Here is a 72089-nt window from a genome sequence, read left to right as displayed (position 1 = left end):
ATGCCAGCAGCCTCTCTGGGGATCAGGAGCCCTCTTCACCCTGAGTCATGTTCAACCCACTGCCTGCACCTTCTAAAATTATATAGTATAGTATTATATAGTATGAATAATAATACAACAGTATTATTATAGTATAGTACTATATTATATTATATATACTATATAATATCTACTATATAATAATATTATAATACTATATAATAATAAAACTATATTATTGTTACTACTACTTTCGCTTAAGCCATCTTTTCCTCCTCCTAATCTAGGCATTCCCACCCTCAAAATATGTTTCTTGAGTTTACCTATGCCACAATCATCTAAAAAATAAAAGGACTGTCTATTCCTGTCAATGATTTGACAATCCTCAGGCATTGCTCATGAATAAGTAAGCTTAGTTGTGATATGGCATCTACCATTTCCCTTCTGCCCTGTTCAGGTACTTTTGAATTCTCTGTTCCTCTCTTCTGCAGGCTTGTCACCCAGGGTATCCACGCCAAGGGCGCTATTGGCAGAAACATCAGTGTGGCAGGTGGGCTTAACCTCTTACAGTACCAATAATGCTCCATTGCTCATCAGCCTTACGTTCTCATGCAGCCACTCCGTCACTGGCATTCATTGCCTCAGAATGAAAACAGGTACATCCTGCAACCACGGAGTCATTTGTCAAAGAGATTGTGACAAAACTCACATCTTAAATCCACTAGCAAGCAATATGCCTGAAATTCAGGTTTCCTAAATTTCTTTTTCATATCATGAGCAAAACTAGAAACCTGTTTGTAGAGGTTAGTAAAGGATATCTGGTGTAGAAGGAATGAAGAAAATGACATAAGAACAAAGTACTTTGTTCGTTCAGATGATGTGCTACAAAGTGCCTTACACTGATAGGTAAGGGAAGCTGCATTTGCATCCTAGTGACTTAAATGAACAGCTTTGTGGCTAGCTAACCAACTAAGGCCAAATTCCCACATAGTATTTAATCTGATTATACCCCAGTGTTTATAAAATGAAATAGATTCCTCTACTGGATTTTCCTACCTTTCTTGCTAAATCTCATAGTTCCCCTTCGTAATCATTTGACATGAAAAAAATAAAAATTTCTTTGTCATCAAATTGCTTTACTGTAGAACCTGTCTTTATCCAAAGTAAGTAAAAACTAAATGTCAAGTTTCTGAAGCATATCTGAGTAATTGCGGCAAGTCATAAAACATGATTATTCATAAATAATACCTATTGTTATCACTTCTGTTATAACTGAACTGAGAGAGGAAAAGCACAGAATTTCTTTCCTCTTTTCTCATCTTAGACTGAATTTTTTGTTTTTAACTCACTAAAAACTCAGTACAAGTTCTAACATTTTGAAATATTGGCTAATATTTTTCTTAGCACCTGCCACAATTCAGGGTTATTTGTGGCTTGGATTAAATAAAAGTGCCTTTGACAATTTTTAAACTTAAAACAGAACTTAGAGCTTTTTTCTTTCACTGCAGATTTTTTTCAAGTTTTGAAAAATTATTTAGCTAAACATGTGAATTAAGAAACCTGAAAAAGAAGAAAGTAATTATTTTTAAAGTAGAAGGAAGGAGATAAACACTGTAGCAAAAATCAATAAAATAGGCAACAAACCAAAATATCATTTATTTTCTAAAACCACTTTTTAAAAAAGGTGTAACATAGGCAAACCTCCAGTAACACTGCACAAGGGAAGAAAACACAACTAGAATAAAAAAATAGATCAAAACTCAGACACAAGTCAATTTTGAAATAATGAGATCATGACGAAAAGCTACAGTCTGGGGCTTTATAAATCTTAAATAAAAAGAATTTAAAAACTAAATAATGAAATTGACTCAACAAGAAATCAAAACCCCAAGAAACCAGAAACAAAGACATTGGATTAATAGTCAGAAACAAACCTCCAGAAGGCAGTAGGCCTAGGTTTTGGAGAAGACTTTTCCAACAAGGAAGAGAAAATTTCAATGTTATACAAATTAAACCAGCAAATAGGGGAAAAAAAGAGAAGAAATTCAAAATACATTTTATGTGGCTAGTATATTCCTCAATAAAGGGAGGAGAAAGAGAGAAAGAAACACAGAGACAGAGAAAGGACAGAAAGAGAATATTAATGCAGGCTCTGTTAGGGGGACTTTGTGGGAAGGAGGCTCAGTAAGCCAGTTAACTGTCAAGGGTTATGTGATGAAAGACGAGGCAAGAAAAGGGAACTTTTCCTCTTAGTTACAATCTGGATTTCATTTATGTATGTATGTATTCAGAGCTCCAAGTAAAACATTGAATTCATTTTCAATAGCTTTTGGCTACTGGAATTTATTCCTTAAAAGTGACTATATAGGCCAGGCACGCTGGCTTACGCCTGTAATTCCAGCACTTCGGGAGGCTGAGACGGGCAGATAACTTGAGGTCAGGAGTTTGAGACCAACCTGGCCAACATGGCAAAACCCAGTCTCTACTAAAAATAAAAAAATTAGGCGGGAGCAGTGGTGCATGCCTGTAATCCCAGCTACCCAGGAGGCTGAGGCACGAGAATCACTTGAACCTTGGAGGCAGAGGTTGCAGTGAACCTAGATCATGCCACTGCACTCCAATCTGGGCAACAGAGTAAGACCCTGTCTCAAATAAATAAATTAATTAATTAATTAGTTAAAAAAATAAAAGTGACTATATAGAGTGATCGACAAGTTGGAGGGCCAGGGAGATTTATGCAGGTTATATAACGTCAATATTCTGATGGAAATAGTGAGGATTCTTTATCCCTTGTGAATTACTCTTCACATTGCCAAATCACAGTTGCCAAATCCCAACAATCACTGTGAAAACAATCTCATCACCTTAAATTTTCAATAATAAAATACATCTCAAAAAATATGCATATACACACACACAGTGTACATACCACCAAATTTAGGAAAAACTCAATGTAAATATCTTGTAGCTGGCCTGTTTTTCCCGTATCTCTCCTCCTCATTTATTGAGTTTTGATCTCAGGTATCATGCCTTCCACTGTGGTTTACCATTCTCCCTAAACAATGTGTTGGTAAGTTCTTCACATTTTTGAACTCCATATAAGGTGAACCTCTACCTTGATTTTTTCAATGATTGTTTTTTGAAACATAGCTAGACTGGTATAAGTAGCCATGATTCATTCATTTTTATTGCTGTATAGTATTCTACTGTTTAAATATACTACAAGTTATTTTTAATTCTAACGATGAACATTTGTCATGTTTTCAGTTTTTAGGTATTGTGAATAATCTTGTTATGAACATTATTACATAAGTATCCGGAAGTGCTTGGGCACAAATTTTTCTTGGGTGTAGACTGGAAGGATGAAATTCTAGGTCAACAATCATGTAAACTTTACTTTTCGGGGTGGAGCCAAGATGGCCGAATAGGAACAGCTCCAGTCTCCAGCTCCCAGCCCCAGCGACACAGAAGACGGATGACTTCTGCATTTCTGCTTGAGGTACCGGTTTCATCTCACTAGGGAGTGCCTAACAGTGGGTACAGGACAGTCGGTGAAGTGCACTGTGCGCGAGCCGAAGCAGGGCGAGGCATTGCCTCACTCGGGAAGTGCAAGGGGTCAGGGAGTTCCCTTTCCTAGTCAAAGAAAGGGGAAACAGACGGCACCTGGAATATCGGGTCAGTCCCATCCTAATACTGCGCTTTTCCAACAGGCCTGGAAAACGGCACACTAGGAGATTGTGTCCCGCACCTGGCTCGGAGGGTCCTATGCCCACGGAGTCTCGCTGATTGCTAGCACAGCAGTCTGAGATCAAGCTGCAAGGTGGCAGCGAGGCTGGGGGAGGGGCGCCCGCCATTGCCCAGGCTTGCTTAGGTAAACAAAGCAGCCAGGAAGCTCGAACTGGGTGGAGCCCACCACAGCTCAAGGAGGCCTGCCTGCCTCTGTAGGCTCCACCTCTGGGGGCAGGGCACAGACAAACAAAAACTCAGCAAGAAACTCCACAGACTTAAATGTCCCTGTCTGACTGACAGCTTTGAAGAGAGTAGTGGTTCTCCCAGCACGCAGCTGGAGATCTGAGAACGGACAGACTGCCTCCTAAAGTGGGTCCCTCACCCCTGAGCAGCCTAACTGGGAGGCACCCCCCCAGTAGGGACAGACTGACACCTCATTCAGCCGGGTACTCCTCTGAGACAAAACTTTCAGAGGAACTATCAGACAGCTGAATTTGTGGTCTCACGAAAATCCGCTATTCTGCAGCCACCGCTGCTGACACCCAGACAAACAGGGTCTGGAGTGGACCTCTAGTAAACTCCAACAGACCTGCAGCTGAGGGTCCTGTCTGGTAGAAGGAAAACTAACAAACAGAAAGGACATCCACACCAAAAACCCATCTGTACATCACCATCATCAAAGACCAAAAGTAGATAAAACCACAAAGATGGGGAAAAAACAGAACACAAAAACTGGAAACTCTAAAAAACAGAGCACCTCTCCTCCTCCAAAGGAATGCAGTTCCTCACCAGCAACGGAACAAAGCTGGATGGAGGATGACTTTGACGAGTTGAGAGAAGAAGGCTTCAGACGATCAAACTACTCTAAGCTACGGGAGGAAATTCAAAACAATAGCAAAGAAGTTAAAAACTTTGAAAAAAAATTAGAAGAATGGATAACTAGAATAACCAATGGAGAGAAGGGCTTAAAGGAGCTGATGGAGCTGAAAGCCAAGTTTCGAGAACTACGCGAAGATTGCAGAAGCCTCAGTAGCAGATGCGATCAACTGGAAGAAAGGGTATCGCTGATGGAAGATGAAATGAATGAAATGAAGAGAGAAGGGAAGTTTAGAGAAAAAAGAATAAAAAGAAATGAACAAAGCCTCCAAGAAATTTGGGACTATGTGAAAAGACCAAACCTACGTCTGATTGGTGTACCTGAAAATGATGGGGAGAATGGAACCAAGTTGGAAAACACTCTGCAAGATATTATCCAGGAGAACTTCCCCAATCTAGCAAATCAGGCCAGCATTCAGATTCAGGAAATACAGAGAATGCCACAAAGATACTCCTCGAGAAGAGCAACTCCAAGACACATAATTGTCAGATTCACCAAAGTTGAAATGAAGGAAAAAATGTTAAGGGCAGCCAGAGAGAAAGGTCGGGTTACCCACAAAGGGAAGCCCATCAGACTAACAGCTGATCTCTCAGCAGAAACTCTACAAGCCAGAAGAGAGTGGCGGCCGATATTCAACATTCTTAAAGAAAAGAATTTTCAACCCAGAATTTCCTATCCAGCCAAACTAAGCTTCATAAGTGAAGGAGAAATAAAATACTTTACAGACAAGCAAATGCTGAGTGATTTTGTCACCACCAGGCCTGCCCTAAAAGAGCTCCTGAAGGAAGCACTAAACATGGAAAGGAACAACTGGTACCAGCCACTGCAAAAACATGCCAAATTGTAAAGACCATCAAGGCTAGGAAGAAACTATAGCAAGTAACGAGCAAAATAACCAACTAACATCATAATGACAGGATCAGATTCACACATAACAATATTAACGTTAAATGTAAATAGGCTAAATGCTCCAATCAAAAGACACAGACTGGCAAACTGGATAAGGAGTCAGGACCCATCAGTGTGCTGTATTCAGGAAACCCATCTCACGTGCAGAGACACACATAGACTCAAAATAAAGGGATGGAGGAAGATCTATCAAGCAACTGGAAAACAAAAAAAGGCAGGGGTTGCAATCCTAGTCTCTGATAAAATAGACTTTAAACCAACAAAGATCAAAAGAGACAAAGAAGGCCATTACATAATGGTAAAGGGATCAATTCAACAAGAAGAGCTAACTATCCTAAATATATATGCACCCAACACAGGAGCACCCAGATTCATAAAGCAAGTCCTGAGTGACCTACGAAGGGACTTAAACTCCCACACAATAATAATGGGAGATTTTAACACCCCACTGTCAACATTAGACAGATCAACGAGACAGAAAGTTAACAAGGATATCCAGGAATTGAACTCAGCTCTACATAAAGTGGACCTAATAGACATCTACAGAACTCTCCACCCCAGGTCAACAGAATATACATTTTTTTCAGCACCACACCACACCTATTCCAAAATTGACCACATAGTTGGAAGTAAAGCTCTCCTCAGCAAATGTAAAAGAACAGAAATTGTAACAAACTGTCTTTCAGACCACAGTGCAATCAAACTAGAACTCAGGATTAAGAAACTCACTCAAAACCACTCAACTACATGGAAACTGAACAACCTGCTCCTGAATGACTATTGGGTACATAATGAAATGAAGGCAGAAATAAAGATGTTCTTTGAAACCAACGAGAACAAAGACACAACATACCAGAATCTCTGGGACACGTTCAAAGCAGTGTGTAGAGGGAAATTTATAGCACTAAATGCCCACAAGAGAAAGCAGGAAAGATCCAAAATTGACACCCTAACATCACAATTAAAAGAACTAGAAAAGCAAGAGCAAACACATTCAAAAGCTAGCAGAAGGCTAGAAATAACTAAAATCAGAGCAGAACTGAAGGAAATAGAGACACAAAAAACTCTTCAAAAAATTAATGAATCCCGGAGCTGGTTTTTTGAAAAGATCAACAAAATTGATGGACCGCTAGCAAGACTAATGAAGAAGAAAAGAGAGAAGAATCAAATAGATGCAATAAAAAATGAAAAAGGGGATATCACCACCGATCCCACAGAAATACAATCTACCATCAGAGAATACTACAAACACCTCTATGCAAATAAACTAGAAAATCTAGAAGAAATGGATAAATTCCTCGACAAATACACCCTCACAAGACTAAACCAGAAAGAAGTTGAATCTCTGAATAGACCAATAACAGGTTCTGAAATTGTGGCAACAATCAATAGCTTACCAACCAAAAAGAGTCCAGGACTTGATGGATTCACAGCTGAATTCTACCAGAGGTACAAGGAGGAACTGGTACCATTCCTTCTGAAACTATTCCAATCGATAGAAAAAGAGGGAATCCTCCCTAACACATTTTACAAAGCCAGCATCGTCCTGATACCAAAGCCTGGCAGAGACATAACCAAAGAAGAGAATTTCAGACCAATATCCTTGATGAACATTGATGCAAAAATCCTCAATAAAATACTGGCAAACCGAATCCAGCAGCACATCAAAAAGCTTATCCACCATAATCAAGTGGGCTTCATCCCTGGGATGCAAGGCTGGTTCAACATATGCAAATCAATAAATGTAATCCAGCATATAAACAGAACCAAAGACAAAAACCACATGATTATCTCAATAGATGCAGAAAAGGCCTTTGATAAAATTCAACAACCCTTCATGCTAAAAACTCTCAATAAATTAGGTATTGATGGGACGTGTCTCAAAATAATAAGAGCTATCTACGACAAACCCACAGCCAATATCATACCGAATGGGCAAAAACTGGAAGCATTCCCTCTGAAAACTGGCACAAGACAGGGATGCCCTCTCTCACCGCTCCTATTCAACATAGTGCTGGAAGTTCTGGCCAGAGCAATCAGGCAGGAGAAGGAAATAAAGGGTATTCAATTAGGAAAAGAGGAAGTCAAACTGTCCCTGTTTGCAGATGACATGATTGTATATCTAGAAAACCCCATTGTCTCAGCCCAAAACCTCCTTAAGCTGATTAGCAACTTCAGCAAAGTCTCAGGATACAAAATTAATGTACAAAAATCACAAGCATTCTTGTACACCAATAACAGACAAACAGAGAGCCAAATCATGAGTGAACTCCCATTCACAATTGCTTCAAAGAGAATAAAATACCTAGGAATCCAACTTACAAGGGATGTGAAGGACCTCTTCAAGGAGAACTACAAACCACTGCTCAATGAAATAAAAGAGGATACAAACAAATGGAAGAACATTCCATGCTCATGGGTTGGAAGAATCAATATCGTGAAAATGGCCATACTGCCCAAGGTAATTTATAGATTCAATGCCATCCCCATCAAGCTACCAATGACTTTCTTCACAGAATTGGAAAAAACTACTTTAAAGTTCATATGGAACCAAAAAAGAGCCCGCATCGCCAAGTCAATCCTAAGCCAAAAGAACAAAGCTGGAGGCATCATGCTACCTGACTTGAAACTATACTACAAGGCTACGGTAACCAAAACAGCATGGTACTGGTACCGCAACAGAGACATAGATCAATGGAACAGAACAGAGCCCTCAGAAATGATGCCGCATATCTACAACTATCTGATCTTTGACAAACCTGACAAAAACAAGAAATGGGGAAAGGATTCCCTATTTAATAAATGGTGCTGGGAAAACTGGCTAGCCATATGTAGAAAGCTGAAACTGGATCCCTTCCTTACACCTTATACAAAAATTAATTCAAGATGGATTAAAGACTTATATGTTAGACCTAAAACCATTAAAATCCTACAAGAAAACCTAGGCAATACCATTCCGGACATAGGCGTGGGCAAGGACTTCATGTCTAAAACACCAAAAGCAATGGCAACAAAAGGCAAAATTGACAAATGGGATCTCATTAAACTAAAGAGCTTCTGCACAGCAAAAGAAACTACCATCAGAGTGAACAGGCAACCTACAGAATGGGAGAAAATTTTTGCAACCTACTCATCTGACAAAGGGCTAATATCCAGAATCTACAATGAACTCAAACAAATTTACAAGAAAAAAACAAACAACCCCATCAAAAAGTGGGCAAAGGACATGAACAGACACTTCTCAAAAGAAGACATTTATGCAGCCAAAAAACACATGAAGAAATGCTCATCATCACTGGCCATCAGAGAAATGCAAATCAAAACCACAGTGAGATACCATCTCACACCAGTTAGAATGGCCATCATTAAAAAATCAGGAAACAACAGGTGCTGGAGAGGATGTGGAGAAATAGGAACACTTTTACACTGTTGGTGGGACTGTAAACTAGTTCAACCATTGTGGAAGTCAGTGTGGCGATTCCTCAGGGATCTCGAACTAGAAATACCATTTGACCCAGCCATCCCATTACTGGGTATATACCCAAAGGACTATAAATCATGCTGCTATAAAGACACATGCACACGTATGTTTATTGCGGCACTATTCACAATAGCAAAGAGTTGGAACCAACCCAAATGTCCAACAACAATAGACTGGATTAAGAAAATGTGGCACATATACACCATGGAATACTATGCAGCCATAAAAAATGATGAGTTCATGTCCTTTGTAGGGACATGGATGAAACTGGAAAACATCATTCTCAGTAAACTATTGCAAGGACAAAAAACCAAACACCGCATGTTCTCACTCATAGTTGGGAATTGAACAATGAGAACTCATGGACACAGGAAGGGGAACATCACACTCCGGGGACTGTTGTGGGGTGGGGGGAGGGGGGAGGGACAGCATTAGGAGATACACCTAATGCTAAATGACGAGTTAATGGGTGCAGGAAATCAACACGGCACATGGATACATATGTAACAAACCCGCACATTGTGCACATGTACCCTAAAACCCTAAAGTATAATAAAAAAATAAAAAAATTAAAAAATTAAAAAAAGAAATTAAAAAAATAAAAATAAAAATAAAACAAGAAAAAAAAAACTTTAATTTTCACAAAAAAATGCTAAATGATTTTCAAAAGCAGTTTTACCGATTTATATTCTTACCAGCATTCTATGAGTTCCCACTGCTCTTCATTATCAGATGTTTTAATTTTTGTGAAATTGATAGTTACAGAATTGTAATGCTGTTTGCATTTCCCTGATTCATAGTAAGGTTGGTTTATTAATCAGTGTTCTCCAGAGAAACAAGCCAATAGAATATATGCATATGTGGAAAGAAATGTGCTATAAGGAATTGGCTCATGTGATTATGGAAGCTGGCAAATCCAAAGTTTGAAGGGTGGGCCAGCAGACTGGAAACCCAGAAAGGGTAACACTGCAGTTCTAGTCTGAAGGCTCGATGGCTAGAGACCCAGGAAAGCCAGTGTTCTTGTTCAAGTCCAAAGGCAGTCAGCAATAGAACCAGAAAGAGCCGACATTGTAGATAAACTTTAAAGGCAGTCCACTCGAGAATGATTTCTTGCTTGGCAAAGACTGGCCTTTTTGTTCAATTCAAGTCTTTGACTGATAGGATGAGGCCCCACGACATGATGGAGGGCAATCTGCTTTGCTCAAAGTCCACCAATTTAAATGTTAATCGAATCCACAAATAACCAAATAAAAACACTCAGAATAATGTTTGACCAAGTGTCTGGGCACTCTGAGGTCAAGCCAAGCTGACACATAAAATTAACCATCACACTTGGCATATTTTCTATGTCTTTTCTTGACATTAAAAGATAATGCCAAGGTCTAGTTGAGAAGAATTTCTTTGGAAGGAGGACATCCCTAGAAACGTGCAGCCATTTCTCAGTGCCCAGCCAAGGGAGGAATTGTTCAGCTCAGGGTTTTGCACCAGCCTCCGGCTTCTCACAAAGACTCGGGGAACTCCTCCAGGTCATGGCTTCCCCAGAAACTCCACTTCACATTCCTGCAGAACCTTCTTAACATAAAGTAGAGCCTACTGTGTCAACACCAAGAGCAGCTGAAGAAACCAATAAGCTGAGGGAAGTGCTTCTGAGAATTTCCCCGACCCTGAACAACAGACGATCAAGCAGATCTTGATGCCACATAAGCCTATGAAAGATTGACGGTACTCTCTGCCACGGTCCTAAATCAAGACTGCATAAAGAAGCCTGAGCTCGGGGCTAACCAAATGAAACTTGAGCTTTTGTGTCTGTACATCAAGGAAAGTAGTCCAACAGTAAGACCTCTATTTCACAGTGTAAAACTCCGTTGTATTTACAAAAATGACACCTTTACAGAATTAACAATTTCTGTACAAGGAAAATCTACATTTTCTGCCTTTTCAAAACTCTATTCAGTAGCAATTTATTCTCAGAAATGTTTACATTATCATACTTTTATTTTGCTATAAGAACTATTTTCATAAAATCTTGACATTAGTGAAAGCAAGACCTGAAAAAAAAAAATAGATAATACCAAACTTCTAAAAGTCATCGTATCAATTTTAATTTCCATCATTGGTGGTGAAGTTCCTATTGCTCCACATTCTCCCAAGTCTTAATAATATTGAACTTTTCTTTTTCTTTTTTTCTCCGTTTTTTTTTTAAATTTCCAGCTTTATTGAGTTATGATGGACAAATAAAAAATATATACATGTTGGGTATACAATATGATGTTTTAATATATATATGCATTGTGAAATGATTACCACCAGCCAGTTCACATCTCCATCGCCTCACATCGTTACCTTGTGTGTGTATGTGGTGAGAACATTGAGATCTACTCTCTTAGCAAATTTCAAGTATATAGCATTATTTTATTTTTGCCAATTCCAATGAGGAATATTTCATTGTGGTTTTAGTCTGCATTTTCTTGATTACTAAGTTTAAGCATCTGTTCATGTTTTTAACCATTTATATGTTTTTGTCTGAAGTGCTTTTTGAAGGCTTTTATCTATTTTTTTATTGAGTTGCTTTAGGTTTTTTATTAATTTGTAGAAGTTTTTCACTTAGAAACATTGCAAAATTTTTCTCCTACTTTTCCTCTTATAGGATTCATAAATAAATAAATAGATGGCCTTCCTTTTAATGTAATATTATTCATTAATTGTTTTCCTATGACGTTTATTCTTTTGTGTCTTATTTTTTAAAAAAAGTGTTTCCCTACTCCAAGATATTCTTTCTATTATTGTTCCCTAAAAAGTCTTAAAATTTTCAACTTTTGCCTCACTGTGTGTCTAATCTGTCTGCAAAATACTTTTTGTGTATTTTTGTGTTAGAGGGCCAATTATATTTATTTTCAACATAGGTAATCCGTGGTCTTAGCATTATTTATTAAAAACTCAGTTTTACCTGTTGATCTGCATGCTGCTTCTGCCTTATATCAACATTCTGTTAGTTAATATGTCCATCTTTCAGCCGATAATCACACTTTTAAGAATATAATCATTCTTAAGATACTTAACATTGGTAAAGAAATATCTCTACTTTTATCTTCTTACTTGAAGTGCTTAAGTTACTCTTAATCCATCTGGTCTTCCAAATACATTTTAGAATTAGCTTAAAAGGTACCAGGAAAAAAACACAACAACAACTATTGACTGAAATTTTGAAAGTGCATTTAATGTATAAATAAATTTAGAAAGAATGGATGTATCTTTGTGTAATTGCTTTGTCTCTCTCTTTCTCTATGTATGCATATGTTTGTGTGTGTATCTGCAAAGACCTTGCACATCTTCTATTAGATTTATTTATAGGTACATTTATTGATACTTTTGTAGATATCTTTTTAAAATTTAATTTTCTAATTTTTACTTGTTTTACAAATGTGATTGATTTTGAAAATTGACCTAGCCATCTTTCTAAATATTACTAATTCATAACTTTGTAAATTTATTTAAGTTTTCTACATAGACTATAATGTCAGTTTTGTTTCTTCTTTGTTTATATATTTATTCCTATCTTTATCCATTTACTGGGACATCTAGTATAATGTTGGATTTAGGCAGCAAGAGTGGATATTTTATCTGTTTTCTGATTTTGAGTTTTTTGAGAATACTTACATTGAGTCACAATTTACTATAGAGTGTAATGAGGATCTTTTGGATATGACTTTTAGAAGTTCAAAGGAGTTCTAATGTAACTTTTTTGTTGTTTAAAGGTTTTATCATGAATAGTATGTGAAAACTTTGGGAGCAAAAACCCTATTTACTCTCTGTCATTCTGGGTCCTTATGCTTTAGCTGTACCTAGGAAATAGTTTATAGCTGGATTATATAACAGTTTGATCCCATATGACAAATTTTCTTTTAAACTGGTAGTTTACTCTATTTACCTACACTGTAACGAAGGACATATTTAGTTTATTTCTACCATCAGATTTGGGGCTTTCTATTAGCCACACCTTATTAGGCTTCCTTTGTTTTCCATTCTTTTGTTTTTCTTATTCCATCTTTGCCCTATACTAGTATGGAGGTTATGGATGCCCCATTAATTTAATATTTATCCTTGCAATTATCTTTCATACATTACTAGGTTTAAATTTAATCCATATTTTAATCTTTCTCCAAAAATATTCAAGAAACTTTAAAAATACCATTCAGTATTCATTTGTTGGGGGAAAAAGTCTTTATTTGGCCCTCCTTCTTGAAAAACATAATCCTAAATTGATAGTTGTTCTTTTATAGAGTTTTAAGACATTATCCCACTGTTTCTGACTTCCATTGCTACTTACAGCAGTGAAAAATCTGCTGTAAGTATTTTTGTTCTTTTTTTTGTCTATGCCCTGCCTTGCCTCTGCCTGCCTTTAAGATCTTGTTTCCTGAAGTTTTAATACAGTATATCCAGTGTATTTTTTTGTTAACTTTGCCAAAGATCAGTTGATTGTAGGTATATGGCTTTATTTCTGGATCTTCTGTTCCATTGATCTATGTTTCTATTTTTAATACCAGCCCCATGCTGTTTTGGTTACTATAGCCTTGTAGTAAAAATTCCCATTTTAGCAGAAGAGGAAATGGGCATTCGAAGAGCTTAAGAACTGTACCCAAGACCAGTGGTAGTCAATGATTTTCTTTCCACTATCAGGTTGGCTGTACCACTAAAGATAATCCTTTTACGTTTTCTCCTACAGTAAATCTTTAATACTATATTACAGCAGGTGTTGATAAAATGAATTGAGATTCTTAAGGCAAAGATGCTAAAATCCAAATATTTCTTTTTGTCTTGGTATTTAAGTTACAAGAAATAAAAAGTTCTTTATTTAAAAAATTGAACGTAAAATTGAGTTTTGTACTGGTTCACAGCAGACAGCAATTACAGAAAGGCAAAGTAGCATGTGAAGTGATCTTTAATAAGATATTTGGCATGTTTTCTTATATTTATGGCTTTGCTCAAGGGTCAGATTCTTAGGTTTTAGAGTGGTTATCCACAGGAAGCTCATTTAATCAATTATAAATGATAGAACAATGTATTCTACAATAAACGTTTTTGAAAGTGTGCAAAATCAAGTAAATGAAATGACACAGCAATGAGTAGAATAAGGTTGAATTTAATTTGCTACAGAATAAGAGTATACAAGGTTCTAATATTACCTTGTAATTCTAATTTTATTATTACTCCAAAAAATTCAAAAGTGGAAAAGCATCTTTCTCAAGGATGCTTTCTTCAGAAGCCATCTTTGAAGAAGCTAAGGGTAAACTTTGGAACTTTGTACAATACATTTTACAATTGACTTGGAAAATTTGCCTTGCAGCTCTCTTTTTTCTTGTGTTAATTTCCCGTTGTAAATGTAAGCAATATGAGACCAGGGTTTTGATTAGATTCCATTTCCTCAGAAATTACAACTTTAGCTTTAACTGCTTGAAGAACTTTCTCGATATTTCATGGTTTTAATTTTTTGGCCTGTGTTTTAATGCCTTTGTTCTTCATTCAAGATTTTTATATATCAGTTTTTGGAAATGAGAAGCTTGAGAGAATCTGCTGCCAGTACTTCTGAGACTGACTAATCTCTTTGTTCACTCTGATACAAACTTGGCAAGATCTCCTGAAGCTTATTTTTTTCCTTCAATAAAACATCTAAACTTTGATATTTCACACATTAATCTAAAGCATTCCATTTGGGTAACTAGGATCTTAATATAGACTCTATACTGAGTAAATCAGAAACCAAAATGTTAATTAAATATGACATAATCAAATATTTATGGCTAGCTGTTGAGTATTTATCTTAAATAGTCCATAATTAGAAATGAAATAAAAATCCTGTACAGAACCATTGTAATAATTATTAAGAAAAGTTAGTAATCAACTATTCCTACATCCTGCCATAGCAAAGCCTGTATAAAGATTTATACGTGCATAGGCCTGCCAGAGAGCCCTACAATAAAAAAGACAGGCTGACATTTAGAGGCAATAAAGATAATAAAAATTATCAAAGTGAAACATCAAATCAGGGGCTTTTTGGCCTCAATGACTTTAGAAATAAGGGGCCTCTGGAGACATGCCATGCCAGATCTTGTAGTAGTTTACGTGGTTGATCTCCACGTATCCATATAGCATATATTTGCAATGTTATACTAACTTAAGCCCAAGAGAGAATCCTGGATCTGAAGCATTGCTGATCTATCTCACAATTTTAAGAGGTTCCACAGTACCTGATAAAATAGCATTAAGCAAATACTGAATGTATCAGAGGATGAGGTTTTAATTTTCTATGGAAAATTTTAAGAAGACATCTCAAGATGTTTCTATATTTCCTAGCATTATGGCTCAGTTTCAAGATAAAATAATTTTACTGGAAAAAAATTCTGCCCATGTGTCCATTAAGACTCATTATGTTGCAAGTAAAATAGGATGAGCAAAAATCATAGGAGAGGAGGGTTCATTCTCTCTTCAAAGAAAAGTCCTGGGCTTGACTGCAATTGGAGTGTCACATGCCCATTCCTATGCCAATGGCAGCAAGGTGATTGTGCCACACACTTTAGCCAATCAGGGCCCACCCGAAGCTAAGGTGGTGGCAATTTCACCCAACTGAGGGCTCAAAATAGGGAAAGGGCAGTTCTCAAATGGAAATCTTGGTGCTGATAAAAAAAGAGATGGAGATGGAAATGAATAGGCAACAAAGAAATTTTGGTACTGATAAAAAAGATACGAAGATGGAAATGAGCAGGCAACAAAGAAGTGTTCCACTGATTAAGGCAATGTTTATCTCTTATAATTTCTTATTCCAGAAGGCTATATTCTAAACAGCGCCTAGGATGCCTGAGCTTTCTTAAAGTATTTTTGTTTGCATGAAACTCCTGAGTTAAAAACTAGGAGTCATTGTTAGAAATTTGAGTTTGGAATTAGAATTGAGGGACATTCTATGTGAATACAGAGTCCTACAGTCCACATCTCAAAAATTGTTTAATACTGGGGTGGAGCCAAGATGGCCGAATAGGAACAGCTCTGGTCTCCAGCTCCCAGCCCGAGCGACACAGAAGACTGAGAAGACTGGTGATTTCTGCATTTCTGCTTGAGGTACCGGTTTCATCTCACTAGGGAGTGCCAAACAGTGGGTGCAGGACAGTCGGTGAAGCGCACCGTGCGCGAGCCAAAGCAGGGCGAGGGACTGCCTCACTCGGGAAGCACAAGGGGTCAGGGAGTTCCCTTTCCTAGTCAAAGAAAGGGGTAACAAACGGCACCTGGACAATCCGGTCAGTCCCACCCTCATACTGCGCTTTCCCAACGGGCCTGGAAAACGGCACACTAGGAGATTGTGTCCCGCATCTGGCTCGGAGGGTCCTATGCCCACGGAGTCTCGCTGATTGCTAGCACAGCAGTCTGAGATCAAGCTGCAAGGCGGCAGCAAGGCTGGGGGAGGGGCGCCCGCCATTGCCCAGGCTTGCTTAGGTAAAGAAAGCAGCCAGGAAGCTCGAACTGGGTGGAGCCCACCACAGCTCAAGGAGGCCTGTCTGCCTCTGTAGGCTCCACCTCTGGGGGCAGGGCACAGACAAACAAAAAGTCAGCAGGAAATTCTGGAGACTTAAATGTCCCTGTCGGACTGACAGCTTTGAAGAAAGTAGTGGTTCTCCCAGCACGCAGCTGGAGATCTGAGAATGGACAGACTGCCTCCTAAAGTGGGTCCCTCACCCCTGAGCAGCCTAACTGGGAGGCACCCCCCCAGTAGGGACAGACTGACACCTCACTCGGCCGGGTACTCCTCTGAGACAAAACTTCCAGAGGAACTATCAGACAGCTGAATTTGTGGTCTCACGAAAATCCGCTGTTCTGCAGCCACCGCTGCTGACACCCAGACAAACAGGGTCTGGAGTGGACCTCTAGTAAACTCCAACAGACCTGCAGCTGAGGGTCCTGTCTGGTAGAAGGAAAACTAACAAACAGAAAGGACATCCACACCAAAAACTCATCTGTACATCACCATCATCAAAGACCAAAAGTAGACAGAACCACAAAGATGGGGAAAAAACAGAGCAGAAAAACTGGAAACTCTAAAAAGCAGAGCACCTCTCCTCCTCCAAAGGAACGCAGTTCCTCACCAGCAACGGAACAAAGCTGGATGGAGGATGACTTTGACGAGTTGAGAGAAGAAGGCTTCAGACGATCAAACTACTCTGAGCTACGGGAGGAAATTCAAAACAATAGCAAAGAAGTTAAAAACTTTGAAAAAAAATTAGAAGAATGGATAACTAGAATAACCAATGGAGAGAAGGGCTTAAAGGAGATGATGGAGCTGAAAGCCAAGTTTCGAGAACTACGTGAAGATTGCAGAAGCCTCAGTAGCAGATGCGATCAACTGGAAGAAAGGGTATCGCTGATGGAAGATGAAATGAATGAAATGAAGCGAGAAGGGAAGTCTAGAGAAAAAAGAATAAAAAGAAATGAACAAAGCCTCCAAGAAATTTGGGACTACGTGAAACGACCAAACCTACGTCCGATTGGTGTACCTGAAAATGACGGGGAGAATGGAACCAAGTTGGAAAACACTCTGCAAGATATTATCCAGGAGAACTTCCCCAATCTAGCAAGGGCAGGCCAACATTCAGATTCAGGAAATACAGAGAACGCCACAAAGATACTCCTCGAGAAGAGCAACTCCAAGACACATAATTCTCAGATTCACCAAAGTTGAAATGAAGGAAAAAATGTTAAGGGCAGCCAGAGAGAAAGGTCGGGTTACCCACAAAGGGAAGCCCATCAGACTAACAGCTGATCTCTCGGCAGAAACTCTACAAGCCAGAAGAGAGTGGGGGCCGATATTCAACATTCTTAAAGAAAAGAATTTTCAACCCAGAATTTCCTATCCAGCCAAACTAAGCTTCATAAGTGAAGGAGAAATAAAATACTTTACAGACAAGCAAACGCTGAGTGATTTTGTCACCACCAGGCCTGCCCTAAAAGAGCTTCTGAAGGAAGCACTAAACATGGAAAGAAACAACCGGTACCAGCCACTGCAAAAACATGCCAAATTGTAAAGACCATCGAGGCTAGGAGGAAACTGCATCAACTAATGACCAAAATAACCAACTAACATCATAATGACAGGATCAGATTCACACATAACAATATTAACGTTAAATGTAAATGGGCTAAATGCTCCAATTAAAAGACACAGACTGGCAAACTGGATAAGGAGTCAGGACCCATCAGTGTGCTGTATTCAGGAAACCCATCTCACGTGCAGAGACACACATAGACTCAAAATAAAGGGATGGAGGAAGATCTATCAAGCAAATGGAAAACAAAAAAAGGCAGGGGTTGCAATCCTAGCCTCTGATAAAATAGACTTTAAACCAACAAAGATCAAAAGAGACAAAGAAGGCCATTACATAATGGTAAAGGGATCAATTCAACAAGAAGAGCTAACTATCCTAAATATATATGCACCCAACACAGGAGCACCCACATTCATAAAGCAAGTCCTGAGTGACCTACAAAGGGACTTAAACTCCCACACAATAATAATGGGAGATTTTAACACCCCACTGTCAACATTAGACAGATCATCGAGACAGAAAGTTAACAAGGATATCCAGGAATTGAACTCAGCTCTAAACAAAGTGGACCTAATAGACATCTACAGAACTCTCCACCCCAAATCAACAGAATATACATTTTTTTCAGCACCACACCACACCTATTCCAAAATTGACCACATAGTTGGAAGTAAAGCTCTCCTCAGCAAATGTAAAAGAACAGATATTATAACAAACTGTCTCTCAGACCACAGTGCAATCAAACTAGAACTCAGGATTAAGACACTCACTCAAAACCGCTCAACTACATGGAAACTGAACAACCTGCTCCTGAATGACTATTGGGTACATAATGAAATGAAGGCAGAAATAAAGATGTTCTTTGAAACCAACGAGAACAATGACACAACATACCAGAATCTCTGGGATACATTCAAAGCAGTGTGTAGAGGGAAATTTATAGCACTATATGCCCACAAGAGAAAGCAGGAAAGATCCAAAATTGACACCCTAACATCACAATTAAAAGAACTAGAAAAGCAAGAGCAAACACATTCAAAAGCTAGCAGAAGGCTAGAAATAACTAAAATCAGAGCAGAACTGAAGGAAATAGAGACATTAAAAACCCTTCAAAAAATTAATGAATCCAGGAGCTGGTTTTTTGAGAAGATCAACAAAATTGATAGACCGCTAGCAAGACTAATAAAGAAGAAAAGAGAGAAGAATCAAATAGATGCAATAAAAAATGAAAAAGGGGATATCACCACCGATCCCACAGAAATACAATCTACCATCAGAGAATACTACAAACACCTCTATGCAAATAAACTAGAAAATCTAGAAGAGATGGATAAATTCCTTGACAAATACACCCTCCCAAGACTAAATCAGGAAGAAGTCGAATCTCTGAATAGACCAATAACAGGTTCTGAAATTGTGGCAATAATCAATAGCTTACCAACCAAAAAGAGTCCAGGACTTGATGGATTCACAGCTGAATTCTACCAGAGGTACAAGGAGGAACTGGTACCATTCCTTCTGAAACTATTCCAATCGATAGAAAAAGAGGGAATCCTCCCTAACACATTTTATGAAGCCAGCATCGTCCTGATACCAAAGCCAGGCAGAGACACAACCAAAAAAGAGAATTTTAGACCAATATCCTTGATGAACATTGATGCAAAAATCCTCAATAAAATACTGGCAAACCGAATCCAGCAACACATCAAAAAGCTTATACACCATGATCAAGTGGCTTCATCCCTGGGATGCAAGGCTGGTTCAACATACGCAAATCAATAAATGTAATCCAGCATATAAACAGAACCAAAGACAAAAACCACATGATTATCTCAATAGATGCAGAAAAGGCCTTTGATAAAATTCAACAACCCTTCATGCTAAAAACTCTCAATAAATTAGGTATTGATGGGACGTATCTCAAAATAATAAGAGCTATATACGACAAACCCACAGCCAATATCATACTGAATGGGCAAAAACTGGAAGCATTCCCTCTGAAAACTGGCACAAGACAGGGATGCCCTCTCTCACCGCTCCTATTCAACATAGTGCTGGAAGTTCTGGCCAGAGCAATCAGGCAGGAGAAGGAAATAAAGGGTATTCAATTAGGAAAAGAGGAAGTCAAACTGTCCCTGTTTGCAGATGACATGATTGTATATCTAGAAAATCCCATTGTCTCAGCCCAAAATCTCCTTAAGCTGATTAGCAACTTCAGCAGAGTCTCAGGATACAAAATCAATGTACAAAAATCACAAGCATTCTTGTACACCAATCACAGACAAACAGAGAGCCAAATCATGAGTGAACTCCCATTCACAATTGCTTCAAAGAGAATAAAATACCTAGGAATCCAACTTACAAGGGATGTGAAGGACCTCTTCAAGGAGAACTGCAAACCACTGCTCAATGAAATAAAAGAGGATACAAACAAATGGAAGAACATTCCATGCTCATGGGTTGGAAGAATCAATTTCGTGAAAATGGCCATACTGCCCAAAGTAATTTATAGATTCAATGCCATCCCCATCAAGCTACCAATGACTTTCTTCACAGAATTGGAAAAAACTACTTTAAAGTTCATATGGAACCAAAAAAGAGCCCGCATCGCCAAGTCAATCCTAAGCCAAAAGAACAAAGCTGGAGGCATCACGCTACCTGACTTCAAACTATACTACAAGGCTACAGTAACCAAAACAGCATGGTACTGGTACCACAACAGAGATATAGATCAATGGAACAGAACAGAGCCCTCAGAAATGATGCCGCATATCTACAACTATCTGATCTTTGACAAACCTGACAAAAACAAGAAATGGGGAAAGGATTCCCTATTTAATAAATGGTGCTGGGAAAACTGGCTAGCCATATGTAGAAAGCTGAAACTGGATCCCTTCCTTACACCTTATACAAAAATTAATTCAAGATGGATTAAAGACTTATATGTTAGACCTAAAACTATTAAAATCCTACAAGAAAACCTAGGCAATACCATTCAGGACATAGGCGTGGGCAAGGACTTCATGTCTAAAACACCAAAAGCAATGGCAACAAAAGCCAAAATTGACAAATGGGATCTAATTAAACTAAAGAGCTTCTGCACAGCAAAAGAAACTACCATCAGAGGGAACAGGCAACCTACAGAATGGGAGAAAATTTTTGCAACCTACTCATCTGACAAAGGGCTAATATCCAGAATCTACAATGAACTCAAACAAATTTACAAGAAAAAAACAAACAACCCCATCAAAAGGTGGGCGAAGGACATGAACAGACACTTCTCAAAAGAAGACATTTATGCAGCCAAAAAACACATGAAGAAATGCTCATCATCACTGGCCATCAGAGAAATGCAAATCAAAACCACAGTGAGATACCATCTCACACCAGTTAGAATGGCCATCATTAAAAAAACAGGAAACAACAGGTGCTGGAGAGGATGTGGAGAAATAGGAACACTTTTACACTGTTGGTGGGACTGTAAACTAGTTCAACCATTGTGGAAGTCAGTGTGGCGATTCCTCAGGGATCTCGAACTAGAAATACCATTTGACCCAGCCATCCCATTACTGGGTATATACCCAAAGGACTATAAATCATGCTGCTATAAAGACACATGCACACATATGTTTATTGCAGCACTATTCACGATAGCAAAGAGTTGGAACCAACCCAAATGTCCAACAACGATAGACTGGATTAAGAAAATGTGGCACATATACACCATGGAATACTATGCAGCTGTAAAAAATGATGAGTTCGTGTCCTTTGTAGGGACATGGATGAAACTGGAAAACATCATTCTCAGTAAACTATTGCAAGGACAAAAAACCAAACACCGCATGTTCTCACTCATAGGTGGGAATTGAACAATGAGAACTCATGGACACAGGAAGGGGAACATCACATTCCAGGGACTGTTGTGAGGTGCAGGGAGGGGGGAGGGACAGCATTAGGAGATATACCTAATGCTAAATGACGAGTTAATGGGTGCGGGAAATCAACATGGCACATGGATACATATGTAACAAACCTGCACATTGTGCACATGTACCCTAAAACCTAAAGTATAATTTAAAAAAAAAATTGTTTAATACTGGTATCAGTAACTCACTCACCAGTAATCACTAGGACTACAATCATGCACATTTGTATAAATAAAGTTGATAAACTTTGTAAGTCTATTACTAAAATTTTACCTTTCATTAATAGGCTTTATTTCACTAACATTGTGAATAAATAGATATCTGCAAGACTCGAACACATATTTGTCACATAGTTTAGTACTGAGAGCAATTTTAGATACTGGCAAGTTTCAGGACCTCTGATTATTCTAGGAGCTTCATGGAAAGGAGGTCTTGTCCATAGGAGTGATTCAGACTTGATCTTAAAAAGACATGCCTACGGTTAAAGCTTCTATGATCTGCTTCATCTGGAGAAATTTGCCAAGGAAATTTGTAGATTCCTCTTTCCTAAGATTCTGAAATCTAGCCGGGGTGACTTAGTCAGGTTTTATCATTCTGTACTCATTGAAGAGTTGCTAGACAGAGGACCTGAAGAGTGGATTTTCTTACTATTCTTATTTTGATGAAAAGAATATCTGAGCCTCCCACTGTTCAAAAGAGCTCAACCACATTCCTGGATCAACACAATGAGAAACTCAATCTGAGTGATAAAGAGATGATGGTACCATAGACCTCACTTAGAAAAATCACTTATCTTTGTAGTCCAATCTACATAATTAATTGAAGACATAAAGATTTCTTCTACCTGTCAGAAGACATATTTTCTCCCAAAAGAGTTTGCTGATAAATTCTTTAAAAACTAGCTTAGTTTATTCTTGTGCATCTTCTGCAGTCAGTAAGATCATATGATAGATTCTTGGAAGATTAGATGAATGTGACATAACAATACTGTCATCAATTTCAAGCTAGCTGTTCCATGAAATAAACACATTCTAATAGAAATAACTAACCTGACTCTGGTTGAATTGTGGGCCAAAATCTCATTTATATGGTCAGGATGCTTGTCTAGGTCAGGATCTAAATCCTCAGAAATAAGACCTAACCGTGTTTGGTCAAGTTTGAATATCAAAGGATCCAAATACCATTATGCAGCCATATAAGTATGCAATGACATCTCAGAACATCAAAGCTGAGCTTTCTGAGATGATGTAAAAGAAGAATTAAGGAAGAATTTCAGGCCCTAATCTGCTCATTTTCTGTGCATGACATTCTCTGTAATTCGAATTTTCAGTATTTTCTTATCAGACAAATAACTCACTGATATATGCGTGTATGTATAAACAAATCACCTTTTCTGTGGCTTTTGTAGAGAAAAAGTTCCATTATTAGCTTTCCCCAGGCTAAATTAATTCTCAATTTCCCTTCTACTTCTCAAGACCATTGCTTGCACAGTGGATATTAGAAAGAACTCTGGAGAAGTAGCAGTGAGGATTTCAGGATTCATAGTTCTATATTCTAGCTCTACACTGGCATGCTGTGGGCCAGCTCATAGGGCAGTCAACCTCTCTGCCCGTGTTTTCTCACCAATAAACAAAAGAGAGTCCATCAGTGCCCCTAGTTCTTCTCAATCCTTGCCATTTTCTTGGATTACAAAACTTAGCTCCCCAGCACTGAGGCGACCACGTAATCCCACTGGTGTGTAGATGTGTAGATGTTCTTCTCTATGATAGCATAGTGTGAGCCATCTCAGACCCTATCTCTGGCTGGAGGGACAACCATTAATCCACCTCCTTTCTGTCACCAAAAGACCTTGAAAATAATACCATGCTTGGCTGTAGATTTTATGGAGGAGACACATGAAAGCTTCATAAAAATTCTTTCTAAACATTTCTCATTTCCCCCCAAATTTTTCACCACATAGCAACGGCTTCATTCTCTTTCCTTTCTCCATGTACTCACTCACCAGTGGGAGGTGCTCTCACTCATTTCTTTCACTTCCCTGCTGTGCAGCTCCTGCCACCTTCCAAGAGTTCAAACTCCTGGCCAGGCCCCTCCTCACAGCATGAAGTCCTCCAGCAAATTTGCTTCAATTCCTTTCTTCTTTGATGAGAAACTGCTTTTAGTGCACAAATATATCTCATCTTTTTATATATACGTATATCTCCATATCTTATTGTCAGAAGTGTTCCAACCAGAGTGACTCTACCTTGCATAGGGACTGGGTAAAATAAGGCTGAGACCTACTGGGTTGCACTCCCATGAGGTTAGGCATTCTTAGTCACAGGATAAGATAGGAAGTCGGCACAAGATACAGGTCACAAAGACCTCGCTAATAAAACAGGTTGCAGTAAAGAAGCCAACCAAGGTGGACGCAGTGGCTCACACCTATAATCCTAGCACTTTGGGAGGCTGAGGCAGGCAGGAGTTCAAGACCAGTCTGGCCAACATGGTGAAACCCCATCTCTACTAAAAATACAAAAAAATTAGGTGGGCATGGTGGTGTGCATCTGTAATCCCAGCTACTCGGGAGGCTGAGGCAGAGGAATTGCTTGAACCAAGGAGGTGGAGGTTGCAGTGAGCCGAGATTGTGCCACTGTTCTCCAGCCTGGGTGACAGAGCGAGACTCTGTCTCAAAAAAAAAAAAAGAAGCCAACTAAAACCCACCAAAACCAGAGTGGCCTCAAAAGTGACCTCTAGTCGGCCTCTCTGCTCATTATACACTGATTATCATGCATTAGCATGCTAAAAGGCATTCTCACCAGCGCCATGACAGTTTACAAATACATGGCAATGTCAGGAAGTTACCCTACATGGTCTAAAAACCGGAGGAACTCTGCCTACCCCTTTCCCAGAAAACTCATGAATAATCCACCCTTTGTTTAGCATATAATCAAAAAGTAACCATAAAATAGCCAATGAGCATCCCATGCTGCTGCTCTGCCTATGGAGTAGCCATTCTTTTATTCTTTTACTTTCTTAATAAACTTGTTTTCACATTAATCTATGGACTCACCCCGAAATCTTCCTCACGCGAGATCCAAAAACCCTCTCTTGGGGTCGGCATCGGAATCCCTTTCTGGCAACATCATGTCTGCCTGCATGGGTGCTATTTAGGACCCTTTTTACCTGTAAAGCTACCAAGAGAAGCACTTACTTGAAGTCTCTGTTCTCAGGATTAGTTCAGTGTGATGAGTTGCTAACAACTTAAAGACTGTTGAGTCCCGAACACTTTTATCTGTTGGGACACAGAAGAGTTATTGTGAATATTTTAATTCTGATTATGCTTTTATTTTGATTGGATACAGTGCCACTCTAAAAATGGCATCAGACATGAGAAAAAATACCTAAACTAATACCCGGTGACTCTGTGTATTGTGGGTGTCACTCTGCCCAATTAGTTCTCTGTGTGATCTCTATGCAGATATCAAATTCTACTGAAATTAATTTGAAATTCCAGAGGACACATGCTCATTTATAAAAATTTCCGCTGCCTTTATAGTTTTAGGAGATTGGAGTTTATGGCATTGAATTTAAGGTGTTTAGGTGTGTTCTCCTCTGTTTATCCAATTTCAACCCTGGTTCAAACTCCTCAGATGAGGAAACTGAAACCAGCAAGGTATCTTCTCAAGTAATTTCTAATTATGTGACTGTGTGATGCTACCATTTTTCTTGTGTGTGGATGAAAAACCTCAAGTGGTAGAGGCAAAATAGTCCCTCCTTTCATTCAATTCCTGATATGCTGTCTGGCACACAGTCTTTAATCAATAAATATTTGCTCAGTGGGTCAATCCAATGAGCCCGTCAATAAACGCTTTTTCTCACTGATGCAAAATTCATATTGTTAGTAAAAATCGAACATGGATATTTATTCCCAAAAAATAAGGAAAAAGAAAGCAAACCCACTTTACTTAGAAAATCATCATTTTACATCACCTTGTCATTAACATGTCAACCTAAATGCAAGAAGATCAAGGTTGAGCTTTAGGCAGAAATGGTCTTTGTTCCAAAATCTCTCAGATGCCCACCTGTGTAACTCCTGGAATTTAGAGGCAACTTGCTGCAATGGAAAGTGCTCAGGCCTGTGCTGGAACTCTGAGCGCAGCACTTGCTGCAATGCACCTTGGCCATGGCCTGTCAAGTCACATTGCTGCATCTGTGAAAGACCTTACCTGGTTAACCAGGGCATTTCTGGGAAGTGTCATGAGAGCACACACCTGAAAGTGTTTTCTAACCTCTAAAAAACCCTTAGGGGATTCTTTTTAATTCTTTCTTTGAAGTATTTATTGCACGCACATTCCTCCAGGATTGTATTATCATCCTCCAAGCAAATGCAAACACCAATATTTTTTGAAAGAAAATTCTTATCCCATCACTGGTCTCTCGGTAAGGAAAATGAGAATACCAGGGATGGATGCAGAGTGAGGAAGTGAGGGCTAAAAACTAACAAGTTCCATTCATGAACAAGTATGACTCATGCAGACCCTTTCTAGGAAGTGGTAGTAGATGATGGTCCTGACTTGATCCTGTCCGTAGTGTTTGCTGCTGTGGCTGTCCAGATCCTCCTTACAGATGGGAACACTCACCCTCTCAGCTCCTGGTCCAAATAAAACTTTGTAATTTCTTTTCGACAAAAGGACTCACTCCTTTGGCTGTCTCTCCCAAGGTCCTGCCCTCGCCCTAGGAGCAGCCCACATCTAATGATACTGGAAGAGAGGAGAGGATAAGCCCGCTCACCACTAAGTGGAATAATGAAGGGCCATCTCAGCTCCTTCACTCTGGTGGGGTTGGCTGAGGCCTCTGTTGCTGCTTCATCACAGCTCAATTTCTCCCCCAGCCCAATCCTGCTTCCCTCATTCTTACACAGATGTTGCTGCTGAGCACACACACCAATAAATTTTTTGCATGCGAATTTTAGTTTCAGGATTTGTCTCCCTGCAAACTCAACCTGAAGCACCATCTAAGACAGATTGGTGGTCATCTAAAGATGAACTGGATTCTCTGGGAGCCTCAATGGAATTCAAGTGACAGCATTATAAAAAGATGGAAGTGTGCTTTCTATGTTTATTTAAAAGCCAGAGAGAAATCAGAAAATGCAGTCTGTGTAGAATCTAGAAAGTTCCTGGCACATTGTAGGTGTTCAGTAGATATTTGTGGAGTGACTGAATTAAACATCTGTTCACCATATCAGTGGGCTAAAGGATAAACTAAGGTTAAACCAGAGAGCCCTAGCCAATGGCTTTTTACTTTCCTCCAAGTGCTCCTCAATCCCCCCCTCCCTCCCCCAGGGGAGTAGGTCAGAGCACAAGTCCAGGCATCAGAATCAAGTCCTGAGGGCAACACCCACTGCTGATAGAACAATTGCACCACTAACTCAGGAGCCACTTCGGACTCCAGAAAGAGCTGTTTTTCAGAAAATAAAATAATTTGAAGAAAGCTCTTTGTTTTTCCAAATAAAAATACTAAACCTTTCTGGATGTGTTTGTTTAAATTCAGAAATAAAAATCTGGAGATTTAGAGGAGAGGAAGGTAGGAGAGAGAGGAGAAAACGGAGAGGAAAGGGAGAAGAGGGTTTGGGTGGTGTGTGCCTTTTCTTTTTTATTATTTGGTTTCGACAGGAAATGCGTGCGTCTAATGATTGGAAGCAGCTGTGGACTGTGACATCTGGGGCAAGATTGGAGCAGAAGTTCCTGCAGATGCAGCCCTTGAAGCAACTCCCTTAGCTCTTCCCCCTTCTACTATAAAATTCCCCGCACATTCTGCATTTTCTTCCCCTCTGGATTCCGGGCTTCTCCCTCTGAGTGGCAGCAACAATGTGTGAATAATGGATGTGTGCAGGAGACTAATTTCACTTGGGAAAGTTTCAAAAGGAAAAGAACCTGTTTGAAGTGATAGTGCAGCTCAGGTGGGTCCTGAACAGGGTGGGAGTTTGCCAGGAAATGATCTTTCCTAGCAGTTCTGTAGCTACAGTACTCCCCTGCAGCAAGAATGAACTGTATCAGTCAGCAGAGGCGAGATTCTGCAACAGTAACAAAAGACTCAAAAATCTCAAGAGTGTTTCTTCTTTTCAATGCTCCTTGGCCATCAGGTGTCAGCCCTGGTCTGCCCTACCATTCCTGGACCTAAATGGAAGGAGCGGCCCATACTAGGGACATTGTTGGGCTCACCAAAGTGGGAAGAGAGAGAAAGAGGTGTGGCCCAAGAGTGGCTCTTAAAGCTTCCATGTGGAAGTGCTTCCAAGTGCCCATATTTCAGTGGTCAAAACAAATTACATGATGGCTTCCAAGTTCAACACAATGGTAATAGATAGTAAGCAGGGGGACTGAAAGTCACATGGCCAGCTAGAGGGGATTAGAAAACCAAGGCTAAGAATGGTCAAGTGACTGTCCCAGGGCCACCCAAATAAGAAGCAGCAGAGTGAGGACTCCCCAGATTCTCTGTCAGATCTCTGTGCCTAACGAAGTGCCTGGCCAATTACCTCTCAGTGCACTGAGAGAGGTATGCATTCAATAAATACTCGTCTGAATGAATTAAGTAAACAAACGAGTGAATGACTTACTGAATGACTATTGAAACTCAACTCTGCGAAGGTTTTGTCTTAGCAATGCTAATTTACAGAAAAGACCTATCGGCATAATTAAGTTGGAAAGTGCTGTTTGCAAAGTAACCCTGGAAGTGTCACCTTTCACAGCTCTCATGAGAACAAATCATCACTGGCAGCCATGTCAACACAAATAAGCCAAAGGAACCTTGTCAACACTGACGGTCTCCATTTTTATATTTAAAAAAAGGCACCAGAGAGGCTGGCCAGGCTACACTCTGAGCTGGAGCCAAAAAGCTATTGCAGTCTCCTGCATTGAGACTTTGTGTTCTTTTCCACTGTGAGCGATTGAGCTACTGTGTAATATTTCCAGCCTGTCCTTCCTGTGACAGTTCAACCAAAGTTTAGTAATTTGTAAGAAAAATCGTAAATGATACGTCTTAGGTATACAATACTCTTTAGCCACAGGCTAAACTGCCTCAGCTTAACCCCAATAGAAGACAATAGAAAAATCTTACTACAGTACTGAGTAAGATGAAAATAGGAATCTGCTAAGGTAATACAAAGATAGTTCATCTTTCAGCTTATTCTGAAATGATTTATTTACTTGAGCAATTTCAACTTTTTTTTTTTTTTTGAGACACAGTCTCGTTCTGTCACCGAGGCAGGAGTGCAATGGCACAATCTCGGCTCATTGCAACCTCCGCCTTCCAGGTTCAAGCAATTCTCCTGCCTCAGCCTCCAGAGTAGCTTGGATTACAGATGCCCGCCACCACACTTGGCTAATTTTTGTATTTTTAGTAGAGATGGGATTTCATCATGTCAGCCAGACTGGTCTCAAACTCCTGACCTAAAGTTATCCACTCGCCTTGGCCTCCCAAAGTGCTAGCATTACAGGCGCGAACCACTGCACCCGACCCACAACTTTTGAAGACAGTTTTAAATATTTAAAGCTTAAAATAGTCAAAATCAGATGAAAAAGTATTCTTCTAGTCTCATGTGAAAGTTTCTTTTTTCTCTAAAAAAAGGAGGATGAGAAGTCCATTAAAATGTTTTATATGACATATTTGATGCAGTAATGCATGACCAACAAGAAAAGAGTGGATAAAAATCTGTTACAGGAAGTGAATCGACTTTATACAACTCTTAAACTGTCCAATGATTTTTAATTAAGCATATGAAATAAACTTGACTCTCACTAACATTTTATATATGTTATGGATCAATATTATAAACTCAATAGAGAAGCTTAGGTTTTGTAGTTTGTATGTCATCCATTGGGTCTCCCATGAAGACCTACACATAATAGGTATGTACTTATTGCAAATTAATCAGCACTAATATCCTCACCAGGGAAGTATAATTGGCAAACGTCCTTCCATTTTTGTCTACTCTTGAGGGCTCCATTATTCATCTGAAGTCTTCTTCCAAGGCCTGGAGGTGTTAACAAACACAGAAGCATTTCAATTTCATAAGTCAGACTTTCTCATTTCAGAAGCCAGTGCCAATAAGCCTCTTTTTGGAAGGCAAACATCAAAGGCCCACCTTTCCAGTGCTAATTACCCAAATAGAAAGATAAACACAATTCTTAAGTGGATAACTGTTCCCAGCAGTTAGAGTTCTAATCCTGGTCTTTGGTCAGGATATGATTAGTGTGTGAGTGTTGAGATATTCTGTTTATGTATTCCATGTTTGATCTGGTGTTCAGTCATGTGCCAATAATAACAACAAAAACAGTAGCATTTGTTGTGTATCTTCTATGTGCCAAGAAATCTTCTGAGTACTTTACATGTATTAAAACATTTAATGCAGCCTCTATGTAACGTCCCATGGTTCTCAGCCTTGCCAGCACATTAAAATTACACAGGGAGTTTTTAAAACAAGAAACCCATATGCCCAGGGCACACTGCCTTGACCAACAAAATCAGAATCTCTGGGAATGGACCCAGACTTTATAAATCTTCCCCAAGTGATTTTAATGTACAGTCAAGGTAATTAAAGAGTTTGACGTAGTCTAAAAACAAAGGACAAATACAGTCATGTAGCTTTGGTTAATCACTTAAGACATGGTCTATAAGCAGAAAATCTAATAGTTCCTTCTTGAGACATGATCTCCATCTAATTATTCAAGTGACTAGGGACTCATTTGGTCCAACTTTGGGAGTAGATGAGGACCAGTCTTACTTCCAAGTGCCAGATAGGGCAAGCCCTGGATCCTAACAGCCCTCTGATGGCCCTGCATCTCATTGCCACAGGCACCCATGCAACACTCTAGGGGTGCAGCTTGGTTTTTGTTGCATTGATTTTTTAATCTTGCAACTTTACTGAATTTATTAGTTCTAAGATTATTTTTGTAAAGTCTTTAGGGTTTTCTACATATAAGATTACGTCATCTGCAAACAGAGATAACAAGCTTTGGAGAGGATGTGGAGAAAAAGGAGCCTCTGCAGTGTTGATGGGAATGTAAATTAGCACAGCCACTGTGAAAATAGTACAGAGGCTCCTCGAAAAAAAAAATGGAACCAACATGTAATCCAGCTATTGCATTATATTATATATTATAGCCAATTCTTGTTATATAGCCAAAGGAAAGGAAATCAGTATGTTGAAGAGATATCTGCACTCCCATGTTCACCAAAGCGTTCTTCACAATAGTCAAGACATGAAATCAAACTAAGGGCCCATCAACAAATAAATGGATTAAGAAAATTATCAGATATATTCATAGTGGAATACTTTTCAGCCTTAAAAAAAAAATCCTGCATTTGCAAAAACATGGATGAACCTGGAGGACATTGTGTGAAATTAAATAAGCCAGGCACAGAAACACAACTACTGCATAATCTCACTGATATATGGAACCTAAAAAAGTCAAACTCACAGAAGCAAAGAGTAAAATGGTGGTTACCAGAGGCTGAGGGGTGGGGAGATTGGGGGAAGAAAAGAGAGATAAGCAGGATCAGAGGGCACCAGAGGGTCATACGGGGACCTGAATTTGACACCAAGTGAAGGCTAAGGGTAAGAGTCAAAGGGAAAATGAGAAGAGCACCAAGCTTCCACCCTCGTCCTAGTGTCTGAGGCCAGGAGTTGAAGGCATCTCTCTGTCTGCTAGTGCCAGGAACACAGTGCAACTTCAGAGGCCCCCATGGCTAGAACTGGATAGATTCTGCTAAACCCCTAGGAATGATCCAATTCACTTTCCAGCCAGAATCCAGCCCTGTGGCTTTTTTTCTCAGCTGATTCAACCCTTCTTCTCATTACCCAAAGCTCCAGTACCCTTCCTACTATTCCTGCAGAGATCAATTTATCTCCAATAACCCCAGTGGGAACCAAAGCTTTCCAGTTACACACAATGAAGATGTAATTCCAAGTTATGTTTGGGTATATAGGAAGAAAGTTCAGCCATATGGACAGAAATGGCAATGATTTTAACCTGTAACTCTACCTACTAATAGCCACTGGAAGGCATCTAAAAGATGTGGATAGATTTCCTCTAAGGAGGTGCAAGCCATACCAACAAACTGCTCAACATTGCCATTTTAAAGGTATAGGAAGTAAGAGCGTGCTTCCACACACCCGCGATGAGCTGAGTGAGAACAACAGGATTATGAATCGGATTCATATGTCTAAAATTGGGTCCTGCACCAAGTCCCTCGTGATGAGTAAAACTGAGAAAAAGAACCCAGAAACACATCCATGACAGCTTAATAGGATTCAAACAACTCTATCTCATTAACTTTTCAAGGGAACTCTGGCAAAGTATGAAATTTAAGCATCACGCCAGGCTAACTGAGAACAGTTATCTGTTGTTCATGTCACTGCTCCTGCCCTACACTCCAAAGACATGGGCCACAGCTGCTTCTCCCAAATGTGCCCTAGAATTTCTAAAGGGTTGGCTGGCACACAGCAGGAGGGCATTCTGGTAGTGATGGATGCCCCTTTTGAAACTGTGTGTGCATAGCAAGTGCCCAGTTTTTATTTAGATTGCATATTTATATGGAGTAGGAGGGGTAGAAATTCCAACAGGGCTGAAGCCCTTCCAAGCCGTCTTTTTGCTCCAACATAGGTATATCCAAAGTGAACATAAACCTCAATGGCAGAGTGAAAAGTGGCCCAATATGCTCTATCTATTGCAATGTGGGAAGCTTCTTTTTCTTTTATTTTCCTTTATTTCTGATCTTTTTTTTTTTTGGCAGAAGTAAAAGGATAGAGAAGCATGAATAGAAAATTTTCTATAATAAGAATACTATCAAGAAAATCCCCAAATTCTTAAGTTGGTTAAATGTTGTGAAAGAGATTTATCAAGAAATTTAATCATTTTTAAGTATTTCTCAGAACAGATACACTTTCAGAGAATCAAGAGATGCTTACTTTCTTTTCTCAAAACTATTGTGTACCACTTAAGCATTTTCCTGAAGGGAAACTGCCCCAACCAAGGGAAGGTCACCAGTGCACGCCATCTTTGACATAAATGTGACTTGTTTAATTTCCTGAGAATGAAAAGCCGTCAATCCATCTTATCAGCAACACATTTTGTGAATGAAACAAGCATCTGCTTCTTGACAAGACTGGAGTGATTAATACCATCTGAGAATGGGTTAATTCAATTACCGTCTATTTTCAAGCTATCCTGAAATAATCTTGTGGGAATTCTTTGAACCTGAGAAAAGTCACCAAATAAAGAAATTTGATGCGTAGTTCCCCTCACAAGGATAGTTTTGGCTATTTGGCAACAGGAAAGAGTTCTGGCAACAAAACCCTCTAAGGAGGACACTACCATAGTTGCCGGTTAACAGAAAGTCTTCTGGGGAGAATGCACTATTCAGAGAATACAGTTGCCAGAACCTGTATGAACATATTTGCAGGTGAATTCCTGTATGCAGTTGTTCAATGGTTTTGCCTCTGCTCTTTGGCAAGAAGGGAATTAGCAGACCCAGGATGTGATTACTGCCTTTAATATTCAACTTTGAAAGTTTCAGCCGTATATGCATCATCTCATGGATGTCCGCATTCAGTCTCTTAAAAGTCTTTCAAAATGAAAATACTACCTTAATTGATATAAGACCACTACCCACCCTTTGAAGATACATCACCTGCTCCAGAAATTCCACTATGTACCCCCTCCCTGCACCCCAGGCTCCACACCTCCCTCAAAGCACACCCATGGTAACGAAGTCCTCCCTGCATCACAAATCAGATCACAGTGTAGAGGAATTTGCTGCTTATACATCTTCCATAATGGACCGGAAGCCTCTCCAGACTGGGAACTGGATCTCCTCCTTCTTCCTGTGTCTCCTTCTGGAGCACAGTGCCTGCCTGGTGCAAAGCAGGTTCTTTGCAACTGGTAGCTGAGTTCAAGTGAACTGAGACCCTTGGGGACGGGATTTCCCAGTGCTGTTAAATGTGCTTTTAAGTGTGCTATTTAACCCTCCTTCCTATGTGAAATAAAAGGGGACTTTTTACAGGCATTAAATTTCATATGAGCCATTTCTCAAAACTAAAATATGTTTATATGTGTGTTCCGCTATGCTAACCCCTGGTGTTTTCCGGTCTTCAGCCAGAGCCCTTCTTCAAGCTGTGACCCATTCCTTTGTTTCAAGTGTCTTAATACTTGATTTTTTTTTTCCATCTCCATGGTGTTTTTCCTTCTGCAAATTATTTTTCCCTTTGGACCTCCTTCCTCCAGCAGTGTACAGGCCTGTGAAAGTAAAGTTTGAAGACTCTTCCTGATTTTTACAGGAAGCTCTAAGAAAGAAGTAGATGAATATTATTCATGTTTAAATAGGATTAATTTTCTGGTGTTTACCTACTATTGTAGTGTTCCACTAAAATTTAATAGAAAAAGTTTCAATGGAATACCTTGCCTTTTAATTAAAAGCTACAATTTTATTTGAATGTCAGAAATGCACTAAAGAAAATCGGCTGGAATATTTTAGGGAAGTGATTTGCAGACCTAAAAAGGTGAACAAGGTACAAAGGGGAAGATGTATGATAAACTCAAAACATACTCAAAATTTAAGTGTGCCTTACAATTGTAGATTTAAATGATACTTAATATCATATGAACCTCATTGTGTATGTAATAGGAAGTTAGAATTCAAGCCCCATGAGGGCAGGGTCTATGTCTGACTTGCCACTCTCCCTAGTACTCATCAAAGCACCTGGTGCATAGGAGCCTCAATATTTGTTAAATTAATGAATATTTCTGAGTAATTAAATAAGTGGGGTTAACAGAAGTAAGTGAGTCCAACTGGATGAAAATACTACCTATTTCCCTCATACACCTCATTATACCGCACTGGGAGTAGAAAATTGACTCAATCCAAAATATGTCTACCAACAATTATTCAACTAACCACTGAGATCATGCAGAAGTTGTGCATAAAATAAAGATAAAAGATTTGGTCCTTGTCCTCAAGGCAATTATTCTCAAGCTATGGGCTCCATACACACATGAAATTAACAAGAGGAAAGGCAACAGATTCCTCTGTTTTTCCATTTTAAGCAGTGAGCCAAGAAAAAGTATACATAACCATGTACCTACAGGATCTTTTATATAATGCCTATGAGGAAAAATGACTATTTCCACAGCTTTCCGTTTAAGAAATGAAAAGAGGTGGTTGGGCTTAAGATATTAGAGATGAGAAAAGCCCCAAAATTGGAATCTCTGATTTGAAGCATTTTAGCTGTACAATCTGGAACACTACCCAGTGGTAGTAGAAGTTAATATTTATTAGGCCTAATATGAAATTTCCACTGTTCTCCTATAATATTTCCACATTGCAAGCACTTTCCACTATTCACTCACTCCTTTAACAACCCTGTTAAACAGCTGTCGCTACTGTATGATTGGCATTTTACTGATTTAGACAACTGAGGCTCAGAATGCCTAACTTGCCAAAGGTTGTGCAATCACTGAGAGGCTAGCCTAGGCTCTGACCACAGGTGGCCAGATAGGAGAGCCCACCCTCAGACCACCGGGGATAGTGGTGACTATGGCTTGTGCTGATTCTCAATCAGTGATATCACTGTGATTTGGTGATTCTCAATCACTGAATCTTAGTCAGTGCTAATCAGTGCGATCCCTTCTGGAGCTCCACTGAGCCTCATAACAACTTTGGAAGGATCTTTTTGATCCTCAGTTTATTGATGAGAAAATGACGGCTCAGGGAGGTCAGATAACAGAAGATATAAATTACAGAGTGTGTAGCCGGTGACTCCAAATCTGGTTTCTTTCACTATAGCATTGTGCCTCTCAAATGACAAGTATGTGTCATCATTCTGTCACAAAATGTGGGGAAGGTTTATGCTTCCAGAAAGTTTTGGTCTTCAAGATGCTCGCATGAACCAAAACAAAGAGAACCACAGTTGCGGCTTACTGAGACTTTTTTTTTAATTAACGCGAATGAAATCTCTCTGTCTACCTCTCTTGCAATGCTTGACGATCTTTGGCATCTGAGCTGCCCTATTCTCGTTCCTACAGGTTTTCTAAACACTGGTAATAAGTATGAAGAATCTAGCAGTGTCTTGGAGCACAGCAAACATTGGTGACTACATTTTGCATCCCAATGGCTATCTTAAATGTGAAGAATCTTTGGTAATCTCCCTCAGAGGTTTTAGACATTAAGTTTTTCATATAGAACAAGATCCATGTGGCTACTTTTTACATAATTCATATCATGAGGACCTGATAACATTCCAGTGACTCTCTGTAGTACCTCAAAAGAAATGAAGTTCCTTCTAAAATGCACTAGCCAGTTAAGAATACAGTGTTCTAGTAAGGCTGCTGAAGGCTGCCATGTGATATCATACTTCCAAAGAATATCTGAGTCATGAATCCTTCATTTAGTGATTTCAGATTATTATGAAGCATCTGACCCCCCCAATCCAAAATGTAAAACACTAATAAACTCTTTAAAATATTCTAGTTAAACACAATTCAGTTAGGGCAAATCACTGCCACTTACTTGAAGACACAAACTAAACTGTCCTCAAAATCAAAATGAAAAGATAAACTATTTTTAAAAAGACTCTGTTGTCTTAATTCTGCTAAGCTGAATGAGAGTGTAGCATGTGGGTCAGTTATGTAGTAGAAGAAGTGATATTAGATAGAGGTACAAACTGGATAATATCCTCCTATTAATCATGCAGTTGTCATCATTCTCAAAATTAAATGACAGCTTTTTACAGTGCTGGGAAAAGAGGAAGTGCCTGACCTCGAGGAACTTAAACCACAGCAGGCATGATTCCTTCTACCTCAGTTTCCCTACATGAGAAGACTTCCTTAAAGGTGAAGTTTGGATTGGAAACCAGATCTGAGAGGTCCCATTAGGCTCCAACCAAGTCCCCAGAGAACTTCTTTTTTTCTTTTTTTTTTTTGTTTTTAAGGTGGAGTCTCCCTCTGTCACCAGGCTGGAGTGCAGTGGTGCAATCTCGGCTCACTGCAATCATCTCCACCTCCCGGGTTCAAGCGATTCTCCTGCCTCAGCCTCCCAAGTAGCTGGGATTACAGGCGCATGCCACCACACCCAGCTAATTTTTGTATTTTTAGTAAAGACGGGGTTTCACCATGTTGGCCAGGATGGTCTTGATCTCCTGACCTCATGATCCACCTGCCTTGGCCTCCCAAAGTGCTGAGATTACAGGTGTGAGCCACCATGCCCAGCCAGTCCCCAAAGAACTTCTACAAGCTCACCCCTCCACTCTCTACTCTCCAGTATGTTGGAATTATGCAGTCTTTTATTTTTAGAAATGTATATGCAAAGGACCTCAAAGGATCTTCAGCTCCAGTCTCCTACTTTATACTGGTTTGTAATTTTTCTGGTTTTTGAAGATCCTAAGAACTTAATCTATAATCTTCTCTTGCTTATTAGGCTAGAGACTTATTATGGACTCCAATGGTCTAATAAAATGCTCTTTCCTGAAACTTAAACCCATTTCCTGTTGAATTCTATACAGCTGGAGAGTCGTGTTGACTTTTCATGTCTGAAATAACAATCATGAAGCCTTCACTGCTTTTTTTTTTATGAGTCAACGACTGTCTTAGTTAAATTATTTCTGTACACAAGTAACAGAAACCAGCTTTAATAAATGTTTAATAAAACATCACAAGGAATTTATTATAAGGGGATATTACATTCTATATAAGGACAAAGATACAGCTGAACCTCAGAAAAGGACTAAAACTATGAAATGAAGCAGCTCTGGAACCAAGGTGACTCTCCTATCAGTAACAAGTAGAGAGTTCAAACAGAGCCTGAAGCCAGACTCCCCAGGTTCAAGTCCCAGGTCCACCACAGGCTCTACTTTCAGAGAAGGGCCATCATCACAACCAGTCTTTCTTTCTCATGATCAAATCATGTATTCCTTTCTGAAACTCCTGAGGTTCCATTACACCTCTCTAAATTTTGCACTCTCTCAAAAGTATAGAACAAAGTCTATGGGCAGAAGGAGAGAAGCTCAGTATTCTTCACTTGTAGAAGTCAATACTTCTCCTGGAATGAGAAATAGACAGTTTGTACCTCTATCTAATATCACTTCTTCTACTACATAACTGACCCACATGCTACACTCTCATTCAGCTTAGTAGAATTAAGACAACAGAGTCTTTTTAAAAATAGTTTATCTTTTCATTTTGATTTTGAGGACAGTTTAGTTTGTGTCTTCAAGTAAGTGGCAGTGATTTGCCCTAATTGAATTTTACACTCTTTTACAGGGTCTAATTTCTTCCTTTCCTATCTTTCAGACTACTATCTGGAATTCGTTTACTATCTTTCAGACTCTCAGCACCCTATTATTTCAGGTCATCTGAAAACTCAACAACTACATTCTTGATGCCATCCTTCAGCTGCTAATCCATCTTCAAGGTTGATCACCCACGGCATATATGACAGATGTCATACAAAGCAGATAGCAGTTGCCATCAGCACCAACCCCTTGTATCCTTTCTGCCAAAGGCTGACAAACCTTATGGCAATCTTCAATGAGTCACAGTCTTGTATAATCCCTCCCTGTGAATATGGGCAGAACTTGTGACTTACTTCTAGCCAATAAAATATGGCAATGGTGATGAGATGTTACCCCCATGATTATGTGACATTACGTGAAACACTGTTTCAGCACACTGGAGAAAGATTCTCCTGCTGGCCTTAATGAACCAAGCTGTCATGTTGCAAGGGAATCTATCAGAGGTCCACATAGCAAGGAATGGGAGTGGCCCCTAGGAGCTGACACTGTCCCCAGCCACTGTTAGCCAGCAGGAAAATGGGGACCTGAGTCCTACAACCCCAAGGAACTGAACTCGGTCAACAATCTCAAAAGCTCAGAGGAAAACTCTGGCTCCAGAAAGGAATGCAACCCAGACAGAAACTTCATTTCAGCCTCATGAGTTCCTGAGCACAGAATCCAAGTAAGCCATGTCTGGACTCCTAACTCATGGTAAATGCAAACTGTAAATGAATGGTGTCTTAGGCCACTGAATTTGTGGTAATTCGTTATGCAGCAAGATAAAACTAGTGAAGCATTCATCTCCTACCCATCCATTCCCTAACCTTCCATGACCCCTCCCTATGCTGAACATGCAATAAATCAACGCCTGCCTTAGCTGATCATTAAAACATAAGGAAGGGAGGTGATATTGACTGAGCACCCATGATCTGCCAGACACAACACAAAATCTCTTTTAATTCTATGAGGTAGGTATTGCTGACTTCACTAATGTTTCATTTTCTTATCTGAAAACTGGGTGTCATGGACTGAATTGTATCCCCCTCCTAAAAAAAATTTATAGGTTGAAGCCCTAACCCCCAATGTGACTGTATTTGTGGAAAGGGCCTATAAGGAGATAATAAAGGTTGAAGGGGTCATAAAGATCGTGCCCTAATCCAACAGGACTGATAGCCTTACAAGAAGAAGAGACACCAGAGAGCTCTCTCTTTGTGTGCACAGGGAAAAGGCCATGGGAGAACACAGAGAGAAGGCATCATCTGAAGCCGAGGAGAGAGGCCTCGCCAGAAACAGACCCTGCTGGCACCTTGGTCTTGGACTTTCAGCCTCCAAAATGGTGAGAAAATAAATTTCAGTTGTGTAAACCACCCAGTCTGCAGCATTTTGTTATGGCAGCCTGAACAGACTAATACACTGCGGATAAGCATTTTGACCACAGTTACCCATTAAGACAGACATGGAGGCAAATCATGTCACCACCCTTCCCGCTTCCTGATTATCCATCTTTGTGTCAGTAGATATTAACTATGAGGGTCTATAGCATTGATTATTTTTTCTCTACTTCCTTCTCCTCTTCATGCTCATACAATATCTTGGTTATCAAGCATTGTCTTTAAGGTAGAGAAAGGAAAGAATGTTCCAATTTAATTCCAGGTAGTTCCAGCCCAACTCTGATCCTGACAGGTCGACCAAGTAATGCTCTGATAGGAAATGCCTTCCCTGGATTTCTCAGGCAGGCCCTCAATCTTCCCACTCTTTTAGTTGCTGTGTGATATTCTGAAATTGTTCTTTTATAATCCTAATTTTTCTCTGTGCCTCATTTCCCTCATCTGCATATTGAGGAAAATTATGGCCCCATCTCATAATGTTGTAGTGATAATAAGCAAGTTAGTCGAAACAAAGGATTTAGCACTCTCACTGGTACACAGAATGCACTTTGTAGGTGTTAGCTGCTCTTCTCATTTTCAATGGAACAGAACACTTTATTTCTAAGCAGCTCCAGTGGAATACTTCATTGCCCCAAAGAGAGAGCTATAGCAATATCCCTTCCTATTTGGTAATCATCCTAAACTGTCTGTGGGGTTTCACATCTTCTTGTCACAAAACCATCCACCAAAACACTACTATGCATTCACACTGGTAATCTAGTGGGTCACAACTTTGGTATCCTATAAACCCAGCTAGACTCTCCCCAATTCCCTAAGCCCCTCCCCAGCCCCTTCCAGGGAGGCAGTTTCCTTGTAACTCTTGCATTTCTGAGTGTCCTGGGAGCATAGCACTAATTATGTTTTCACCCTGGACTATCTTTTGAAGGATGTCTGTATAGTAAGCAGCATTGCAAGATAGAGATAGTGACAGCCTCCAGAGTAAAGGGAAGATTTGCCTACTGTCCAGCGTAGAAAAGATGATGTCTCTCTCCAGGGAAAAGGGGAGGTTTGCTAGCAGCCCTAAGATTCAGGTTCCCCAAGCCAACGGTTCCTCAGGTGTGAGGTCAGCCCACTGCATGCACAGCGTTCACCTGGGTCCCTCCACATCAACCCCATAAGACATGGAGGGACAGGTGACCAATATAAACATGATGTTTATGCTGCTTGCTCTGCCATGAGTGAATAATAACATCCTTTGTCTCTGACACAGGAGTCTCATGTCTTCTGCCATCATCCCCAGGGCTGGCAGACAAACTTGTTAACTTGTAAATGGAGTAAAATCTCAGATCCTTCACGTTCCTTAACACCCTCTCAAAAACAAACCAGCAAAACAGACACATATATAATCCTTCCAGCTCCACCCTGGCACCCTATATCCCCAAAGGCTATTAGGAACAACATTGGGGTGCAATAATCCAGGGTGTAAAAGGTGATAACTCACTCAGAAAAAAACAAAGAAGCCTGGCCAGTATGGCAAAACCCCGTCTCGACTTAAAAAAAAAAAAAAAAACTAGCTGGGTGTGGTGGTGCATGCCTGTAACCCCAGCTACTCAGCAGGCTGAGGTGGGAGAATCACTGAACTCGGAGGCAGACATTGCAGTGAGCTGAGATTGCGCCACTGTACTCCAGCCTAGGTGACAGAGTGAGACCCTATCTCAAAAAAAAAAAAAAAAAAAAAAGAAGAAGAAGAAGAAAAAAGAACAAGCAAAGAGCTGTTGAGAATTAGGCAGATTTTGCTTGTAGGCCCATTGAAACTACCTCCACTGGTTTTTGAGTGAAGGACATAGGGTTGCAATTTTGTGTAGGTTTATATATGGGTCCGTGTTGCTGGTCTTCCACTATTTACACATGGGTACTTCTGTGTTCTTTTAGATTCCTCAGGAGCTTTTTCCTGGTTTTTAAGAAACTTCCCAATTAAGGAGTACCTAAACCAATGTATACCAACAACTAAATTATCCCGGTGAGCAACTCATCATTGATGATATCAAACACACTCAGTTTTTAAAGTTTTCTTAACTACTAGCCACTTCTAGCCAATCTAGCATGACTGTATTTTCATTTAATGAATCAAGATGCCTTTAGCTCAGGTAACAAAAACCATGGTTCAAACTGTCTTAAACAAAAGACAAATTTACTCTCTCTTTTTGTCTCTCTCGCTCTCTCTCTCACACACACACACACACACAAACACACACACAGTCCTGAATTAAGCTAAAATGGGCTTCAGATGTGCTGTATCAGGACTCTTGCTCTATTTCTCTGTAATTCTTGTGGTTCAGCCCTTCTTCAGCTATAAAAAATGGCTACAGAAACTTAAAGCATCATATATAGTTAACTTTATATCCAGAGAAGAACGAGGATTTTTGTTTCAGGAGAAGAAAACTTTCCCAGCCACATGTAACATACTTCTTAACATCCCACAGTCCAGAATCTAGGCCCTCCCCACCCCATTCTTAAACTAATGACTGGCAAGCGGAACAGGTGGCTTTTGATTCAGACTCCTTATCATTTTACATGTGATACATTCTAGTTTTAGGAGAAAAAAAAGCATAAAAATTGAAATCGAAGGTGATTTTGTCTGGGGAGTAGTAGCATTCTGTACTATTCCTGTTGTTCACACCACAATTCTTTCATCCATTCATGCAGCCACCAAACCATCTCTCCATTCATCCAAGAAGTATTTATTGAGTGTCAAGCAGATGCCAGGCATTGTTTTAACTGCTGAGATACATGAGTGAACAAAACAAGGTCCCTGCTCTTATGGAGCATACGTTCTGCTTTGCATCAAGCTATTGGATCCTGTATCAGTGTTTTTCCAGAGAAAGAGACCAACAGGAGGCGGGGGAGGGTGCGTATTTATTTTAAGGAATTGGCTCACGTAGTTGTGAGGCCTGGGAAGTCTGAAATCTGTAGGGCAGTCCAGCAGGCTGGAAACTCAGGCAGTAGTTGATGGTGCAGTTTTGAGGCAGAATGTCTTCTTATCCAGGAAACCTCACTTTTTGCTTTTAAGGCCTTCAACTGATTAGATGAGACCACATTATCAAGGGTGATTTCCTTTACTTAGAGTCGACTGATTGTAGATGCTATCCACACCTACAAGATACCTTCATAGCAACCCCTAGAGTAGTGTCTGATTAAATAACTGGATACTATAGTCTAGCCAAGTTGACACATCATACTAAGCATCATAGATGTCTTGCTTATCTTTTCAACTTCACTGCCAGTTTCTGGGAAAAATGATGGTATCCTATACCTATCTATCTACAACCCCTACAGAGCTTCACGTAGTACCTTGTGGCTAGTAGATGTCCAAGATCCATGCTATTGCATTACTTAACCTCAGTGTTATGACACATGCTATGTCTGCATGTCTTTGAATGAGAAGGGAAGTTAAAATCAAAGAGGATCACCCAGAGCTGAAGCAAGATCATGAATCATAAAATAAAAGGGACAACCTCCTCATTCACTTGGCCCAATCTGAAGACTCTGCCCTTCTTTCGAGCCACACACCCTATCTTCGCTGTAGAGTGCATCCCAGACCATCACACCAATGTCAAGGAATTACATTCCTCTAAAAATGCTACTAAGTACACCATGTGCCTTTTTTAGGAAATGAACTTAAGCCTAGGGCTTAAGAGACTTCATTTTTTCCATCTGACTTGAATCTTTCCTGGGGCCATTTGGTCTGCTTCTTTCTATAAAGCAGATGTTTCCCAGCGAGACTGCACAGGGAGCCCTGATCCGGAGCCAGCCCTCTGATCTGCATGTGTCTCCACTGACCACCCAAGGGGTGCCAGGCAAGCTGTGGCTTCTATGACTCAAAATCTGGCATTTCCAAGCATTCCATACACCTGATATCTTACCAGACCACACCCCCCCATCCAATCCTTAAAGGGAAATATACTTGCAAATGTTCTCTTTGTATGCGGATGCCTGATCCCAAGGTATTTTGTATAAATTGTTTTCTCCATGGTGTAAATGTAACCACATTCTCCAGGCTTGACCTTCTGCATTCAAAATCAAGAAAAGATGAAAGCTAATAAATGAACGGATCACCTACTGTAAGCCAGGCACTGAATGAGGCATGTACACATAGTTAATCGCATAATTAAGTATATGTTGTTATATACATGATACAAACGAGGAAATTGAAGCCAACTATCATTTGGAACACAGATTGCAGTTCAAAGAAAAAGGCAAAGCTAATTAAGTTTGGCCACAAAACTTGCTCCCGTTTATGACTGCACGAACTCACCTGAGATACCTGTTTGCAGTTACTAGTGGAACAGCATATAATGAAGTTTAACTTGAAGTGTTCTAAAATATCCAGACTTTTCCAAAGGAAATAAGGTATTGAGTTTTGTTTTGTTATTTTCTTAAGAGGGAGGTGTGAAGTATGTGCCGAGTGGAAAATGAATATAAACATTTTACATAAAATACTTTTCTGAAAGTATATTAATCTGGATATGGATTTCTTGACATGTTTTTCTTCTTCTTCTTTTTTTTTTTTTTTGAGACAGAGTTTCGCTCTTGTTGCCCAGGCTGGAGTACAATGGCACGATCTCAGCTCACTGCAACCTCCACCTCCCAGGTTCAAGCAATTCTCCTGCCTCAGCCTCCCGAGTAGCTGGGATTACAGGTGCCCGCCACCACACCCGGCTAAGTTTGTATTTTTAGTAGAGAAGGGGTTTCTCCATGTTGAGACTGGTCTTGAACTCCTGACCTCAGGTGATCCACCCACCTCGGCCTCCCAAAATGCTGGGATTACAGGCATGAGCCACCACGCCCAGCCTCTTGACATGTTTTTCAAAGCCCATTTTTCTTACAATGAATTGTCAAGCATGACCCCATGGCTCAACACAAAGGTCCTGCAAAATAAGGATTACATTAGTTAACCAGTGAAATACACACCTGCTCCTTCCTGTGTTTTCCATTAAGGTTTTTTTCACTTGGTTGCTTCATACCACAGAAAAATCCTCTCACTCACAAGCCAGGAAAGGAAATCGATCAGAGCCAGAAAAAGTTCTGTTGATGAGAGCTACCCAGAGGTTATCGAGAGTCACAGCGGTTTCCCGGTGAACTTGAGAATCACCCACTTTGGTGCCACAGGCTAACAGCTGACAACAGCTTCCCTGACCTTTGCTCCCCTTGCCCTCCCAACCAATGAATAAGCCTCTCATTTCTTTGTATTAAAACCTTTCATACTTGAAGGAGGAGAAAAAGTCAATCAACAGGCTCCTCATCAGTGAATCATTGAATAAATGAGTGGATGGATGGATGGATGGATCAATTGATGGATAAAATTCTGAGGTCATGGAGGCTATAAAAAGTCATGGAGTAGTGCAAATAACACCATCAAGAAAGTAAAGAGGCAACTTACGAAATGAAAGAAATTGTTTGCAAATCACATATCTAATAAAGGACTTGTATTCAAAGTAAACACAGTCATCCTAAAACTCAATAATAAAATAATAAACAACCCAATTAAAAATGGGCAAGTGATCTGACTAGACCTTTCTCCAGAGAAGACATACAGATGACTAGTAGCACATAAAAAGATACTCAACATCCTTGGCCAGCAAGGAAACCAGAATCAATACCACTTCACATCCACAAGGATGGCTGTAATCAATTAGAGAGTAAGAGTTGGTGAGGACGTAAAAAAAATTCAAACCATCAGATATTGCTAATGGTAATGTAAAACAGTGCAGCCACTTTGGAAAACAGTTTAGCTCTTCCTTAAAAGGTTAAACACAGTTATCACATGACCCAGCAATTTTACTCGTTACTACTTACCCAAGAGAAGTGATCACATACATCTGCACAGAAACTTGCACATGAATGTTCACAGCAATAATATTTATAATAGCCAAACATTGAAGCAACCCAAACGTCCATCAATTGGTAAATGGATAAACAACTGTAGCATATACATATAATGGAATATTATTTGGCAATAAAAGGAAAGGAAATATTAATACATGCTACAACACGGATGAACCTCGAAAACATTATGCTAAGTCAAAGCAGCTGGTCATAAAAAGCACACATATTGTAGGATTCCATATATGTGAAATACGCAGAATAAGTCAATCTATAGAGACATAAAGTAAGTTAGTGGTTATCTAGAGCTTAGGGTAGCAGATTTGGAGGGAAAGGGGACTGAATAGGTACAGGGTGTCTATTTTAGGGCAATGAAATTGTTCTAAGATTAGTTATGGTGATGGTGCACAACTCTATAAATATACTAAGAAGCACTGAATGGTACACTTTAAACAGGTGATTATATGATATATCAATTATATCTCAATAAAGGTGTTTTTTACAAAAGTCATTTATCAGAAATGAAGATAGCCCAAATTTTAAAATACCACCAGATTTCATCCTGATGATCTAAATGGAATTTTTCAGAGAGTAGAATGAATCACACTTAGTTTAACTTTTTTGGTTCTTTTTTTTTTTTTTTTTTTTTGAGACAGGGTCTCACTCTGTTGCTATTTTTAACAGTTTTTCAATGAAAAGTTTGTCACTTTCATTCTCAATACCAAAACCTGCAGAAGAATCATATGGCAGTATCTTATACTAACTGGTTCATCAATGGATTTTACAGTAGTGCATTCATCTTAGCTACCACCATTACTGTTACTTAATATTTTAATCACTTCTCATTCCTCTTAAAAATACAAATATTTAAAAGAAAAATGTATTTTCCTATTATAGCTAGAAAACCAGTTTTATTTGCCATAAATAAAAGATGAATGCTAAAATAAGTATAATGAAAACAAATCAATATTTTTTAATCCTAGCAAGACAGCATTGCTACCAGAAGACTCTGAGACCTGCTATCTTTTTTTGTTTAAAGGAAAGACTATATTACAGAGGTATTAAAATCTAGTGCAGCAGAAGGAATGACACTATCAAAGAATGTGAAACAACTAAAAAGGAAATAATCTGTGCGAGTAAATGTTAACACTATATCTGTGGACCACCCGAAACCACCTGTTGACCGTCTACCTAACAGTCTGATGAAGGCATTACTGGTTAGAGGGTGTCTTTTCTCTATGTGGCAACTCCAGAACAAGATGTCTTCCAACTTGTGACTCCACCAGACTCCTCTGTATCTAACTGGAGGAGAAATCATGAAGAAGGCACACCCACTTCTCAAAAATATGACTTAGAATCCACACACATCACATCTGCTCATGTTCCATTGGTGAGAATTAATCACGTGGTCACTGCTGGATGCAAGGGGAGCCAAGGAATGTGGTCCCTGGCTGGACTGCCATTTCCTAAGAAAGCCCTAATCCATGGAAGGAGAAGCAGGAATTGTACTAGGCAGCTCTCTTGGCCACAACCCAGGCTAACCCAGGGATTCTGGAAAGATAAGTCATTATCTACATCTGAGATGACTCTTGCATTCTGAAAAAGCAAATCTAAGAAAATAGTTGTATTCCATGGGAGACTACTTAAAACTAAATGAAAAAAAAACCACTTAAACCAAGCATGCAATTATAAATTCCTGGATTTGAAAGAGATTTATCTATCACACAAAAATGTTTCACCTAGAACAAATGCTCAAAGAGGTGGCACCGTGTCACGTCTCTTCTGAGATGCAGTTAGATTGACCTCCACGGGTTTCATCACCGTGTTGGTCTGTCCCTCTCTCCCTCACCACCCGCAGCAAAACCAATTTGTGGTTCCACCGAAGCAGAGAAAAATCAAGAACCACAGGCTGCCTCACTTAGTGGTAAACCATAAAAGGCCTCAGAAACCATTGCTTCTAAATCGATATAAAAGCATTTCTACACTATCCATTACCTTCAGGAAATCGAACTTGGCGGAGAGCTCTTCCATTTAATGAAATTTACCCCTTTTACAACCAAAACTTGTTTTTGTAAATTAAGACATGTGGAACACTTTCTAGAATGTGTTGTGTACTTCCCTACCTTTTAAAACAGCAAACAGTGGACCAGCATGCAGTCTTTTCCTGATGATACAGGGTTTACCAACAACAGTCACATGACACAGCTCCTTTTTGGCCTCCCGCTGAATGACTTGGACTGTTGTAGATTTGGAATCCTTGTGGCTTCTCTGACTCTGCCCATGTTAGGCTGCCTCATTGCTCCTCACTTCTGGGTCCTGCTTGGTGTGGCTACTTCTTGCCTTATAACTCACTCCCTATCTGCTGCGGGTTTGAAAACCAAATAGCAAAACTACTGAGGGCATTTGACTCTTACTTTACACACAACTCTAAATAAAAGACGTGCTTCTGAGTCCATCTCAGAATCTTCAGCATATATTATGTGACACTTTGGTTCTTCAGAGTTCCCTTGTACTCAGTTCCCAGTTTTCTTTGCTCCATGTAGGTGAAGCTGTTGGACAACTGAGGTCCAAATGAATTATGTGGTTAGTTACAATACTCTCATCATCTATTAGTTAGGATTTGCATTTGCAGGTGACCCAAGACCAAATCAAACTGGCTTAAGCTCATAAAGCTGAGAAATTCATCACTTCGGGCACAGCCAGGTCCAGGTATTCAAGCAATATTGTCAAAGTGTCATTTTTCAACATTGCGTTGCCTTTGGTCTAGGCAAAGGAGGTCACTAGCATCGATGGCCTTTTATTCTACCAGCTTAGCAATTCTAATAAAAACTGAGTATCTTTTCTTCTGTAGTCAAGCAAAAGTCTCGGCACTGATTTTTATTAACCTAAATTGAATCACATAACATGAACCAATTACAGTGACCAAATGGGGTTAAAGTTTATGGAAGGTGATTGTTTTGGATTAGTCTTCTGCACTAGGCCCCAGCAGACCAGACGAAACCAGAACAGAGTCACTTGTGCTAACTGCCACGTAAGAAAAACAAACTTTGAAATGGGCTGGTTTTCAATTTAAAAAAAAACAATTGGAGATTCTAGTCAACCTGAGTCGGTGTAATAAGGAAGTTCACTCTGCTTTAACCCTACAAGGGAAGTAACTTTGAAACAACCAGTCCTCTTTTTGATCCCTGTTTCTGCTTTTCTTCACCCCTTTTCTGTCCATAAAGCCAACCTCCTCTGCTCAGCTCATCGGAACACTAATTCTATTTTATAAGATGATGTGTTGCCCCCAGTTCTAGAATCACAAATAAAAGCCAATTAAGATTTTTAAAGTAAACATGTTGTAATTTTGCCTTTTGACAGTGGCCAGGCTTTGACCATGCACTCAACCTTGGAGTTCAAGCCAACCAAAACTACATAGATTGAGAAAAGGTAAAGTTAAGGTTAATTCCTTAAGATGAAATCAAAGTGCCATTAGCAGAGGAAGAGAGACTGATACTGTGCAGGCAAAAAACAAACAACAGATGTCAACTGAAGTTCATCTTAATCTATCTTTGTGGAGGTTTAAATACGAGGCAATTTTTGAATAATCATTCTGCTGTAGAGTCATTCCTGTTAGTAACACTTCTAAAATTTTTCGTATGCAGGAAGATAAACTTGGCACGAAAACCATCCAATACACCTCTAACATTAGGCCTTTTTAAGTAGAACATATTTCTGTTTCCTGATTGCAACATGTTTCTATCATCACCCTCAAAATAATTTTCACACTTTTTCTCTCACTTGAAATAAAAATTTCAGTGTGAAATTTCTCTCCCGTCTTCAATGTCATTATGTTAGCAGTTTCTCAGTCTTTGTAAGTCTTTCTGGAACACCATTTTCTCCTCAAACAGGAAGTATGAGAGCCAAAAATAATCTTTCCTTTTAGCCTAGTAGCTCTCCAGTAACTGTTGTTGGAAGCTTTAATAAAAGATAGTATTAGCAGCCAGGTCGCTCTAAACTGGTACCACACAGAAGACATCTTTTAATGTTTTTTTTAACGTCAATCTCTCAGACAGATGTCCTTCTGCCTGTGCGGAAACTGTATTTCCACAGGGAGTAGGTGTGGCTCTGCCCCTGGCATCAAATAGGGTGCTGCAGGATGTAGCTGACATGCTCACATGACGAGAATTGGCCAGGCACCACCATGCACACGGTGTCCACCACCTTCCTAAATCCTGCAGTGCAGTAGGGGCCAGGGAATGGATCTGTTCTCTATTCAAAGGCCACAAAGCCAAGAACTCCTAAAGTTCTTGCGTCAGAATCACCAGTCTCTAACTCAGCTGGGCATTCTGTCTTGACCATACCTGGCAAGGAATCGCAACATCTTTTGGAAATTCATCTCCCCGTGGTTCACAGTAAGGAGACTGGGGTTTGAAACTTGATCCTGCCACTTACCAGCAGAGAGTGTCATTCCCACTCACCTCTACGGGATCCTACACTCCTTATTGACCACAGCCTCTGCTTTCTTTTAGGGCTCTTCCCCTCCCCCACCAAGCATATGGTCTGGGCAGGGCTCTTCCCAAGCCTAAGCCAATCAGCACACCTGCATCACACCGGCCACAGGGACTGTTTCTGGGAGAGATCCTGGTATAAAGCAGTCAGGTCTGAGCAAGTCAGAATATTTTGCAAGAGCTACTCGAAAAAGCATGCTATTTCCTGCTGGATTTGAATCTGTAGCTGATGCTGGAGACCAACTTGTCACAGTTTGGCTGGGACTTTGTTGGCTTTAAAACTGAAAGTCCCATGTCTGGGGAACCCCCTAACTCCTGGGCAAACTAGAGCAGTTGGTCACCCCCAAGTGATGTGAGGGCTGGAGTTGCTGCAGCCACATGGTTAGCACTGGAAATCTGACAATGAAACCAGCACAAAGGAAACGGAGCTGAGAGGTGGAGAGAAGAAGCCGGTTCCTGGTCACATCTTCAAACTCCTTGTTCTCTTTTTTGCTTAACCCAAGTTAAGCTGGATTTCCTGACACTTGTAACAGAATGTCTGCTCACCAGTATATCAGTTGCGTGATATTGCACAAGTCTCTTAACTCTCTGAGCCTCAGTTACTGCCTCTGTAAAACTAGAATAATACTTTCTGAAGATTAAATGAGAACAGTATCAAGTCTCTATTTCAAGGCCCAGCATGAAGTAACTGCCCAGTAAGTTCTGTTTCCTTCTGCTTCATAAGCTAGAGCACTGATAAACTCTAGACAGTGAGGGCTGGAAAGAAAATAGAGATGCACTTGCTCTGAATGCTCATTATACAGATAAGGGAAACTGAGGCACTGTTGAAAAGTGACTTAACTGAAGTCATTCAGCAAGTGACAAGGTCAGAACTAGAAACAGGCCCCCTCAGTTTGGACTAGTGCTCTTTCTACCACATCATGAACCCAAATCTGGTTTCCTCTTCTGGGAATACCAGTCTGTTGATGCACAGAGGATGAATCTTTCACAAGCCAAGGAGATGCCAAATGTGATGATGGTGACACATCTGGGGCAGAGCCAGCAGCTGGCCCAGAGCAACAAGAGCTCGCCTGCCCAATCTGTGTCACTGGCATCGGTCCAGCGTCCTCATGGTACTCCACCAATACCAACATGGGATTGGTATCAATAACCAATTTGTCATTGCAAGATTCAGAAGCTAACTTTAGACTTTGCTTTCTTCTCAGCCAAGTAAAATTCATTGGCAAAATGAGGCTCCCAGCTGTATTTATGAATGTCTTTCCCAAAGCAAATGAGACTAGGGGGAGGAAAAAGAAATGAAGAAGAGGAGAGAATGTGAAAATCCTGCACCAAGCTGGATTGGGAGTGGGGGTGGGGAAGTCACCTGAGGCAGATGCTCCAGTGCTTAGCTGGTCCTCTATCTCCTTCCCAGTTAGGAGGCATAGCCAGGAGCTTACCAGGGCATGGGGAGGTGGAGCCACCTCTCTGCTCTACTGGTGATTTATTTGCTATGTCCACAGCCTCCTCTGTTACAAATTGGACTGGTTTTACTCTAAGCTGACTTGAGATCGTAAAAGGAATATTCTCCTTGACTGCCACATGTTTGGGCGGGAGACTGGGACTGAGTGGCCAAATGATTCCCCCAGGACTACTGGGCTTGAGGCCAGCTGCTTCAAAAACTCTTGGAGGAATGTACAGTACTGAAGTGAAAAAAAATGTTCCTCTCTGTAGACTAGTGTTGTGGTCACTGTGTGTCCAGAGCCAGAGGGGGTGCTTATGGCCGGTGATGCACCTAAATGTGCCTGTAAGGCTCTTGAGGGCATTTCACAAGACGATGTGTCTGGAACATTACACATGTAGATAAATGTGAGTTTCGTGTGTTTAAGCTTTCATTTCACCACATTTCTCAACTCTACAAGATCTGAACCAATTGACAGGTAGAAAAAAGAATAAGATCATAGTCCAAGTTTTGGCTTTATCATTGATAAAGCAGGATTTGATGTCATAGCTTAAGCCCAAAGGCAAAAGAAAGTCCCTTCTCCTCATCTTCCACCTAGTTAAGCCTGCTGACCCAGGGAGGGGCAGACAGCTGGAGCCTTGGCTGCCCTTGCTCTCACCCTGTAAGACACAGATCTGCCTTGGTGAACTTTCTGTAAGGAGAAGGGATAAAAGGAGGCAAGTGGGCAGGTGGTTCTGAAGGAAAGAATCCAAGGGTCTGAGCATGATGGATGGCATGATCGCCTTTTCCCATCCCACCAGCCAGATAAACCATGCCTTATCCCAGGGAAGAAAGAAGAGAGTCACGGGAGAAGTGCACAGGGAGTCTGCCCACTGCTTTGTCAAGATCTTCAATAGCATTGTCCTTGGAGTTCAGAAAGCCGAACCACCTTACAGGTAAAAGTGCCTCCTCATCAGTATCCTAGTTTCTTCTGAAGATAAGCTCCCTAAAAAGGGCTCTCTAATGAAACCCCCTTATTCCAAAGTCCAAATGGAAGCTAAGGGTTTTACAGCAAACCTCTCATACCATTTCATATGCCTCTGCCACATTCTTTAATTTTCGTGAGTTCAAAATAAACAAACAAAAAACTTAATTTGAAAAACTTAAAGATTAGCAGCCTTGTTTCAAACTACCCAATGGCCAGCCCAACCCAAACACCAAGAATCACAGGAGAGGCCGACGGACTCAGTCATTGAGACCCCTGTTGGGCCTAGTTCAAGCACAGACTCAGGGAAACTATGGGGCTTAATTAAGCTTCAGAGCCCCTCACCCACTCATTGGGGGAGGATCTAGCGATGTATTCACATGGTGGTAGATTGTTGTAACATTTGCGGAGGTAAGCTAATTTAACCGCAATGTGTTAATACCATTGATTATTTCCTCTCCACTCCAATGTTTCCTCTGTCACACTTCCCTTCACATTGGATAGCATTGGAGTAGCCAAAGAAATTTTGGGATTTGGCTAAGGAAAAATTGATTTAGTAATACATTGGTTTGGGTTTAGCAATAATATACGCACGTAGTTTGCAGTCACTTTTGTATGTAGCTGTTATTGTTAACTGTTGTAGAGTAGAAATAACTTTCAGAAGTATTTTTAAGTTCATTTTTAATTGGAATTTTTATTGAGATAATAGTAGTTGTAAGAAATACACAGAGAATCCTTGTGTACTTTTCCAGCTTCTCTAGTGATAACTTGTTGCAAAACAATCGCTTAATATCACAACCAGATATTGATTTTGACCAAATTCATTTACACTGAGATGTTCCAGTTTTACTGTGTGTGTGTGTGTGTGTGTGTGTGTGTTGAGTGCCATCAATTTTTGTCACCCGTGTAGAGAGGTGTACCTATTACCACAGCCAACTTGCTGCACAATCTAACACCATGCTGCCCTCTAGAACAACACCAGATTCTCTCCCCGTAGCTTCCCCTCTCCTTAACCCCAGGCAACCATTAATATATTATCCATCTCTAAAATTTTGTCACTTCAAAAACGTTATATAAGTGAAACCATATAGTATGTAATCTTTGGGTATTGGCTTTTTTTCAGCATAATTCCCATGACATTCACTCAAGTTGTGCATATCAATAGTTTATTCTTTTTCATAGCTGAGTAGGGTTCCATGGTGTGGATGCAGCACCATTTATTTAGTCACAGACCTGTTGAGGGGCATCTGAGCTCGTTCCAGTTGCTACAGACATTCATGTGCTGGCTTTTGTGTGAACATATGTTTTCATTTCTCTGGGATAAATATAAAAGGATGCAATTGTTGGGTTGTACGGTAGCCACATGTTCTGGTTTTTTTTGTTTTTTTTTTTGTTTTTTTTTGTTTTTCAGAAAAGAAAAAACAACCTGCCAAGCTGTCTTCCAGAGTGTCTGTACCCTTTGGCATTCCCACCAGCAATGTGTGAGCGTGCCAGTTCCTCTGCATCCTCACCATCATTTTTGGTGTTGTCACTATTCTTTATTTCAGCCATTCTCATAGATGTATAGCGATATGTCATTGTGGTCTTAATTTGTATTTCCCTAATGGCCAATTATGTTGAATATCTTTCTAAGTGCTTATCTGCCACCTGTATATTTTCTTCAGTGAGATGTCTATGTATGTCTTTTGTTGATTTTTAAATTAAATTTTTTTTACTGTTGAGTTTTGAAAGTTATTTCTATGTTCTTGATGCTAATCCCTTATCAGATGCATGCTTTGCAAGTATATTCTCTATGTCTTTTCATCCTCTTCACACGGAATTTACAGGGCAAAGTTTTTAATTTTGAGAAGTTAAGAATTTATCAGTTTTTCTTTCTGAGGAACATGCTTTTAGTGCCAAAACCAGGGTGGCTGTACCCTTTGACATTGACCCTTTGACATTTATCAGTTTTTCTTTCTGAGGAACATGCTTTTAGTGCCAAAACCAGGGTGGCTGTACCCTGAATCCCCATCAACCAGCATGATATGAATGTACAAGGCCAGAGGTCATAGGGCAACATGAACATGTCCCAAGCCACCAGCACTGGAGGTAAGTGCGTGTCAAGAATAAGGAGTTTTGAAACGTATGGCTCAGAAGCTAGTCTTTAGAAAATTCTTATAACAATCAGCTGAGTAAAATTGTGAATACAAGATGTAGTTTTCATAAGGTATAGTAAAATTAGTAAATACTATTTAAAATAAAAATAAAAATTAGTGAACCATAAAAGAAGAAAGACTAAACTCTCTTTCTATTATTTTTACGGGTCATATTATAAAACTATTGCCAAGTAAAGAGATCAAAGAAAATATAACCAAAGAAGTATATACAAGGAAAAGTTTTATGGCCTTATAAAGAGTAATTAAGTAGTAAAAGAGATTGTTATGTGTCTTAGTGTTGGTGATGTTTGTGTTATTGTCAGGTGTTTAAAATGTATAATTTGTTAATATTTCTTATTCTACTTCTATGTTCAAGTTTGTACCAACTATTATTTTCTTCTTAATAAAGTTGGGTCCCCAAATTAAATAAACTTCAGGCACCACCCTGGCCAGGTGTTACTTTTTTAGTTGCCCAGATCATAAGGTTTCCTGTTGTGTGTGTCCCAAAGGAGGGGGGCCCAGTGACCAGACCATGGAGAGAGGGGGTGAGGTGGTCAAAGGGCATCCAGCAGGCTCAGAAGAGCCGCTGTAGCTATTTACCACCAAGTGTGGAAGTCTTTCAAGGATGTAACTGGTATGTCCCTGTTGATGAGGTCTTGCTAAATATAAGCCCTGCCCCTTGTGTTTATGTAAATGCTTTGTTGGGGTAGCAGAATCCAGGCAAGAAAACAGAAGCTTTCCATGACAGGCAATTCTTGAGAAAAATAATAAACTTGCCCCCCCTGAAGTATTCATCAGAACCTTATAGGAAAAAGACAAATACTATACTTGAACGTCAGTGGCCTAGAATAGATAACAATAGGAACATCATAAATCACAACAGACATTAAACCAAAAGATTCCAGCTACTATTTCATTTTTCCCAAGACGCCTGTGTCAGGCATGCTACAAACTAGAGATGAATTCCTGACCCTCCCAGCTCTCTCTGAGGGCTGTGTCCCACCACTCTAAGCCGCTGGATAGGCTGCAGAAAGGATCAAAGGTGAAACAAATCAATTCAACTACAATAAACAACTGCCGTCAGGCTTTGGGGTGGGGTCTTTCTCCATTTAGTTCACTTAAGCCGCTGGGTATACAAGTTCCTCGGGACAGCCATAACTTTCATTTCTTTCTTGAAATGAGAGCTAAAAATGACCCACGAGCCAGACACAGTGGCTCACACCTATAATCCCAGCACTTTGCGAGGCTGAGATGGGCGGATCACCTGAGGTCAGGAGTTTGAAACCAACCTGGCCAGCATGGTGAAGCCCTGTCTCTACTAAAAATAAAAAATGAGCTAGGTGTGATGGTATGTGCCTGTAATCCTAGCTATCCAGGAAACTGAGGCAGGAGAATCGCTTCAACCTGGTAGGCAGAGGTTGCAGTGAGCCGAGATCATGCCATTGCACTCCGGCCTGGGTGACAGAGCGAGACTCTGTCTCAAAAAAATAAATAAATAAAAATTAAATTAAATTAAATTTAAAAAACAGCCCACGGAATTCAAGACTTGCATAGAGCAGTTTGACAACCACCAATCGAAAGAAAATTACATTTAGCTAAGAGGCAAACATTACCAATGAATGACACTGAGAAAACTGGGTAACACAGTTTAACTTCTTGCCTCAGTGTCCCCATCACCTAACCATGATGCTCTTTGAATTACATTGCAGCCATACTCTCCATCTTCTTTGAAGTTCTTCAGATGCAAAGTCAAGATGGAATCCCAGTTCTGCCAAGCACTTGTCATGTGGCGTTAGGCAAGCCCTCTCCCCATGTATAGCCAGGCTTGGTGGTTAGTGACCTCTCCCTTGAAATGTGAGTCTATTATGGCTTGAAGGAGAATATGTTCGTAATGCCTAAGCAGAAACCCTCAAGCCTAGCAAACTCTTAATAAAAGTAACTACTACTATTATAAACCACAACTTGTACATTTTTAACCACCAATAAAAAGGAAATGATACTCACACTGAGATCCTGACATTTATGGTCTGTAAAGTAACAGTTCTTTCTACCAGACATTTACTATCATAAGACAAGACTATTATTGGAACTAGTATGAATGCTCAAATTTTCATTTCCCATTTGCTATTTATTGTCAAAGTTTTCTCTGCACTAGAGAAAAGAAAGTCTCACTGCATTCTACCCATGTAGAACAATTTTAGAGAACAATTAAGTAAATTTAAAAGGAAATAAATTAGTTTATAGAGCTCTCAAAAATGCAATGATATATTCGCAAATACATAAACACTTTGTTAAAACATGAGCTTAATAAGGTTATGGTGCACTTTACAGTATTTAAGAAAAAAAAGTCTTTGTAAGCAAATTAGCAATATAAACAAGATTTGAAAGAGAAGGTTTTCACTTCAAACTACTTCTAAGATTTTTAAAGCAATAGCATAATCTAAGAGCTAATCATGCTGTTATTTATCTTTTTATGAAAGCAAGCCCAGAAAATGTTATGTTTGTAATGTTTAGCTAGTTTAGTATCAGAACCTGAGTGGTAAAGCTGGCACTGGGGAAGTGGTTGTGGTAAAGGGGAACGGAACTTTGTAATGTAAGGCATAGATACAAAGCTAGATTCACATCCCACTAGACTTTCATGTTCTTGGACCCTCTGTTTCTCATTTGTAAATTTGTTTGTTTATTTTGAATTTCTTTAACTTCTTGATTCAGTGTGCCCATTACCTAACCATGATGCTCTTTGAATTACTCTGAGGTCATACTCTCCACCTTCTTTGAAGCTCTTTAGAGGCAAAGTCAAGATGGAATCCCAATTCTGCCAGGCACTTGTCATATGACCTTGGGCAAGCTCCTGTCCATGTGTGTAGACACATGTGTAACCTGCTCCCAGGCTAGTCTCAAACTTCTGGCCTTAAGCAGTCTTCCAGCTTTGGCCTCCCAAAATGCTGGGATTACTGGCGTGAGCCACTGCCCCCGGCCTCATTTGTAAAACTGAGATAACGCTTCATATCAGAGTTGTTATAAGAAATTAAGGTATGTCAAGTACCCCAACGTCTCCTTGTTTACATCATAATTGTTTTAAACGCATTTCTCATTCATATTTTATTCAACCAGATTTTTTTATACTAATAAAAATTCTTATTTTATATAGTTACATAGGGCACATCTTGATGACCTAGACAATGTTTTTTCTGTTAAAACCTTGGGAAAGCATAAATTTATTTGAAAAATTATTCTATTGAGATATTTTGGGCCACAGTTAGCTACTTTAATTTCTCTCTTAAAAAAAAAAATGTTTCCAATTTGGTCTAAAAAATAGCTCCCCTGATAACTGTAAACATTGTAGCCCAACCTATATTTTTTATGGAAGCAAAATTTCTGCCAATATCTCTGACAGTCTTGCCTACAAAAAGTCTGAAAATTTCAGGCCGATTTGCTTTGCAGTATTTCTTTTTTTCCATTCCATTATACAAATCCAGGAGGTTTGAGGGAATGTAATCAAATATAAAAATTAATCATCATAAAAATTTACATTTACAAACATTTTGTTAGGCAATTTCAAGGACTTCTTTGCTTATCCTGAACACTTTGAGCCTGTACCGATGACATACCGAAAACATCTAAGGCATCCCTGTAGCTGCCAGTATCAAATCCTCACACAATGATAAGACAATGGAATTTTTAAATACACCAAATGGTTTTCCTGGCCAAGCCTTGCATCTGACTCATGTGAAAATGTGTTTAATGCTATCGACCAAGGTGGTTTTGGTTTTTCTTCAAGGGAAACTCTCAAGGGACTGGAGGGGAACCGGGTTTTGACAATTTGCCCAGCAGGATTTTCAGAGTGTGGTGTCCCTAGCAGGCAAACTGGCACTAGGCAGCCTCGTTAGCATAACTCTGATCTGTGTGTCCCACGAGGCCATCCTTCCAGTCAAGGGTGGAGCCAAAGAAGTCAGCAGAAGCAAGTCAAAGCCAGATGGAAAATCACAGACTCCACAACACAAATGTCCATTTTCTCAGGAATCCAAAAGGTGCTGGGGCACTAATGTACTAGCCTTCTCATCTCTCCTGACATGGGCGACAGGTTCTGTTCTAAGAAGTGGGAACAGGGGGTCACCTTGGATCAGTCCCTCTTTGTTCCAGGAAGTTCACCCGAAATGATCCTTTATAAATAAATTTCGAATCAAGTGCCTTTCGGCTGTTCTGGCGGAAAAGTTCAAGAGTGTTGTTGGACTTTGCAGTGACCTTGGACTCAAATCTTACTGGCAATAAAAATGGCTGTGTTTCTCCCAATTAACCAGTTTGAACCTATAAGTTTATTTGGGGTCTCAGGAACATGCTATGAGGTAAGCAAGCAGTCCCCAGATACCTCCCTTTTAGATTTAAAGTTTTAGATTCAGTCTATTTAGATTGTGGTCAATAGCAAGAAAAGAAAACAATGAAATTAAAAAAAAAAAAAAAAAACTGCCCCAAAGTAGGAAGGTGGAGTCGAGATGGGTGGCCTGGGCTCCACACAAGAGCCCAGTACTGGGAATATCTCATGACTGATGATGTTATGGGACCCTTCCTAAACTCGTCACCATGGCAACCTGATCATGTCCTCAAGGCAGGGTCAGCTTAAAATGTTCAGAGGCCCTTAATCCTGAGAAGAGGACATTTCCCATCCAGTCGCCATCCCTGCCCAAAATGTCATTCAAAATAATATTTATACTAAACCGTAAAATAAGGGTAAGAAAGTCCAAGAGTAAGAATTAGCTTTTCCCATGATGCCTACTTGGATGCTCCTTTTGCAATATTACAGCTTTCAGACCAGCTTCTTACAGTAATTTCAGTACCCAATTTGAGTCTGGATTTGGAATTATCCATCCCTTCCTTGAGGGAATGGCCCAGTGTTTGTGAACTCAAAGGTCTGCAGCCTTGGGACCCCGGACCGGTTTTTGCCTGAAGAAACTGGAGCTGAAGGGGCACTCGGTGAGCAGGAGCCCTCCCACTCAGTGTGTTTAGTAACCAAAGTGCTTCCTGGCTCCCTCAGGCTTGTTCTGGGTCACCACATATCCTGATTCCAGCAACATCATGGAGTCAGAGAAGACAGCTAGCAGGCTGTGGCAATATTCCAAGCAAGGGAAAATGTAGGCTAAAACTGGAGCAGTGGGAATGAAAAGAAGGCATTGGAAGGAGAAATATTATGAATGAAAAATCAAGAGAAATTTATGGTGGAGTCGGGGTTGTAAGTGGTGGGAGGAAGTAAGAGTAGGGAGAGGGGGGCTTTCTCACTTGGGTTCAGGGATGATGCAATGTTACCAACCAAGATAGAAGTTATAAGACGAGAAGGCATAGATAGTTACGGGGAAAGAGTGGTGATTAGGGTTTATGGCAGGCTAAACTTGCTGGCTGTTTCTCCGTACAGAGCTGGCTACCCAGGTGGGAGGGAGCCCAGATGGGGATCTAGAGCTTATGAAGAGGACAGGGAGTCACCAGGTAGTCGGAGACAAGAAGTCTACAAGAACACCTTGGAAGACAGGGAGTCACCAGATAGTTGAAGACAAGGAGTCTATGAGAACACCTTTTGCATAAAAGCCATCCAGTGTAGTGAGAACACTAACTGAAGAGTGACTCTGAGGAATAAGGAGGAGAAGAGATTAGAGTGCAATTGGAGAGCTGTACTCTGTACTCGGGAACTAACCTGAGAAAACAAGAAGAAATTCTTCCTCTGAGAAGGAAAGGGAAGCAGAAAATACTGGCCAAGATGGATACATTTGAAGTGAAGTTCAAGTTCATGTAATGTAGCCTTGACCTTCTCAGAAATTAAGAAATGATGTTGTTCCTGAGGATGATAGTGCAGCTAAACGTAAATGAGAGGCTCAAAAAGAACAAAGAAATTAAGTGGGGGTTCAAGGCAGAAAGGGGGAGCAAAGAAACTAGGGTGCTGAGAAGATGAGGCCCAGCCACTTGCAAAGAGTCCCCAGGGAAAACAAACAAAAAGGCAAAGATCAATGCAAAAATGGAGTGGAAAAATAAATTGTATAACCCTGGGCTTACTTTTCAATATCTTGAGTAAAGAACAGAAAAATAAATCTCAGATAACTATAGGCAATCTAAAATGTTAACATTGTTCTAAGTATTGGGTCTCTGCCAGATTTTAGCCTTTCAAAAATCACAAATATATAGTGACCTAGGCATTTCACCTGGGAGAAAAACCAAGGGCCTCAAATTAAACATGGACAAGAAAATCATTAGGTATTGAAAAGTTCTGCTTAAATAAGATCAACTTTCATAAACCATATGAGAAAACTGATCTCATATATAACCTTCCATAAATATTGTGATGGTTAATATTATATTATGTATTTTAATTTTATGTATTTTATGTATTTTGATGCATTTTATTTTATGCACTTTTATTTTTAAAGCATTTTATTAATTTCATGTATCAGCTTGACTGTCCTACAGGGTAACCAGATATCTGCAAGGGTGTTTCTGGATGAGATTAACCTTTGACCTTTGACTTGGCAGACTGAGTAAAGCATTTACCCTCTCTAATGTGAATGGGTCTCATTCAATCAGTTGAAGGCCTGAATAAACAAAAAGACAGAGCTCCTTTTGCCCAGCTGCCTCCCAGCTGGGACATCCGGTTTCTCTTTCCTTCAAACTCAAACTGAAACACCTGCTCTTCCTGGGTCTTGATCCTCTCAGCCTTCAAACTGGAACTGCACCATTGGCTCTCCTGGCTAGGCCTTCGAACTTGGACTAGAACTAGCTACACCACTGGCCGACTGTATGTCTTGGGATTTGTCAGCCTCCATAGCCACACAGACTAATGCCTTACTATAAATATTTTTCTGTGTATCTACACATCTTTTTGGTTCCATTTTTCTGGAGGACCCTCATACATCTATAATAAACCACTATTTTAGTATTTCTAAAGAATAATTTGGTCATCAGAAGGTAATGATGCCTTTAAGTTCACTGTGTATTTTTTTCTTCCAAAAAAATTTAATCGTAAAAATGGGAGCTGGAAAAAATTAATCATGAACCTATAGTTTATTTTGTGCTTCATGTTTCTTCAAACTTCACCTCTGGCTCTGGCTGTTCCTACAGATCCCCAGGCAGCACAAACACCCGGTCTAATGGGTGCTGCTACAGCTTTCTTACCTGTAATGAGATGGCAAGAGTCCCAAGAACATGCAGTTCAGCAAAATGAATTGGATCTGCCAGAAGGATGCGTGAGGCCAGGAAGTAAGTTTCATCACTCTGACTTAGCAGAACAAATCATTTTGTCAATTAATGACGTCTCTCCCTTCTAAGCCAGACACACTTTAAGATACTGGCAGTTTTCCCCTCAAGGCAATATTTTCCATTTTTATGACACAAAATTATTGCGAGTACAGTTCTTTCTTATTTCTAACTTTGGGTACCTGGCTAGGGATTTCATTTCTCTGGGCCTCTTTCTCCATTAACAAAGTATGAAGACATTAGGGCAGGTGATCTGAGCAGTCTCCTCTCATGCCAATGTCCCTGTATTGAAAGTTAATGTCCAAAGGGTGTCTCTTTCATAGCAGTTTCATTACCCACTTAAGGTCTACATTCCTTTTTCTGTGTAACCAAAATGTCAGGTGATCCTTTCATGGATCCTGAGATCTATATATAATTGGATAAAATCCCAATACCACTGCCTGTGCAAGTCCAAAGCCATCTTTCATGAAATCTGCACATTCCTGGGGAAGTTTTTGACCTCAGAACTTTCTGGCACCAACCTTGCCTGGATGGACCATCTTGACATTTATGTCTGCCCCCTATGGACCTTGAAGTGAAACGTAATCCTTTCCTCCATTTCCCTAATTTCTAAAGGAAATAAAGGGCAAGGGGTCTGACTTTATTATAGATTTGAAAGGGGTGCAGAAATATAAACAATCCATTTGAAAAGCTGGCACCTCCTTTCTCAACCTATTTAAATACTAGGCTACATGCCTTCCAGTGTTCCCCTGGCCAATTCACCCCTGTAGTGCCCACCCTCACTCTGAGAATAGAATAATTCTTATTTTCTTGTTCTGAGCATTTTCATTGTCTTACATTATCTCGGCTCTCTTTCACTGACCTCAAGCTCTTTCTTCCTTGCTATTCCAAAGGTCTTAGTAGAGGGTTGTTATAAACCAAGAGAGTTCTCTCCCTAAGAAGAATTCAGGTGCCAAATACAAAGAGAATATGTTTTTCAACCCAGTCTCCCAACACACAAATCCGTAATGGCAATCATGCTGCTGTGTTAAGACCTATCATATCTCTGTATCTCTCACACACATTCCAGGAAACTCTCACAGTCTGGTTCATAAAATGACCCCGGCCAGATGCTTAGCAACCAAGACATAAGGGTCTTGACATTCCTAACAAGCCAGAAAAGGGTTGATGTTCCCCTCCATGGAAGCTAGCAGTGGCCTTCGACAGCACAAACCTTGTGGACTGATAAGCCACCACTCACTCATGAGCCAGGAGACCTTGTGGCTCAATGTTGTAGAGTGTTAACAAATTAAAAACCACATTTACGACCATTCAGATATTTCCAGCAATTACAGTTGTATTCAAACAACAAGTTTATGATTCTTTTTTTAATTTTTGAAGCCAGTAACTATTATCTGGGGGCAAATAGGGGTTGCACAGAGTAGCATCTCCCCTCATCCACCCTGGTGAATCATCCCAGTTAAACTGGTTACTATTTTAATCACTTATCACCAGTGATAAGTTTGGTTTGGGGAGTACATGTAAGCTTTTTTATTTATCTTATTTTTCATAATCTCTTCTACAAAAAAAAATGGAGATATATATGATTTTTGCTTTTGTTATTATCTAGTATTAAATGTTCTTACGTGGCTTATAATTGACTTTATTTTCTTAATTGTTTCTTCTTGATTTTTTATTAACAATTTGCATTGGCTTTTTGTGTTAACAATTAGCTTAAGTCTAATTATTGCTAGAATTTCATAAGTATTTTCTAGAAACAAAAACTTCATTTCTAAAAGTAAATAGTGTTTAAACATGATTTGAACAAATAGATTTTAAAGGGCATTATAGACTGTTATAGCTTCAGCATATCATTTTCGAAATATATTTGAACATACAGAACATGAGCAAAATTGGTATCTTGTGAAATTTTAGAATGTTGGTAACAAAATTCAATGAAACTTTATATTTAAATACTATTTTGCTTACATATACTTAATTTTTCGATTTTTTGATGCAATGTAGTTTTTAATGTTCGCAAAAATGCAGTCAACTTAAAAACTGTTTTTGAAAAGCCAATTTCTCTGAAACCAAAGAAGGACTATAATCCTTTTATGTGTCTTGCATTTAGGTAAATTTAAATTTTTCTGACATTTATTTTCTCATCATAATGGATAAGACTTTGATTAAAGCCAGAAGGCCATGAGACTTGCAAAACAAACAAAGAAGTCCAAAAAAATGTTTAAGGCTGTTTTTAGGCAATATAATAAAGATGATCACACATTGGAATGTGTAAGATCTCATTGCTCTTCTCTGCTATCTAAATAGTGTATTTACATGTTCAAGTTATCAAGGAAAGCAACAGCGCCAAGCAAACCAAGCCCAGCACCTACATCATACATCCAACTCTCAGAGAAGATTTGAACATTTCTAAATATCTTCAAGTGCAAACCAAGAAGCAAAGTTTTTTATGAAATCTGTTCTAATACTGCTAAAGAGAGTTCAAGATGCTACCAATTACAGTGTTTCACAATTAACAGCAAATGCCAAAATCCCTCACGGTGTTGCACATCACTCATTCGATCAGCCTGCGTGAAAATCTTCCACACTGGGTTTTGGAAATATTTATAAAAGAAAACTCATTGACATCATGTCACATGACATAGAGATACCCATAAACTAAAATAATATTAAATGTGAAAAATTTTATTACAGAATGATGGATTTACACATGATAGTGGCTGGGATGCAGGATGAGGAAGAGCGAAATTGGACTGAGGTTTTAAAGAATTGATGGTGGATAGGAAGCTACCAAATCTGCTCACTGTGTTATTAAGGAGCCTTCTACCCAGCAGAGAAAGAACAGTCAACATAGCACAGGTGGGGCGCTGGTTGAAGAAATGTGGAACAATGTCATCTTAAACCCCACCACTTGAGGCTGTTGGGTAGGCTGGTTCTATCTATAAAAACAGTGGTGATGGTGGTAAATGCTTCTATAGATCTTATGAGGATTAAAGGGCACACTGCCAATCAAGTGCCTGCTATGCAGTAAGTAGAAAGAAAGGAGGCAGTGGAAGGAAGAGCAGGAGGAATGGGAGCAGCAGCAGAAGAATTTGATAGAGCTAAAATTATTATCCGGGTTTCTGATACAAGGCACTGTCCTGGAGTGTGAGTCACAACTTAGATTCCGAGCTCGTCTACTAATGTGGGCAGGAGTCATGAGGAATCAGAACCATGTTGTGGTGTGCCTGGAACATAGCAGCCGCTCAGAAGACATTTGTACAGGTGGCAAAAGACAGCTCAGATACACTCGGTCATGCCTGGCGGGCGACCCACAGCCATCTAACCAGCATTACTGGAAAATCTCATTCCTGGGCCTTGGCGGCCATACATGCTCTTGTCAACCGACGGTTCCAATGAGGTACTCCAGCACATATCAGCTCTGCCTTTATAAACTTTGCTGGCCTTTTTAAGTCCCTGGATAACTGCCACCTCATCCAAGAGAGAACTGAAGTGAAATTTGTCTTCCAATAATTTTAGAAGAGGTTGGGAGAGGTTGCTGGCTAATTGCAATGCTCAGTAACTCCTGTTACCATGACCTTCCTGTCAGACATGCCAAGAGTAATGAGATACAGCAGCATTCATTGAATTATACATTCTGAGCACGTCCACGGAGGAACGCCAGGCAGTCGCTCAGTCATCAGTCATCTGCCTTTCCCTTCCCAACACCCACTTTGCAGAGATGGAGCTGGGGCCTCCTGCTTTTCCAAGCTTGATCTTTCATGGATGTCAGTAGGGAGGAAATCCTGGTGGCAGTATAGAGTAGTGGTTAGGGGAGCTGGGAATGTGACCTAGATTCAAATAATGTCTCTATTGTTTGTTAGTGCAGTGGCTTTGGGCAGTGTTGGAGACTAAATTGTGTCACCTCCAAATTTGTATCTTGAAGCTCTAACCCCTCAATGTGGGTGAATATGGAGACAGGGATGTTAGAGAGGAAGGGAAGGTAAGATGAGATCAAAACGATGTGGGTTTGGCCAGGCACAGTGGCTCACGCCTGTAATCCCAGCGCTCTGGGAGGCGGAGATGGGCAGATCATGAGGTCAGGAGTTCGAGACCAGCCTGGCCAACATGGTGAAACCCCACCTCTACTAAAAATACAAAAAAATTAGCCAGCCGGGGTGGTTGGTGCCTGTAATCCCTGCTACTTAGGAGGCTGAGGCAGGAGAATTGCTTGAATCCGGGAGGCAGAGGTTTCAGTGAGCTGCGATTATACCACTACACTCCAGCCTGGGCGACAGAGCAAGACTCTGTCTTGAGAAAAAAAAAAATTAGCCGGGCGTGGTGGGGGTGCCTGTAATCCCAGCTATTCAAGTAATTCTCCCTTGAACCCGGGAGGCAGAGTTTGCAGTGAGCTGAGATCACCCCACTGCACTCCAGTCTGAGTGTCAGAGTGAGACTCTATCTCAAAAAAAAAAAAAGAGGATGGATGTGGGTTTAATCCAATAGGTCTGGTGGCCTAAGAAAAAGAAGAGACACTAGGGATGTCCATGCACAGAAAAAAGGCCACATGGGGGTACAGGCCAAAGGCCACCATCTAGAAGTCAAAGAGAGAGGCCTCAGAAGAAACCAAACCCATGATACGTCAAACTTCCAGCCTCCGGAATTATGAGAAAATAAATTTAAGTTCCCCTGTCTGTGATATTTTGTTATGGCAGTCCTAGCAAACTGTTACAGGCAGGTTTTTCAATCTAAGTCTCAGGTCTCCTCCGCAAATGGAGAAAATCAGAAGCCCTATAGGGCTGGAGAGGGGATGGAATGACATAAAGCTCATCAATGGCAGGACCTGGGCCTGGCACAGAAGAAAGGGGGCTGCACACAAGTGAGGTGTTAATTTTAATAATCCAGCTCATCCGTTTTAAAACTCATGAGGTCCAGGGAAGTTAAATCACAGCTCAAAACCAGTAGCTATTTGGTAAGCCTGATTTGGGAGCCAGGAACTTCAGAGTCAGGATTTAAAAGAATAGGATGTATCACCGTAATCATTATCTAATTCATCTCTCTTACAGCAGCTACCTGCCTTTCTCATTCTAAATAGCAGCCTTGGGTAGCGACCAGGGATGCGGGGTCAAAGCCTAAATTGAGCTCTGACCAAGAGCCAAGCACTGTTTCAGGTGCTGGTGACTCATAGGCAAGCAAGGCAGACCAGATCCCCGCTCCCATGGAGCCGGCAGGGGACAGACGTGCTAGGCAGTGACTGCCAACAGGGAGACAGGGAAGGCCTCTCCGAGAAAACGATGCTCCAGCTGAAACCTGAATAATGAGAGAGAGCCAGGTAGGACAACATGTGGGGGAAGCAAGATCTTGTCACATCACCACACTACACCCGGCTAATTTTTGTATTTTTTTGTAGAGGCAAGGTTTCACCATGTTGCCCAGGCTGGTCTTAAACTCCTGGGCTCAAGCAATTCTCCCACCTCAGCCTCCCAAAGTGCTGGGATTACAGGCGTGAGCCACAGACTAGTTTATCTTTAACACAATCATAGTTCATATTCTCCTACCTAGAAACCTTGTTTACTTATGGATTAATGTCCAAGAGTTTTTAATTATTTTGATGGAAAAGAAAACAAATCCACAGATTTTTTTTTTTTTTTAGCTTAGCTGAAACCCAAAATGAGGGCTTATTTCAAAGAGAATTACCAAAAGAATGTTTAAAAAGAAAGTGATGGTGGAGGTGGTGGTAGAAATAGGCTGCTGATGAGCAAAGACAGAACCATGAGGACACAGTTGGTATGTCGGAGCTTTGAAGGGCCTTGGAGATAACCTTGTTTGACTGCCTTGTTTTTAAGATGAGAAAACTGAGGCCATAAGCGGTTCAAAGACTTGATTAAAGACCCAGAGCAAGACAGTGGCAGGACCAGGATGGACATTCAGGCCTCCCAATTCTTAGCCCAGTGTTTTAGCCAAACAAATGCCTCTCTCTCAATACCTCCCTAAGGCCCTGTGGGGTGAGGAGAAGCTGAGGTCCTGTGAATTGGAAGCCGAAGTTGTGCCCACACTCCAGGGTACTGAATGGTCACTGGTTTTCTCATTTCTACTACAATGAATCCAGGGCTTTCAGAAGCTAAGTGACTTGTCCAAGGTTCCATGAGTAAAAAGTAATGAGAAGTGCTTAAAACTACAGCCTGTCTGCTTCCGACGTAAGTCAGAGATGAGGCTCTTAATTAGGTGTTGAGTAAGGTGGTGCATTGACACCTCTCAATTATACCACATAGGCTCATTTCTGATGCTTGGGCAATGCTCAGCCACAGCTTTGACTTGATGAAAGTTAACAGAGGCAAATTCTTTTAAACCATAGGCTTCTAGACTAAGCCAAAATCCAAATACCTTAGGATGTTGCCAAGACTGAAGGACCGTTACTCAGCCTTTCAGATTCACCTCCCCAGGAAGAAGCTTATTTTGATATTTCCTTCTGCATCCCCTCTTTTTCCCCAGGAATGATGACTGCCTCCCTCAGCTCTCCTCCTCTGTCTTCATTGTATTTGTCTCCCCAAGTTTCAATTATTGACTTTCTGTTTCATCTCTCTCTTTATGCTGAGAATCTCAGAAACAATAAATTGTATTCATCTCTGTTGACCTGGCACAATGCCAATGCCTATAAACATTATTTTAATTAATTATACAAGGGTTGAAATAATAGTATGCTCACTTATTTATTTTGGCTTTGCAACCTTTTGTAAATAGACATTGGATCACAGTAGGCATTAAAACGATAGTCCTGGCCGGTGCTCAGGCCTGTAATCCTAGCACTTGGGGAGGCCGAGGCAGATGGATTGCCTGCGCTCAGGAGTTCAAGACCAACCCGGGCAACATGGTGAAACCTTGTCTCTACTAAAATACAAAAAAATAGATGGGCGTGGTGGCACATGCCTGTATTCCCAGCTACTTTAGAGGCTGAGGCACAAGAATTGCTTGAACCCGGGAGGTGGAGGTTGCAGTGAGCCAAGATCATGCCACTGCACTCCAGCCTGGGTGAGAGAGCAAGACTCTGTCTCCAAAAAAATAAAACCACAATAGTCCTCAATCAAATCAAACCCTCCATTTATACAAAATGTAATCTAATTATAAATACAATTTTTTAAAAATTCAACATAACACCCTAAAAGAAATATAAAGCAGAAATTAAAGGAAAGTAATTTGTAATAAAATACCAATTAAGTCAAGACGTAAACATCCCCTGTGTGACTGTACTAGAGGACTAGTGAAGCTGGGAGATGCCTGCCTCTCTCATGACACCATGAGCATCTTTGTAAATGAGTCAGCTGCAATGTAAACTGCTACATGTTTGTGGGATAGTGGCTCCAAATCACATAGAGCTTTGCCATTGGTGATGAAATTTACTATATCAGTTAACAACCCTTGCTAACATTTTGAACAAAAGACACTGATCATTATACACCTGTGATATCCACTCGTGAATGTCCAGTGGGAAATTTAAATATCCTGGAGAACTTAGTTCTTTGATGTGCAGGAATGTCCCATGCATTTCAGGGCTCTGGCATCCTGGGCCCCCACTCACTAAATATTACAGCCCAAGATCATGCCCACAAATTTCCAGTTGTCCCTGGGGCCAGCACTGTCCCCATGGAGACCCACTACACTGGACTAACAAATGATTTACCTCAAATGACATTCTCTCCTAATAACATAGTGGCTTTTCTTCCTTCCAGACTTCTTAAAAGTTCAAAAACAATTCTGAGCTATAGATAAAGTCAAACATCTCTCAAAAAAAATTAAGGCAATCAAAATTGTACCATAAATCAAATCTATTGGAACTCAACATTCTGATAGCTAACCACCATAAGCCAGGGCTGTGAGTATTACTCCTTATTGCACCTCTTTATTGTTGAACATTCTTGACCCATGGGTGTCCACCAAGAACAAGGTAAAAGGATGTCTAGAAAAAAAAAAAAATTACTAGAGGGCACTGATAGCACTGAGACCAAAGGCTCCACGCAGACGCTGATCCAACAGTTGGACCATTTCAGTTCCCAATGGAAAATAGATAAGAATCCAAATGTAAGCAGCTTCAGATTCATATTTTAAAATTCTCAAGAGCCATGGTCTATTTCCACAGCTCTATTTTACATACTTATTTTATGAGTCTCTTGATAGAAATCTAAGCCTTAAATGTTCTTCCACAAACCATTAATCTTCAAAATACAATTTAAGGAAGAGGCTGTGTGGCAATCAAGTGCTGGCATTCCCAATTGATAAAAAATAAGGGAGGCCTTGAGTTTTGAGAAGAACTACCTGCAGACTGGGGCTGGAGTACCAAACTCCTCCTATCACCACAGCAACTTACGCACAGAGATGGCACAGCTCCATGAGCACATCCTCTCGTTTCTTTCTTTTTTCTTTTTTTTGAGATAAGTATATTTCTATTTATTTACTTTTATTTTTGTCTTTTTAAAAAATTTTATTTTAGATTCAGGGGTACATGTGCTGGTTTGTTATATAGGTAAATTGCGTGTCATAGGGATTTAGTGTACAGATTATTTCCTTACCCAGGTAATAACCATAGTACCTGATAGGTAGTTTTTCAATCCTCACCCTCCTCTCATACTCCACCCTCAAGTAGGCTCCAGTGCCTGTTGTTCTCTTCTTTGTAACCATGTGTACTCAATGCTTAGCTCCCACTCATAAGCCAGAACATGCATTATTTGGTTTTTTCTTCCTGCGTTAGTTTGCTTCGGATAATTACCTCCAGCTCTATCCATGTACCTGCAAAGGACATAATCTCATTCTTTTTTATGGCTACATAGTATTTCATGGTGTATACGTGTCAGATTTTCTTTATCCAGTCTATTATTGATGGGCACTTAGGTTGTTACTGTGTCATTGCTATGGTGAATCACACTATGATGAACATATGCGTGCATGTGTCTTTATGATAGTACAAGTTACATTCCTTTGGGTATATACTCAATAATGGGATTGCTGGGTCAAATGGCAATTCTGAGTTCCTTGAGAAATCTCCAAACTGCTTTCCACAGTGGCTAAACTAATTTACATTCCCATTGACAGTGTATAAGTGTTCCCTTTCCTCCAAAACCTTGCCAGCATCTGTAATTTTTTGACTTTTTAATAATAGCCATTCTGACTGGTGCGAGATGGTATCTCACTGTGGTTTTGATTTGCATTTCTCTAATGATTAGTGATGCTGGGCATTTTTTTATATGCTGGTTGGCCTCATGTATGTCTTCTTTTGAAAAGTGTCTGTTCATGTTCTTGTCTCACTTTTTAATGGGGTTGTGTGTTTTTCTTGTAAATTTAAGTTTCTTATAGATTCTCAATAGTAGACCTTTGCCAGATGCATAGTTTGCAAATATTTTCTCCCATTCTGTAGGTTGTGTGTTTACTCTGTTGATAGTTTCTTTTGCTGTGCAAAAGCTCTTTAGTTTAATTAGGTCCCATTTGTCAATTTTTGCTTTTGTTGCAATTGCTTTTGGTGTCTTTGTCATAAAGTCTTTGCCGGTTCCTGTATCCAGAATGGTATTCCCTAGGTTATCTTCCAGGGTTTTTATGGTTTTTGGTTATAGATAAAAGTCTTTAATCTATCTTGAGTTAAATTTTGTATATAATGGTGTAAGGAAGGGTTCCAGTTTCAGTCTTCTTCATGTGGCTACCCAGTTATCCCAGAACCATTACTGAATATGGAGTCCTTTCCTCATTGCTTGTTTTTGTCAGGTTTGTCAAAGATTGGATGGTCATAGATACAGGACATTATTTCTGGGCTCTCTATTCTGTTCCATTGGTCTATATGTCTGTTTTTGTACCAGCATCATACTGTTTTGGTTACTGTAGCACATTCTCTCATTTCTCTTCTGAAAATGGAGATCATTTAAGGTTACCTAGCAAGGAAGTAAAAAGAGAGAAGGAAGGAAGGAAGGAAGGAAGGAAGGAAGGAAGGAAGGAAGGAAGGAAGGAGGGAGGGAGGGAGGGAGGGAGGAAGGAAGGAAGGAAGGAAGGAAGGAAGGAAGGAAGGAAGGAAAATAAAAAGATGTATGCCATTCCTTAGAAGTCAGAGAGGCACATCATAGAAAATCTTAATTCCCTAAGAAAATTTGCCCCCCTTTTCTCCTCTTTTGTGAGGATTCTCTCCCAGGTGAAAAAGTCAATGTATGAGACAGAGACAAAATGAGAGGACTGATATAAGAAGACTAGAAATTCTACATAAGGAGATATGAACAACTAACTAGTAACAGTCTGAAAGTCAAGCTAAGGATTTTTTTATGAGACTTTGCCCTGCT

The sequence above is a fragment of the Nomascus leucogenys genome, chromosome 22a (assembly GCF_006542625.1).
Source record: "Nomascus leucogenys isolate Asia chromosome 22a, Asia_NLE_v1, whole genome shotgun sequence".
Classification (NCBI taxonomy): Eukaryota; Metazoa; Chordata; class Mammalia; order Primates; family Hylobatidae; genus Nomascus; species Nomascus leucogenys.
The sequence above is the reverse complement of the archived record's forward strand: the minus strand, read 5'-3'. Positions refer to the sequence as shown.